Consider the following 51,376-nt stretch of genomic DNA (forward strand, 5'->3'; position numbering starts at 1 on the left):
ACACGGGCCTCTAGAATTTCGTCTTCATCGAAATTCTCAACCACCGCGGCCAGGATCGAACCCGCGTTTTTCGGGTCAGCAGCCGAGCACCATACCAACTGAGAGAGCGGTGCGGCCTGTGCATGCATATGTCGTAGGTGCGAACCTCTAGTTAGCCTCCGACCTGACTAAAACATATAAGCTATATGCAAATAGAAGTGCTATGACACCACCCGAAATGCGCAAGACGAGCGGTTGGAAAAATTTTTGGTGAATATAATCGGGAATACTGCCACCACATTGAGGTCAACCAGTGATGAGATCGCTGGGATTTTGGCCTAGTCCTGCGATATCTCTTCAAGCGGTGATACACTCACACTTTTTCTCTCATTTCGGTTTCGGTTTCATTTTTTGTTTCGCTGCAACGATTTCTTGATTATAGCAGTCAATATGCGCGCAGCAGCAGTGTTGTATTTTTACAATTTCTCATTTTTCAAAGACTTTGGAGGTCCAGATAATTTAGAGACATAGGATAGGATAGGATAACTTTAATTAGCTCTATATAGCTTTTTTGCGGTCAGATGAGTCCATCCGCAACGGTCGGTTGCCCCTATTCTAGGGCTCCGCTAGATGCTGCCGTAAGCTGAGCTCGCCGTATCAAACCGATCTGGTCATGGCGGCAGTCGCGGGAGAGCAGACCCTCCCATTTCTCCGCACTTGGGTTTGGCATAACTGGGACTAAAATTTCACCCCGAAGGGAGGTGGTAGCAGATCCCTCAAAATTGAGAAACGTGATGAATAAGAGCCTACGCTAAGAGCTTACGCTTACGCTAAGAGCCAAAAGAGCTTACGCTCATATAACTGGTCGTGTATAGAATACACAGCGACGCTTTTTAAGGCGGAAGCCTTTAATGCCTCATCGTTGTAAGCAGGAGTTGTCGACAGAAATGTCAGGCTTTTCAATTGGTCGAAACGATCATGACGTCACAGTGCGCGAATTTCAAATGGGGCCAATTGTACTTTGGAAAGTAACCAAGCAACCAATTAATGGGATCGTATAGTGATGATCGAAGTAAGCGGGAATGAGTTCAGTTAATTGCTTAATTACCCAATTAGCCTAATTAACCTTTCTATTCAGGGCAGATAAATAAATAAAACCGAGTAGGAAATAGGTCGAGTTCGGGAATCGAACCCCGGTCTCCGGAGTGCGAGATGAGCATGCTAACCACTGCGCCATGCCAGCTCGATTTTTTCGAATCAACAAAGGCGCGTCTAGTGAACACGATGTCTTCGTTCACTCCCATCTTCCTCCCTTCCAATTACGGCGAAGTTCAGGTGTCCACCGAGGTATGCGAGACGGATACCTTTCCTTTCCTCAAAAAACCAATTTGTCGACGAGCAAGGCATAGAACCTAACGGGCGATGGTGTTCTGTGGATGGATGGAAACAACTTTATTACACAAAAAAAAAAAACACCTTGCAGGGTGGTGGTGAAAAACTTTAATCAAGAGAGCTTGAGGGTTAAAAAAAAAAATAAATAACCCTGCTGCATGGTCGGTATCCTTAGTCCGGGACACCGCATGACGAGGCCCCGTCTCGCGCCCGCTTGACCAGAGCCCTTTGGGACTCCAGTGTGGAGCAGTTGAGGAGGGCAGTCTCCCATGCCTCTCGGGTGGGGGTGGGGGAGGGGGGAAGGTGAGGATTCTGAGTACATGCCCACACCATGTGAAAGATATCGCAGATCTCTCCACAGTGCGGGCAGCGCCCATCTGTGTTCGGATCGAAGTGTTTTGCTATTGCAGGACAGAGAAGGGTTCCTGTCTGCAGGCGCCGCAGAGTTCGCTCCTCCGCCTTACTCAGCCCCTTGGCAGGTGCCGGGTAGAGACGGTGGCTGTCGCAATAATAAATTAGGATTTCGCGGAACCGCAGAAGCGGTTTATGAGCTTCTGAGCCATGAGAGCTAGGATGAGGAGCCCGGTGTGTGAGCGCTCGGGCGGCCGCATCAGCGGCCTCATTGCCTCGTAGACCCTGGTGGCCAGGAGCCCAGATCACTTTTGTGCGAGTGCGAGAGCGCGTCTTAGAATTTGCGAGGCCAGAGGTGATATTTCGCCTGCAAGATAATGTTCACAGGCCCGGCGAGAGTCTGTAATAACCGTTTTCGATTTTGGATCGGCGGCAGCGAGAGCTATTGCGACTTCCTCCGCTCGTGTTGAATTTGGGGCCCGAAAAGATAGCCCATCGACATTCATTCCCCGGTGGACTACGGCAGCCGTGAAGAATCCTGCGGGCGACGGCCCTGTGATGTCCACGTAATAGACGCCCTCTTTATACCCATATTGCCTCTCAAGCGTGCGAACCCGCGCTTGTCGTCTGCCTTCATGTGAAGCCATGTCCATGTTACGCGGGAGCGGAGCGACCAAGAGCATGTGGCGCCACAGCACCGGGATGTTCTCCGTCCCCTCTGGTATGCATGTGTGTTGGATGTGTAAGCGGTTTAGCAGGCGGCGCCCAGGCACCTTCTGCGATAGCCGCGTATATTGGTTCACGAGGTGGGCCTCCCGCAACTCCTGATAGGAGTTTACCACTCCCAACGCCTTCAGTTTGGCGTTGGAGGTAGCCACCGGAAGGTCCAGGGCTCGCTTTGTTGCCTTCCTGATGATGGCGTCAATGCGCTCGTCTTGTTGTTTGGTGGTGCGTAGGTACGGCACGGCGTAGAGGATCCGGCTGGTCACGAAGGCATAGGCGAGCCGTAGCGCGTCCCTGCCCCGCAGACCACCCCGCTTGTTGGAAACACGGCGGATCATGCGCCCTACCTGTTCACCTATGCTCTTGAGTTTCGCTATAGTAGAGTCCGGCCTAAGTTTGTTATTGATGAACAGACCCAGGATCCGGAGCTCCGCCACTTCTCTGATGGGACCGCCTGACAGAGATATGTGTAGAGACGTGTTGTCCTTGTGGTTTGTCCTGACGTGTAGAAGCTCTGATTTGGCGGGAGCACATTGGAGACCACAGTCGGCAGCATATGCTTCGACTATGGTGGCGGCCTGCTGAAGGCGGTCCTCTATCTCCCCAAGGCTCCCCTCGGTGGTCCAGATTGTAATGTCGTCTGCGTAGAGTGCGTGTTTTATGCCATCTACCTGAGCCAGTCGGCCGGGCAGGTGCATCATGGCGATGTTGAAAAGGAGCGGTGATAACACCGCCCCCTGTGGTGTACCTCGTGTACCCATAGAGTACGGGCCGTACTCCTCGTCCTCGATCCGGAGGAGTGCCTGACGCGCAGAGAGGAAGTCTCTGACATAGGCGAAGACCTTCGCCCCGCAGTTAGTGGTGTTCAAGTTAGAGAGTATGGTGGCATGTTTAACATTTCAAACGCCCCCTTAAGATCGAGGGCGAGAATGGCCTTGTCGTTTTGTTGCATGGCTGTGGGTCGTATTATGTCCCTGTGTAGTTGGAGTAGGACATCCTGTGCAGACATGTGCGGGCGGAACCCGAACATAGTGTCTACAAAGAGGCCCTTACCCTCCATGTATGGAGAGAGGCGATCCCGAACCATCGTCTCCATGAGCTTTCCCACACACGAGGTTAATGAGATGGGTCTCAAGTTGTCCGTAGTCACGGCTTTACCTGCTTTGGGGATGAACGTTACAAGGGATGTTTTCCATTCGAGTGGGAGCGGACACCCATCCCAGATCTGATTTATGTATTGTAGCAAATGGAGATATGCACAGTCGGAGAGGTTCGCCAACAGTTTCACTGTTATGCGATCCCGACCCGGTGCCCCACCTCGGCGCATTTTAGCCAGGGCCGCCTTAAGGTCATGCAACTCAAAAGGGGCGTCTAAATCCTGATTTGGCTTGCCGGAGTACGTGTACTCGGGCCCAACCGGGTCGTTTGTGCGGCAGAGATACCTGTCGCACAAAGTGTCCGCAAGTTGCGCCGTCGTACCTTGGTACCCGTGCAGAGCCCGCCGGAGCTGTTTTTGCGTCTCCCCTTTCGTTTGAGAAGGGTCGATGAGGCTGCGCAAGAGACGCCAAGTCCCCTTCGAGCTCATCTGACGCGCTGCCGAGTTGCAGCGTTCTATCCAATTGGTGTCTGTGAGTTGGGCGGCATATGCCGCAGCCTGCTCCGTAAGTTGTGCAATACGAGCTCTAAGCTTGCGATTCGTCTTGTGTTTCTTCCATCGTTTTGTTAAGCTCCGGCGCGCCTCCCACAGATGCAGGAGGCGATTGTCCACTGCGGGGATCTCGTCAGTGGTGTGAAGTGTTTGCGTGTGTTGTTTCTGTATGTTGGTGACATGTGTTGCCCACTCCGCATAGCCGTCAGAGAATAGTACCGGAGGGACGTCCTGAATTCGAAATTGGTGCCAATTGGTTATTTTCGCCTGGCCCCATTTTTTACGGGCTGCCTTCGCCAAAAGCGTGATGCGGAGAAGGCAGTGGTCGCTGCCCAGGGTATCCCCCAGGTTCTCCCATGTGGCGTTTGTAGTGTTCCTAACCAGAGATAAGTCAGGACACGTGTCACGGGTGACCGAGTTGCCCACACGTGTGGGGCAAGACGGATCCGTGAGCAACGTAAGACGAAGGGTGGAGATGAGCTCCGCCAGTTTGCGTCCCCTGGATTTCTCGAAGTGATAGCCCCAATGTAGACTGGGTGCGTTGAAATCCCCAATGATCACCAGGGGTTCATTGTCAGCCGACTTGAGAGCACGGTAGAAAATTTCGCTGAAAGTAACACGCGGCTTATGCGGGGGGCAATACACATTAAGCACATGTATTGACGGGTCGCGGCGCCTGAGAGGCAGAACCCTCACCATGGTGTATTCTTGCTCAGTCTCCAGATCAAGATCGACCTGAATCGCGGTGTATGCTTTATGCACCAGGATGCAGGTCGAGGGGCCCCCCTGAAACGAGCTATACCCAGAGAATTTAGCATCATTGCCGGGCTCTTGCAAAGCAAGAAGCGCCGGCATGTCACCAAGGGACTGCAGGTAGAGCTGGAGATGTGACCGTTTTTTGCAGGCTCTGAAACCCCTGCAGTTCCATTGAATGATTTCGAATTGGTCTAATTTTTTAGCTGTCTGAGAAGGTTTGCCAGCCATATTGATGTTTTTATTTTACAGTGCTGGGTAGCCACTCGGTTCGGATTCCGGCGCAGCCCCAGGTAGGGGTTGCATCAACGCCGCGGCTATCGGCCCGGAACCGCTTTCTTCCGCTGCCTGTCGAGGAGCTATTTTACGTTTTAGCTGCGGGGAGTCGCAGGAGAGAATTTTTTATTTGGGAGCTGACCCAGGGCTGCACCGCCTTAAGGACAGAGTCAGTCACCTGGGCCGCAATGTCGGGAAGCATTGTAGCAAATGCGGAACTGAACATGTCCTGAAAGGACTCGCGGACCGCAATCATAATTTGGTTCGGGAGCGCTGCCACCCGCTCCTCCAACTGCTCGGCTTTACGCTCCAGGGCCTCGAAGCGGCCGGCGTCCGCGGGGGCCGAATCGACCACCGTGTCCGCGGTTTGCCGCGAGACGCTAGTTAGGCAAGATGATACTGAGGATCCGTCATCACTATCCTCGGGCTCAGCGTTCTGCATGGGCTCGGACTGCCCGGCCTGCTTAGCTTCTAATTCTTGAATTTTACGGGCGAGAATTTGATTTTGGCGCCTGAGCTCCTCTACCTGCCGCTGTAGGGCGGATTCGGTGGGGGAGAGAGGGGGGGTGGGCCCAGAGACTAACCCACTCCAACTGCTCACCTGATTTTGGCGCGGTACGAGAGGTGGGAAATCCTCGGCTTTCAGGACCGGTGGCCTCGTCGGGTTCCCGGACTTCACAAATTTTGGCGGCCCGGACTGGGCCTTCTTGGGTTCGGGCTTGGGCCCCGGGGCCTGCTTGGGTCCGGCCGTGGGCGTCTGGGCCTTTTTGGGTCCCGGCGTCTGCTTCTGCTTTGGGGTGTGTGGGCGTCCCGGCTGGACGACCTTGCGGTACTTGCCCGCGCAGCCAGGCGCTCCGGTGGGATGGCTGCCTCCGCAGATGAGGCAGCACGGGGAGCATTGATGTTCAGCTGGGCCACCGTCAGGAGCAGCAGCAACCTGAGCCCCGCAGCGTTCACAGCGTCCAGGCTGCGGCCGCGGGCAGGCGTCGGCCCGATGCCCCACCGTGCCACAGCGAGGGCAGGCAGGGATCGTTTTCTTATAGAAGCGGACGGGGAGACGCTCGCAACTATAAAGCACGGTCCGCGGCACCCTTGTCCCCACAAAGGTGACCACAGCAACCTGCGTTTTGCCCAGTTTGCGCACGGATAGTACGTTGGGGTCCTCACTGAGTTTTTTCTTGACAGTCTCAGATGTCTCGTCCGGGGAGACGGTGATGACGCCCTTGCAGAATTCGCCGGAGAGCTTAGGGTGGCCCCGGAATAGCAGCGTGCGGCCTCCGACCGGCAGCATGACGTCCCGCAGCAGCTTCTCCGCAGCTTCCACTGATTTCAGTGTGCACACGAGCACATTTTGCTCCCACACGGGCCACACTGCAAGCCCCACACTTGCGGCGTCCCCGAGGATGCTGCGAACGGCCGCGCCGGCTTGTCCGGGACCTAAGGTGGCCTTCAGGTCGATGGTTTCTCGTGGCTTAAGCACCACAATGATTTCGTCTTTCCCGATGCGGGGCGTGTGTTGCGGCCGCCACCGGGGCTGTTTTGCTTGTTGCACAGCTGCATGTTGAGCGTTCTCGCCCTGCACATGTGCAGAGCGTCCCGCCACCCGTTGCTGGCCGGCGTCCGTGTTGGCGTCCCTGGAGGCCTTAGTCTTCCTGCGTCCGCGCCATACGCGGACCATGTCTTGGAGGTATTCCTCCTCGCTAGGAAGAGGCTCTTCATGTTGAACGGTTTCCATGTTAACGATCCCTATGGAGGTGGGATCGTATCCGGTGACTTGGCCTTGGACCGCCATTGCCGAGGAATCCCAGAGGAAACCCCGAACGCTGCCGGCGCAGGCCTTGCCACCGTCAGGCTTAGCGCCGCAGAGATGGGGCGAGGTCTTCAAAGCACTGAAAATGGAACAAAATTCAGCGCACCTTGGCAAATGTGGTGTCCACGGATGCCGCTTAGGTTGCCGGAGACGATGGTGCCAAGCTTTCTACGGGAAAGAGTTGAGGACCGCAAATAACAGCGATCATTGGTAGAGCCGACGTGGCGTGCGACCGCTCGGTCGCACGCCACGTCCACCAGGAGTGGACGCCCCTACTGGTCCAGGAGTCCACGGGCTTGTGATTCACGTAAAGCGCGATCCACCAGCCATTTCTGGCCGGCGGGCTGAGCGGTCCGTAAAGCAGCCTCCCAGGAAGAATGAGTGGGATTGGGAAGGGGGGGTACTTCCTTGGGGGAAGGACATTCCCGAATGTAGTGAAAAAGTGTGGATCTGGGCACGCCACAGGTGGTACAATCAGGAGGAAAGGTAGGTTGAAAGCATGAGAGACGTTGGGGGGAAATAAAACAGCCTGTCTGTAATTGTCGCCATGTGGCGCTGGATGAGGGCGACAAGGTACTGTGGGGTGGTGGCAGTGTCACGCGGCTGAGTTTGTAGAATGTTGTTATTTGATGATATGTAGAAAGGACCGATGGGGCCTCTTTCGCAGGGTTGGGTGCCTGATCATCCGGGGTCCGGGAGGAGAGTTCTCGGGCCAGCGCATGAACGCGGTCATTACCGGGGATCGAGGCATGCCCAGGGACCCACGACAGAGTAGCCGTTCGGTCGAGAGAGGTGACTGTGGCAAGAATGCGATGTGTTGCCGGCGTCGCCACGCCCTTTAGGTAGTGGCGGTACGCGGCCTGGGGATCTGTGCAAATTTCGGTTATGTTTTTGTCAGTGGTGGAGTGGGCCAGATCAAGTGCGATGGCGGTTCCTTCCGCTTCTGCAGGAGAATTAGTCCGGATGGTGGCGGCGGCCCCCACTGTGCCGTCTTCATAGGCTGCGACTGGCGTGAAATATCCTGGTTTCGAATTTTCCGCCGCGCCGACATAAAGGATATCGGAGCGGTTGCTGTATGTTTTCTTGTAATAGCTCGCTCGTGCCTGCCGCCTACCCTGATGGAGACTAGCGCTCATATTGCGCGGTAGGTGCTTCTGATATATGTGATCCTGAGTGCGCAGATAAATCATGTAACGTGTAGGACTTGGGGTGGAAATGGGTGAATTGAGACGTAGCGGTCGCAGTAGGCGTTGTCCTGTTTCTGTGCGACTCAGGCGGACTAATTGGTTGGCGCGTTGAGCCTCTATTAATTCGATCACTGTATTGTGGGTACCAGTGGCCAGGAGACGTTTCGTGCTAACCGTCCGTGGAAGACGTAGGGCCGGGGTGACAGCCGTGCGTATTAGGATCTTTGCCGGTTGTGTTTGCCGCTGAGTGAGTATGTGGTATGGGAGGTGGTATATAATGCGGCTAACGATTAGTGCATTTGTCATACTGAGGGTCTCGCGTTCAGACAGCCCATGATTGCGTGCTGCCACCCGCCTGATAAGTGCAGCGACCTGCTTGGTGTGTCTTTGCAAGAGGTCATGGCTTGGTGTGTCTTTGCATATGGTCATGGCTTATTGTGTCGAAAGCCTTGTGAATATCCAGGGCCAGTACGGCTCGCGTACTGGCTGTACGGCGCCTGGTGCAAAAGAGGGACTCTTTAAGGGCAAGAAGTACGTCTTGCGCCGATATGTTTGGGCGGAAGCCGAATTGAACGTTGGAGAGAAAGCCTGTTGTTTCTAGAAACGGTTGCAGGCAATTGAGAATGACATGCTCGAAGAGCTTGCCGACACAGCTCGTTAAGGAGATGGGGCGCAAATTTTGAAGGGTGAGGGGTTTGCCCGGTTTGGGTTCCCGTTCTATCGACTCCCTGGCAGCGTTGCAAGACGCTGTGGCGTTTCACTCTTAGAGGCGTAGCTTAACATCTTAGCAACACATCAGTGACGCAAGCAGCAACACTGCGCTTAAAGCTTTCGCCTCACCGCACTTTAGGTCAACAAAGTGCCCCCCTGGATTTTTCAATGAAAAGCCTTGGGTACATAAAAAAAACGTAAAACTGCGGGTCGGTGTTTGTGTTCGTACAACCCGCCAAATTTTCATTTACTTCGTTATTTACAATACTTTCAGTCCTATTCAGGGCGAAAATTGGGGTAGGTTTAGGGTTTATGGGGTTTAATGCCCCAAAGCGACACAGGCTATGAAAGACATCGCAGTGAAGGGATCCGGAAATTTCGACAACTTGGGGTTCTTTAACGCGCACTGATATCGCACAGTATACGGGCCTGTTTAATGTGCTCTAACATCGCACTGTACACGAGCCTGTAGAATTTCGCCTCCATCGAAATTCGACCGCCGCGGCTGGAATTGAACCCGCGTTTTTTGGGTCAGCAGCCCAGCGCCATGAAATAGAAGTGGGTTGGTGGCATAAACAGTACACTCATAATACTAAACTGTCCGCCGCGGTGCCTCAGTGCTTATCGTGCTCGGCTGCTGACCCGAAAGACTCGGGTTTGATTTCGGCCGCAGCGGTCGAATTTCGATGGAGGCGAAATTTTAGAGGCCCGTGTGCTGTCCGATGTCAGTGTACGTTAATGAACCCCAGGCGGTTGAAATTTCCGGAGCCCTTCACTGCGGTGTTCCTCATAGCCTGAGTCACTTTGGGACGCTAAACCTCATAAGCCAAAGCATAATACTAAACTAAAAAAAGGCATATGAAATAGAGTTATGACAAAACAAAAAAAATTGGCGGGGGCTTACCTTTGGTTAAGCCTGGTAGGTGTTGTTGTTGTTGTGACTGAGAGAAGGAAGGAAAGGAAATTGCACGGGCCTGCTTACTGGCTCGAGCCAAGCCACCACCGCTGCCACGTGCAGACAGAGGAGAGTTAAAAGATCAGAGGAAAGAGAAAAAATTCAGGGGGCACTTTGACTGTCTAAAGTGCGTAGAGGCGAAAGCGTTTTCCGAACCACTTTCGCTGCTTCTGTGCCACTGGTGGCGTCACATGTAATTGAGTACTGATTGCTAAGTGATGACAAATCACTAATTAATGGTTAATTACTGATTAATGCTTGAATACTAATTGACTGCTAATTAATGACGCTTAAGCTTCGCCTTTAGGAGTGGAATGCGACACCGTGTTGTAGCGCTGCCAGGGAGTCCACGGAACGCCACCACCCGTTCGGCGCGATGCTTTGCCCTTTGAACGCTTTTTGAGGGAAGGAAATGGCGCAGTAATTCTCTGTCATCTAGGTGGACACCTGAACCGCACCGTAGGGGAAGGGAGGGAGTGGGAGTGGAAGCAGAAAGACAAAGATGGCCCGTAATGAAGAAAATGAAAATTGTATTTGAGGAAAGAAATTACGCAGTAACTGTCTCACATATCTCGGTGGACACCCGTCAAAATTCAGGGGGGCACTTTTTTGACCTAAAGTGCGGTCACTGATTTGTGGTTAAGATGTTAAGCTTCGCCTCTAAGAGTGGAACGCGACAGCGTCTTGCAACGCTTCCAGGGAGTCCATAGAACGCCATCGCCCATTCGGTTCTACGCCTCGCTCGTCGGTAAATTGGTTTTTGAGGAAAGGAAATGTATCTGTCTCTCATATCTCGGTGGACACCTAAACCTCGCCGGAAGGGAAGGGAGGAGGATGGGAGTGAGCGAAGACACCGTATTCACTAGACGCGCCTTTGTTCATTCCAAACCATCGAGCTGGCATGGCGGAGTGGATAGCATGCTCGTCTCGCACGCCGAAGACCGGGGTTCGACTCCCGAGCTCGACCAATTTCCTACGCCGTTTTATTTATATATATGGCCTGACTAGAAAAGTTAATTAGGCTAATTGGGTAATTAAGCAATTAACTAAGCTCAGTCCCACTTACTTGGTGCATCACTATACGATCCCTTCAATTGGTTGCAAGGTTACTAGGCAAAGTACAATTGGCCCCGTTTGAAATTCGCGCACTGTGACGTCACGGCCGTTTCGACCAATTGAAAAGCGTGACATTTTCTGTCGACAACTGCTGCTTACAACGATGAGGCATTGAAGGCTTTCGCCTTAAAAGGAAAGAAAAGACGCGCGTCGCAGCAACAACTGGGGGACGCTGCTCAAAAAACAGATAAGCGGCCGAAGCCACCACCGGCTGCGAAAGCACATGTTTTATACTGCATATCCAGCGCCTCTAGCGGGAGGAGCGCGGCGCGCCATGGCAAACGGCCGCCGTTGCCCGACGGGCCGAGTTGGTAGCCCGTCTCTCGCTGCTGGTATGACGTCACGCTACAGCGTCACTAGCGTCTGTACGTAATTTCCGTTCCTCTAATTCCTTTTAAGGCGAAAGCCTTTAATGGCTCATGCTCGCGGTGTCCGTCCATGCTCTCGGTGTCCGTCCGTGCTCACGGCGTCCGTTCAATCTCGCGGCGTCCGTTCATGCTCGCGGTGTCCGTCTTGGCGCTGGAATCGTGCCCACTGTGGCCTGTCCTCCGCGCAGCGGCGCAACCCCCAGCGTAATTTCCTTTTCTTAAATTCATTATTCTTCACTACGGGCCCTCTTTGTGTTCCTTCTTTCACTCCCACTTCCTCCCTTCCTCGGCAAACGGATGCGGGTGTCCACCGAGAGATGCGAGACAGTTACTGCATAATTTCCTTTCCTCAAATAGAATTTTCATTTTCTTCACTACGGCTCCTCTTCGTCTTTCTTCTTTCACTCCCACTGCCTCCCTTCTTGTACGGTGTGGTTCAGGTGTCCACTGCGACGGTTTCTACGTCAGAGGTCATTTTAAAGGTCAAACGTGGCTACCGGCCTCCGCTACGCGAAAGGCCGTTAGTGAGCGTAGCATTGCTTTCGCAATAAAACAATTCATGAACAACATATGTACAACTGCTTACTGAGCGGTTCAGTTAAGAGAGACGAGAATTCCTCGCGCCTCTCGGCACGTACAATATTATTAGGCTGTTCATTCCAGTATCGCGTTGTTTGGGTGAAAAAGGAATGCTTCATGCAGTCTCTTGAAAATCTTGTAAGACGAAAGCCTTAAAAGGCCCATACTCGTGGTGTCCGTCCATGCGCTGGAATCGTGCCAACTGTGGCTTCTCCTCCGCGCAGCGGCGCAACCTCTTTTTCTCCTTAGCAGCCGGCGCGCCGGTGGGGTTCGCAGCTGTGCATAGCAACCGTGACGTCACAGAGTAGCGGTATAGAAGGAGCGCGCGCGCGTTGGCGGTGGCAGCTGCACCGCCGCTCCTTCGCTAGACGTCTTGTGGCAGTCAAGACGCATGCATGACTCCGGAGCTGCCCCAGTGATTCCGCGCCAAGCGGTTCGGGGAAGCGGCAGCGGACGCCGGATTCCCCCAACACCAAACACCAGAAGAGCAAGGAACGAATGGTCATTCGCCGAGTGAACATGTTACCAGATGCGAAAGCAAGGGAGGCAGAACGGAGGATGCTTTCGACGAGCACACTTTAGAATTTCCGAAGTGTGTTAGGTAATTTTTTGTTATACAGGGTTGGAATTCTTATTGCGCGTTATTCGTTGTTGTTGCGACTGTAGGAAGGATGAAAGGGAAAGTGCACGGGTCTGCCCACTGGCTCGGGCTGAGCCAAAGCCACCTAGACTTCAAGATGGCGCTGGATGAGCCACACTCACTGCCACGTGCAGACAGAAGAGAGTTGAAAGATGTGAGAGGAAAGATTGAAAGGCGCTCGTCGCAACAACCGTGTCCGCCGAAGCGATGACGGCGGCTGTAACAGGCACCCCAAGCTCTCGCTCCCGCGCGTTATTCGGGAAATAATCTCCTTTATATAGTCTGTTTTATTAATCAGGACTAGATTATTCACGATGGAATAGAAAAGGGTCAAGCGTTTCTGCTTTCGCTTTAACTGAAGGATGGACAAATTTGCTTTAACATCAAGCGGAGAAACAGAGAGAGAGCAAACCTTTACTAATCAAATATAGAGGATCAGCAGGCGGAGATAGTGAGTGCCCGCATCTTCTTGGTGGGGGTGGTGAAAAACGTCTTGTGAGAAGGCCTAAAAAAAACAGAATTATGCAGCAACGTTGCGGGTGGCCTTCATGCTGCCGGTTGCGACGTCCAGGCCGTGCCTAGTAGCGACGTCCTCTGCCCAGGTCACCAGCCGAAGCTGGATATTCGGCTCGGTGCTGGACAAAGCAGCCTCCCACTGCTGCGGACTGTTTAGGTGCCAAGAGGCAGGGGGCAAGTGGGCTCGACAGGAGAATAGGATATGAGCGTAGTCGGCTCTTGGGCTGTCACATAAGCGGCAGGCCGGCGAGTACGCTCCGAGGTGGAGGGCGAGACGTGTGGGGGGTGAGAAAGGTGTGAGCCTGAAGGTGGCGTCACAAGCGTTGGTGCTGCTGGGAAAGGGTTTTGTGCGGATGGGGCAAAGTGAGACGAGGCGGTAGTTTAAATTAATATCATGATACGTGAGGAGCGCGTCGCGCGTATTCATTCTCGGCGGGGGCGGGCTTGCTCGGTCAGTGGAATCGCGAGTGATATCGCCTTGCTCGGTGTCGCTAGTCACCTTTGACTCATCGTTGTCGTGCACATAATGTGTACCGCTTTTGACGGGTGTCCACCGAGATATGTGAGACAGTTACTGCGTAGTTTGCTCTCCTCAAACACAATTTTCATTTTCTTTCTCTTTCTTCTTTCACTCCCACTTCCTCCCTTCCTCACAAGCGGATGACGGGTGCCCACCGGGATATGTGAGACAGTTGCGTAATTTCCTTTCCTCAAATACAATTTTCATTTTGTTCATTACGGCCCCTCTTTCTCTTTCTTCTTTCACTCCACTTCCTCTCGTCCTGCACGGTGCGGTTCAGGTGTCCACCAAGATGACAGAGAATTGCAGCTCCATTTCCTTTCCTCAGAAAGCTTTGCGTTCAAATGGCAAGGCATCGCGCCGAACGGCTGGTGGCGTTTCGTGGACTCCCTAGCAGCGCTTTAACACGCTGCCGCGTTCCACTCGTAAAGGCTAAGATTAAGCGTCATTAATTGGGAGCTAATGAATCCACGAACAGAATGTGAAAGTGTAATCGCTCACTTTGCTCGTGGCAGCATTCATCGCTACCCGCGCAAGCAATCGCGTAGCAGAATGCAGCACTCAGGCTTTCGCCTTTCACCACTTCAGTCGCTAAAGTTCCTCGTAATTTTTTATCATTAAAGTTTACCTACCTACCCACCTACTTATCTACGACGGCACTCTTGCAACTGCCAGAAAACGCGTGACGCGACATTCGCTATATAAAAGCGTTTTTCTTGTGGTTCATGTGTTTAACTTAACAGAGCTTTCGCTCGTCTTACTATACTCCGTTTCATACATACGAGGGGGTACCCAAAAGAAACCGGCATTTTAAGCACAGACCTTCAATCTCCTTCAAAGTATTCCCCACTTGCAATGATACGCTTGTCGAATCTTTCATTCCATTTTTCAAAACATTGTTTAAATTCATCTTTTGTGATGCTTGACAGTGCCTCCGTCGTTTTTTCTTCACCTCAGCAACATCAGCTAAACGCTTTCCATTCACCTATTTTTTTCATTCTAGGAAACAAAGAAAGTAGCACGGGGCAAGGTCGGGAGAGTAGGAGGGTTGAGGAATAGGGGTCATGCCATTTTTGGTCCAAAATTGTCGTAGAGACAGGGCTGTGTGAGCAGGGGCATTGCCATGATGGAAAAACCAGTCACCCGACCGCCACAAATCTGGCCGCTTCCACCGCACACTGTTGCCCAATCTTTTCAAATCATCCAAGTAGAAAGCCTGGCTAACTGTCTGACCCTGTGGAACAAATTCTCAATGGACGACTCCTCTCACGTCGAAAAAACAAATCAGCATTGTTTTGAGGTTTGGTTTCACCTTACGAGCTTTCTTGAGGCGAGGTGAATTTGAAGTTTTCCATTGGCATGATTGTTGCTTTGATTCAGGATTCATACAGGAACACTTGAGTTGTCCCCATAGCATCGTCATTGTACGTCTTTCTTAATATTTCAAGAGTTTCCATTCGACGTTTTCCGAGAAAAAATCAGAATTTCACCGGCGCACGCTGTCCACGAAAATCAGCCATTGCAAAAACGACATTCACACAAAACAGTCGTCACTCTAAAACTCTGCCTAAACTAGTCTGACCTCCTTCAACGACGGCACTCGGTTTACTGACTCTGGAATGTTCGTTCTATGCGCTCCTAGTGGCAAAACGCGGTACCACAGACGCTTTGCCGACCAAAAAATTTAGTCCGGTTTCTTTTGGGTACCCCCTCGTAGCAGTCAATGCTGCCAAAGGTACGAAAGTAGTCCGCTGCAAAAAACATGCGAAACGTATCTGTCAAGCTGCTCTCAAGCCTTTTTTGTCGGAATACAGCATTATTGTTAGCCACGCGAGAGGCTTATCCGGAGGTTGTATGCTATTCCTGGCGAACACGCTAGAGATGACAGCCATGTCTTATTGCATAGATGACGAGGGGCGACTTATATGCTATGATCTCACAACTTCAGGTGTACAGTGGCGGATTATTTGTGTTTACGCCCCCATAAAGCAGCGCGATAGAAGGCTTTTCTTTCGGTCATTAGTTGAACATTTGTGCACGGACCGCAAAATTATATTGTTGGGAGATTTTAATTGTGTTTGTAGGGATGAGGACCGATCAGTGGTATGTAAGAGATACGACCCTAGGGCTGAATTACTTACCGATTTGGTTTCTGAATATAATCTTGTGGATGTGGGACAGGAAAAAGGCGACAGTATACATTTCACTCATTTTCAGTTTTCCTCTAATGCTCGCCTTGACAGAATTTACGTTTCTGTAGACGCGTTAGCAAGTGTGTTTGGCTACTGGGTGCGGCCCATCTTCTTCAGTTACCACTGTATGGTGTCTCTTCAGATAGGGAGGTACACTCGGCATGTACTTCACCCTCGATGGGAGCTGTGGAAGATGAATAACTGTCTGCTCTCAGACGAAATCTTTCAGCGTGCTGTACCTACTTGTTTGAAAGACGTATGGTGATGCCGTGATCTGTGCGTTTTTCAAAAGTGGGACTTGTTTAAACAGGAGATCAAGAACTTGGCAATTGAGGCCTCAGCAAGAATCGCTTTCCTGAAGAGACGCCACCTTCGTGAGCTTGGGTGCACCCTAACGGAGGTACATGAGCTAGAGAGGGTTAGCCCGGGTGCCTATCTCGAAGAGATTAATAACGTAAAAGCAGAGCTTCAACAATTTGCGACAGAAAGATATAAGGGGGCTTTGATAAGATCTAGGTCCCGAAGGTTACTTGACGAGCAACCGTCTCGTCGGGCCCTGAGTGATGAAAGAGAGAATGCTCTTGCGAAGGAAGTATTGGAAATTCAGTATGGTGATTGCATATAGAGCGATGCTCCTGGTATTCCTGCTGCTTTCTTCGACTATTACCGGAAGTTGTTTGGCAGTTGTGAAGATCCAAATCAGGGTTTTGATTACAGTTCCTTACTCGGAAACTTCCATCGACTTGATGATGGTAAGTGTGTTATAGTGAAGGGACCTACCACTTTGGATGAAATTCAATCAGCCATTTCTGCCCTGCAGAGCCAGAAATCTCCTGGGCAAGATGGTATTACTAGCGAATTCTATAAAACATTTTCGCCTTGCCTAGTGCCTGTTTTGATGGAAGTTTTCCAAGCATCTGATGATGTGGGTGTCCTGCCTCCCACTTTCTATTCTGGGCACACAATATTAATTCCCAAAAGCAAAGATACTAATTGGTTGAAAACTGTTGAGGGATATCGTCCAATTTCCCTCTGCAATGTTGATTACAAAATTTTTGCCAAGGTTCTTTGCAGTCGTCTGCAGCTCGTCATTATGGACTTGATAGGTTCGCATCAGGTCTGTGGTATTAGAGGCCGCAGTATTCAAACACATATCCTTATTGCACGCTCAGTATTAGAGACAGTATCAGATGAGACAGGCCAAGTAGCTCTGATTCAAATTGACTTGGCGAAGGCGTTTGATAAAGTTCGGCACGATTTCTTGTTCGCGGTCTTGGAGTATGTAAATATTGATGACGTCTTGCTCAAAGGCATAAGACTGTGCTATAAGAACTCCTATACAAGGGTAATTGTTAATCAGGAGCTAACGAAACCAATACCACTAGAAACATCTGTTCGTCAAGGATGTCCACTGTCTCCATTGTTGTTTGCCCTATATCTGGAACCCCTCTGTCTCAGTATAATTAACAGCGCAGCTATCCGCAGTTTCTCTCTGGCTCAATGTGAAGTTAAAGTTTTAGCCTACGCTGATGATGTCGCCCTCTTTTGTACTGACAAAAAGGGTGTACTTGTGGCTTTACACTTGACTAAACAGTTCTGCGATGTATCAGGCGCGCCTCTTAACTTAGAGAAATCCAAAGGCTTTTGGTTGAGTCATTGGGTAACTAGGGCAAGCCAGTTCGGTGGCATATGCTGGGACTGTAGGCCTCTTGGGTACCTAGGCGTTCCGCTGCACCAAGTTCTCAACAGTACAGCCCACTGGGATTCACAAATTGCAACTCTACGGCGGCAAACACAGGCTTGGATGGGTAGGGAACTCTCAGTGTTTGCGAGGGCACAGGTCTGTAACATATTTTTGTTTGCAAAGCTCGCGTATGTCCTTCAAGTCCTGCATTCTGCGAGGAGGAAGGTGCAAGCAATACACAGAATATTTGCAACATTCGTGTGGTGCTCTCAATGGGAGCCCATGAGGCGTGACAACTTGTTCCTTCCCTTAGAGGGTGGCGGGTGAGCCTTGGTCACCTGTTCGTGCATCAACTTGTTTCCCGTTTTTTCTTTTTCAAATCGGCAAACCACCCGTTTCTGGTAGATGTTCTCATTAGGCGGCTTAGTTTTCATTTGCCTTACTTATTCGCACCGTCTGTGCAGGCTCGTGAGGGGACTTTATGGGGATTCCTTAAGGAGGTTGCTGACACCTTCAATTTCCTCACTGTGCGCTTCTCTTTAGATTACCTCTATAGCTTCTCGAGAAAACCGATGACCCAGGCTCTCACTGAGTCTTTGTTCCGTACACCATCGTATCGGCAGCCTTATCTGGGGTCTTTTGACACCAGTGTTCTAAAGCGTGTTAGGCGGATGTGCATTCAGGCAGCCGCTAAAACGTTCTTTTTCAAACTACACAATGCGACGCTGCCTGTCAAGACATTTCTTAATGACAAGGAAATGTTGGTACCCTGGAATGTGAATTGCCGTCTGTGCAACGTGCCTGAGACAACTGATCATTGCTTCATCCTGTGCCGCGATGTCATGTTCTTTTGGGACATACTACAACGAACTCTTAAGAAGGACATTGAAATTACACCATACACAAATAGATTTCTACCTGTTGGCAAAAACTCTGTTGTGCCTTATGATCTATTTGTGTTGATGGGACTATTCAGTCTTTGGAAAAGCCGTATGATGGACAGACATGCCGAGCCACCAAGATCGTCCAAATGTGTGTTTCGTGAACAGTGTGCTTTGGTGAGGAGTGTATATGCTGCACGCGAAGAACCTCCAAGCTGGCTGCCGTGCCTAGATGCATGTGTGTGCCTCCCTGAATTTTGATGTTTTGATGGGGATGCAGTGTTGAGTTAGGGCTATGGCGGGCTCATATTAAGCAGCCCGGTAACTTGAGACGCGAACCAGTTTGATTGAAGTTTTCCCCTTTATTACGGAAGTTCTTCCATGCAATAAAGAAAAAAAATCTGTCCACCTCGCGTCGCGGCTGGGGAGAAAGAAGAAGACGTTGTTCGAAGCGGATGCGTTCCCAAGGACATCATCATCATCCTCGATGTTCTCCGCACAAAAGGTTCAATCGGCCTCTGGCCGAGGTACTGCTCAGGCTTTTGCCGGCAGTAATGACTACCGTATCGTTCTGCCCCGACTCCCAACCGGTAAGCTTGTGACCGACTCCGTTTTCCTGCATGCAGATCTTGCCGGACGCCCGTACAGGGCACAGGATTTCAGAGACTCGCTGCGAAACGTCGTAGACCTCAAAGAAATTAGCTCCATCGGACAATTCCAGATGTCTCACGTCTGGATGGTGACTTGCAAATGTGCGCAATCAGAAGAAAAGCTCGTGTCGTGCGGCGATCTCTTGGTGAAGAGCCGCCGCTGCGTTGTTGTTGACCCGGAACCGAAGGAGGTGAAGCTGAAGCTTTTGTGGCTTCCCGACCGCTTGGAAGATTGCTTCATCCGTGAGGCACTTCAGGCATACGGGAAGGTGACATCTATCTCGGCGGAAAATTGGAAAGTTTCAGACATGGAGCAGATGAGAACTCTAAGCCGTGATGTCGTCCTGTCTCTTGCTGATGGAGTCGGCGTTAGTGACGTTCCACATCAGCTGACTGTGTGCGGCGTTCAGAGCCTTGTTCTAATTCCGGGCAGACCACCTCTGTGTTTACGTTGCAACCGCGTTGGCCACATTCGTCGGCACTGTCGTACGCCACGGTGTGACGACTGCCGGCGTTTCGGCCACACAACGGAGGAGTGCGTCGTAACGTATGCTGACAAGCTGCGGCATCGTGTGCGGCCCCCTGACGACGCTCTACAAGAGCACATCATGGACGCTACAGAGGTACTTGACGCGACTGGGGACTTGCCAGCCACCGTTGTAGCCGAGCCTTCGAGTGACAGTGCACCGGTTGTTCCCCAAAGTGCTGCCGCGGAGTGTAAAGAGCCGGCGGATGACCATGCAGCGCCGCCTCGATGTGAGGCGCCGGATTCTGCTGCTTGTGGAGGAGAACCAGTGGCCGTCCTTGAGGCCACTACGGATACCACAGCGGACACTTCGCCTCCTCCTGTCAATGCTGGCCAGCAGCTTCCGGATCAAGGCCTACTTCCAGCGGATGCTGAACCTGGTTCCGCAGACGAGCCGCTCCAGAAGCGCCGTGCGTCCTGCGCTTCCGAAACGAGTGGCGATGAGGACCCGGTGCACAGCACTCATCGCCGTCGGCGTCGTGCGTCGAGGTACAAGGAGGAGTGCCGATGTTCGCGGTCCAGGAGGCCTGGCGGTGGTTCTCAGGCGGCTTCGCCGTCTACCGACAGGAACAGGGAACTGTAGGCATAATTAGTTACAGTCATCATGGCTGCTTCCGCAGAGTTAGTATTCGCAACACTGAATGTACGTGGCCTTAGGTCTCGCCAGAGGCAGGTGCAACTCCGCCGACTCTTCTGCAGCAGGCACCTTGATGTTATCGCCGTCCAGGAGACGAAAATTGAAAGTGAGCATGATACTGAGGTGGCCATGCAGCCCTTTTTATCAGATTATAATGTCCTCGTAACGCATGCTTTGGGCTTGTCGGCGGGTTGCTGGTTGTTTCTGCGCAAGACACTCCCCTGTTCGGCCTTGACCTATAATGTCGATAATGAGGGCCGGTTGATACGCTGCGATTTTCTTCTCTATGGAAAGCCATGGCGACTAATGAATGTCTATGCATTTAATACTGTGCCACAGCGCATTACTCTTTTTGAATGCATTGACAGCTTACTGGACTGTGACCGGCACGTTGTGCTAATGGGTGACTTTAATTGTGTGTGCGACCCAGTTGATCGGGCCGGTCCTGATACACCCAGGGATAGGAGCGGTGAATTTTTGTCTCTTGTTACGGAAGATGCAGGACTCATTGATACCGGAAGTTCATGTCCTGGTTTCCGCTTATTCACACGCATTCAGGGCCATTCTCACGCTCGCCTAGATCGAATTTATGCATCTTCTTCACTTGTCTCCAGAGGATTGGTCTGTGAGACTGTACCAGTTTCGTTCTCTGATCACTGCATGGTGGTTGCTCGCCTCGGAGGCAGTGTTTGTTAAAAATTTAGGCCGAAATGGGCGCTTTGAAAGCTGAACTATTCAGTAATTAATGATGAAGAGTTTGTCATTCGTGTCCGCTCGCAACTGGAATCCTGTCTCTCGAGCAAGATGCCGTTGTTCGCCGCTTGGGAAATTTTTAAGCAAGACGTGCGTGCTACAGCTATAGAAATTGGTTCCGTGCGGTCCTTTCACAGGAAACATCAGGAGCAGACACTCAGGAAAAATTTGTACAATCTGTATGAAATGGAATGCGAAGCACCTGTTTATTTCGGGGATGATGTCCAATGGCAAACTAGTGTCCAGTACAAATGAGGTGATGACCGTATTTGTAGATTATTACACAGAGTTGTTTAGTGCTTCACCTGATGTGCATAATTCGGAAATTTTGGCGTATTTCAGCACCTTAGTGAGCCCTTTATCGGAAGATGATTGTTCTGTTATTAGCGGCTCTTTCACGCAGGAAGAGGTGGAACATGCAATTGATCAGTTACCTGTCTCAAAAACGCCCGGTCCTGACGGCATTTCAAGCGAATTTTACAACGCTTTTAAATCTATTCTCACTCCTGTCCTGCTGCGGGTATTCACAGTGGTGCTCGATATAGGAGCCCTTCCTCAGTCTGTTACAAAAAACCACACAGTCCTAATTCCGAAAACTACTGATGAAGGAAAACTGCGCTCCGTAGAAGGTTATAGGCCCATTAAATTGGCAAATGTGGATTACAAAATTTTTGCTAAAGTCTTGTCAAATCGCTTGCAATTTGCAATGTCGGTACTCATTGGATCTCACCAGACTTGCGGTTTGAGAGGCCGCTCCATTCAAAGTAATGTTCACACTGCGCGGACAATAACTGAATATTCCTACAGCTGTCATGAGCAGCTTGCCTTGCTTCAGATTGACCTTTTGACCACGTTCGCCATTCATTTCTGTTTTCACTTCTAGAGCGAGCAAACGTGGGTTCTACTGTACTTAAAAGGGTGCAACTTTGCTACAGCAACTGTTCAAGACGATTGATCATTAATGGCCAGCTCTCGAACCGTGTGCCAATCCGCTCTTCCGTGAAGCAAGGCTGTCCGATGTCTCCTCTGCTTTTTGCTCTTTACCTGGAACCGCTTTGTTTGAGTGTTTTGCGTAACAGTAATATTCATGGGTTCCCTATTTTGGGTAATGAAGTGAAATTGCTAGCATATGCTGACGAACTTGCATTTTTCTGCATTGACAAGCCCAGCATTGATGATGTGTTATCCACAATAGATCAATTCGGCATCGTTTCTGGAGCTCAAATGCATCGCTCCAAAAGTTCTGGCCTATGGTTTGTTTCATGGGGCACAACTCCGCCTCTGTACGCTGGCATAGAATGGTCTTGTGTGCCTCCTAAATATCTTGGTGTTCCACTTCATGCCTACAAATCCAGTGCCCATTACTGGAGAGAGCGAGTTCCGGCTGTTGAGCGTTATGCTCAGACGTTTGTACCGCATCGCCTCTCAATTTTTGGTCGAGCCCAGGCTTGCAACACCTTTCTGGCAACAAGGATTTATTACGTACTCCAGGTCCTTCACTGCGCCAGACATTACATACAGCGTTTCCATCGTATATTTGCGACGTTTATTTGGTCCTCCAAATTTGAGCCCATGCGGCATGATAACCTTTTCAGGCCTGTTTGTGCAGGAGGCCTGGGCCTAGAGCACATGTATGTGAGACAGTTGGTTGCCCGTTTCTTCTTTTTTTCGTGCTTGTTCCCTTCCGATTATTAGAGCATTCTTACAGGTTAACTTCATGACTCTACTTCCGAACTTAGTAGTTTCTTTCAATTTTACTGAACGACCCCGTTTACTAGGCTTTATGCAGGAAGTTTATTCCTCCGTGCGTTTTTTGACAGTTCGGTTTTCAAATGAGTACTCATATTCTGTTTCGCGCAAAAATCTGTACAGGGATTTGATAACGATGCTCTTCCCGCCCCCACTGTATCGTTCCGTCTACTTTGGGCTCATGGGTCATGACGTTTTAAAGTGAGTGCGTAAAATGCCAATTTCTCCTTGCACCAAAACATTTTTCTATAAGTTACACACTGAAACTCTACCTGTCAAGACGTGGCTCGATAGGAAAAACATTTTTGTGTCTTCTGTAAACTGTCGCTTGTGCAATGTGCCTGAAACAATTGAACATTGTTTTATAGACTGCAAAGACGCGATTTTGTTTTGGGATGTGTTGCAAAGGACGCTACAGAAAGGTTTTCTCCTAAATTCCTACAGTGTGCGCTACCTTGTTGTTTCCCAACCTTACTCGAATTCCTATAATATGATTCTCTGATTGGACTTCATAGTCTTTGGAAAACGCGCATGCAAGATCGCAACGTTGAACCTGTTGTTTCGCCCAGAATTCACTTTATCCGAATGTTGCTGCAGGTAACGGACATTTACAAAAAATTGGACTTTGTACAGGATTGGTTTCCTCTCCTGATGCGCTGTATATACTTACCGGCCTTTTAGTTATAACATGCTACTATTATGCTTGTGCCACGTAGCGCCTACCTAGGTGCTCTGTAAATAGTTGTTTTTGTGTGTGTGTATACACACACACATATGTATATATAGATTTGTATACAAAACCATGTAATTAAATACCATGAAAGAAGAAAAGAAACGCGTCGTGGCTGAGTGGTACGAAGCGCGCGCCTGTCTGTTCATTTTATAAGGGGCTAAGGTTCGACTCCCGGCTGGTCTGTTTTTTATTTTTTTTTATTTTTTAATAAAGGTTTACTAGGTACAAACTCGAAACTGTCAAACTCTAATACTTCTTTGAAAAACACAGAGCTGTTTACTTGCTCCGAAGGGAAAAGGTAGGCATTCATACGATGTAACTTGAGTCGGATGGCGTTGAGTGCAAAACTCATATTTAACACTGCGAGAGCTAGATATTGTCACCTGGCTAGGTCGTTTTTGCGGTGATCCTATTCCAGTAGAGAGACCTTCCTTCTTGAAGCTCGCAACTGTCCGAGTGCTCACCTCGGTCATCTCGCCAACAGTTTCGAGGACTTAGTCTTCTCCGGGAAGCACTCCCTTACGCTAGAGTAAAGGTTGACAATCACCAGCTTGCAGTCTTTCAAAATTTTCGGAGACTTAAGCTTGGAGAATAGGCGAGCAGGAGATGCTTTCGAAGCCGCAGTGGGCGAAGAAAACAAGCGAGTAGGAGACAGCGGTGCCATTTTCGCAGACTCAGAAACCGAAATACGAAAACAGACGACATCACCGGCCGGCCTAGCTGCGAAAACCTGATACAGGAGGAGCCGGAAAAAAACCCAGAAAACTAAGGCAGTTTGTTTTGAAGAACATAAAAAAAAGCAATCTTTTTGCAAAATAAAACACTTTTATTATTATACTACAATATCGACATTTACTTTAATTTTAAGTTCATTACTCTTTTCACTTTCGACGCACTAATTACGATGCGGACTAGGAGCGCGAACAGGCACCGCAGCCTTCGCTGCGTTGACTGCTATGTATGAAACGGAGTACAGGTTCATCCGGGCTAAAACAGAGCTAATTTTGTTCCGAAAGCAACACTGCGCTAGTCGCCGAACCATTTCGCGCGCTGGAAAGGCTAAGCTGCGCATGCGCGAGGAGCGGGTGACGTCACACGGCGTACAGCTGGCGCGCATGGAGGAAAAAAAACTAAGGAGGGAGCATGACGTCACGCAGCCAGCGTTCGCAAGCCGACTGTTTTGAAGTCGTTTTCTCCCTCAGTTTTTCGCTCTCCGAGCCGGTCCTTTTTGTTTTGATTCCGGTATGTTTTAGGGCGCGCGTATGCGCGACCCATGGCGCGGGCGTCTACAGCAAGGAAGTTGATCTACAGTTAGTCTTCCGCGCTAATCGGAGCATGCGCGCGCGCAGCGGGGCTAGACTTTACCGCACGCTATCACGTGGTGCGATCACGGGGGGACACACTCTCTTTTTTTTTGCTATATCTTTACTTGTTAAGACTAGGCTTCAAGGTTCTCGCCGGACGCTCCCTCCTCAGTTTTTTTTCCTCCATGCTGGCGCGCCCCGCCGCCGCGCGCTCTCCATCGCCTTGCCGACAGTCTTCCTTTCTCTCTCTCTGATGCGCAGTAGCGATTTGCGCATCACCATCTCCGTGGTTTGTGGTGTATACAAAATTGGCAGTGGCTTAGCTCTGCTATGCAATGCTGTACGTAGCGTAAGGTGAGGGCGAGATGTCCACATCTCGGTGGACACCTGAACCAGAGGGAAGGCGCATAACTTCCCTCTTGGAACACCTCAACCATGTTTTAAGCTAAGGGGCGGTAGTGACAGGTGTGCGCTGTATGCGTTGCCATTGACAACTTTATGCCAAAAACGCGGCGCTGAAGCCATAGGCCGTCGGCGTTCGTTGTGTTCGTTGGCGTTGGCGTTGGCGTTGGCATTGACTACGTTTTACACTCTCGTCATTTTAAGGAAAGAAAGTGTGCATAATGGCTCCCTGGGTCAATGGCTGACGTGGGGTGATGAGAGAGAGATTTGAGCTGCAGGCATTGACAAGGTTGTGCCAGAAACGCGGCGCTGAAGCCACAGGCCATCGGCGTTCATCGCGTTCATTGGCGTTGGCGTTGTCAACGTTTTACACCCATCTTTTTAAGGAAAGAAAGGAGAGCGTGCGCGTGCGGCGAGGCACGCCAGCTGTACGTAGTGACGTCACTTGCTCCTCGCGAATGCGCAGTATGGTCGTGCAAGAGCGCACAAAACGGCGAGACTGTGGGCAATGTTGCTGAGGCAACAATATATGGCTACGCGCAAATGTTGCTTTCGCAATCCTGCAGGTTTCACCAGAGCTAAACCACAACCATTTTTTTCCGGTCACAGTGAGCAGCCATTGCGTCTCTAAATGTCGCAGAATGTGTTCGTTTGCGTTTGACGGCGCCTTTGCCGGGGAATCCTGCTTTCGAAATAAGGAGAAGATAAATCAGCGCGCACCTCTTTGCAAACAATTCTAAATCCAATATCAGATACTGAACGTGCGGATCCCACAGCTCGCAGGCTTACTCCAAGCATTGGGCGCACCGACATCTTATAAGCGATAAGCTTTATCTAAGTTGAAGAAAACTTGTGTTCGTTTTATGTATGCTAATTTTTTATTGACATTACTGATCACGTTTACAATCTGCGATTTGCCGCTTAAGTTTCAAGAAATAATAACTTCCAGATATTTGTATTCTGCTGCTCGGTTAAATATGTTATCTTGTGGTAAAGACAGATGGCTGGTGGTTATGTGATATTGTAATGTAGACTGATTTCCCTGTGTTTATCGAAATTGGCCATCTGTCACACCAACCACTGATCTTAACAAGTAGTTATAAAGACTAAACAAATCTTTATAGCATTTAACGACAGTGTAAATTACACAATCATATGCAAATAGCTTTGCTCCTGGCTCTGTCACAAGATCAATTATGTAAATCAAAAGTCAGAATGCTTGTAGCTTTCCTTTTGTTGCTAGTTCCGAGGTGGTGGCTGAGGTATGGGTACACATCGCCATTCGTGCGTGTACAGCTGATCTGGCTGACTGGCATGTTTTTCATGCATCGGTCCTGCTTTCGAGGCGCCCCACACTCCAGATGAGAGACAAAGCTTTGCCGACACAAAGAGCAGTGCCGCATTTTTAGTAAAAGTAATTTTAAAAAGTACGTAAATATTTTCGCTGCCAAATTACCATCCGAAAGTAATTCATTGCAATGCTACATAATAGGCCAAACGGTAATTCACTGAACTGCAAATTCCTGGAAAAATTTTTGTCAGCGTAATTTCACTACAATACTTTATTTACTGTCATGTCTGAATGCACCAATCGAGGGGACCCCGAGCTAATATTTGAGACCCTCTGCAGGTCATAACCACCCTCGCTTACCGAAACTCTTCCTGTGGCTACTGAGCCTGATATCACGGGTTCGAACCCGAGTCCGGCGGCCACGTTTCGATGAAAGTGAAGCGCAAAGGCATCCGTGTGCTGCGCGATGTCACTGCACGCTAAGGATCCCCAGGTGGTCGAAATTATTTCCGAGCCCTCCACTACGGCACCTCCTTTTTCGGCCCCGCCGCGGTGGCTCAGTGGTTACGGCACTGGGCTGCTGACCCGAAAGACGCGGGCTCGATCCCGGCCGCGGCGGCCGAATTTCGATGACGGCGAAATTCTAGAGGCCCGTTTACTGTGCGATGTCAGTGCACGTTAAAGAACCCCAGGTGGTCGAAATTGCCGGATCCCTTCTCTACGGCGTCTCTCATAGTCTTAGTTGCTATGGGACGTTAAACCCCATGTAATGTCTCAACTGTATACGAAGGCGCCGGTGCGTCTCATTGATGACAAGTATACCGTGGAGCGCATAAAGGCGGATAGCAACCGTGGCATGGAAACAAGCACTCGTCGACGAGGGTTGCCGTAGAGCGTGGCCGTACACGGAGCTCAAGTTCGCATCATTTCGAGTGTCCGGATGAGGCAGAAGATATACAAGGCTACCCGAGAACGGCGACCTCGCCCAGGTGCGACGGCGTGGGCATAACACAAGCAACGCTGGCTTCGCGCCGGGGTCGGTTTACCGAAACCCGCCGTTTGGAGAAACGTACACATCGCCGAGAAGCAAGCCTACAGGAGGACGAGCGGACCCGCCGAGAACACGATCTTCCAAGTTAGCAGCGTGAGAAACAGCGGTTGCCTGCGGAAGGCTGGTGGTGTGTGTGCTCACGTGCTGTGGCTTACGTGCAGGAATTCGAGGGCGGGCCTTTATGGTGCCGTGTGAAAAGAATGGCAATTTGTGCTCTTCGATTGGTGCGTGCCCAAGGACAACAAATTCCCTGCCTAGGGACCTAGGGACATTACAAGGCTTAAAACCCGGTGTTTCCGCCTTGTAGGAGGCAGAATTCTCTGAAATCTCCATCTGTAAAGATGTAAATAAATTCTAATTCGCCTACGAGAGCTCCTCGCCTCCGTGGTTCCTCGACGCCTCGCTGGTCTTCGCTACCCTCGACTCGGGCCCAACGTCGGGCGTCGCGACAACTGGTGGCAGCGTGGTGGGATCGAGCCTGGTTGACCGACGGATGACAGCACGCAGAGATCGCAGAGACTGGCAGTTGCAGAGTGGTGAGTGCCGGCATTGCTTTTGGTTGCCAGGCTGATAAGATAGAGGTGTAATCTTCTCCCTGGTGAGGCCAGCCGCAGAAGCGTGAATTAAAGTACTTCTGGGTAGAGGCCACGGCATTGTCGCACTGCTGTCAGTCATGGATTTGAAGCGGCTACTCAAGACTCAGCTCGTGAGTCTGAGTGAGGAGCTAGGCATTAAGGTCGGTCCGGAGATGACAAAGTCCGATATCATTGTGCCAATAGAAAGTTTGGATGCCGAGAGCGGGCAAGTAGAAGAAGCATGGAAAGAGATGCAGAGATGCCAAGCGGCACAACAAAAGCAGTTGGAGCTGGAAGTAGAGAAACTTCGCCTAGAAGTTGATCTCAGAAAGACGAGCAGTGTTCAAGGCGTAGAGGCAGTGGCCCGGCCAGATCTATATGATCTATCGAAACTGCTGCAGCCCTTCAAGACTGGGCAAGACATAGGCCTCTATCTCGTTAATTTCGAGAGAGCTTGCGAAAAAGCGCAGTTTAGTCGCAGCTCTTGGCCGCGACGGTTGTTGAGCTTGCTACCTTGCGAAGCAGCGGATGTGATCGCAAGACTCTCTGCTGAGGACTCGGACAATTATGACAAAGTGAAAGAAAGCCTTCTTAAGAGATTTCGCTTATCGCCAGAGGCATTCAGGCATAGGTTTCGGAGCCTAACAAAGAAGCAGGGCGCTAGCTATGCAGAGTTTGCCTATGAGTTGAAGGCAAACCTAGTGGAATGGATGAAAGGCACCAAAGCTAATGATGAGTTTAGTAAGGCTCTAGAAATTATCGCCATCGAGCAGTTTCTTTCGAAAGTTCCAGAGTCGATGAAACTTTGGATCCAAGACAGGGCGACTGTATGCTCGGTGCAGGCAGCGGCCGAACTGGCGGACGAGTATGTCTCCCGCCGAGGGGTACGAGAGGAGGTTTCTTCCGCCAGGCCGGCTGACAGGGGGAAGAGCTGGACAGAGCGCCAGTGGAGAGCGGCACCAAAGCCGAAGCATGATACACCAGAGGCTACGATAAAGCCTACTAAAGTTGAGAACACGCAAAGTGAGCGAGAGAAAAAGGGAGATGATGACCGCTCAAAGAAAAAAAATTTTGAGGCGCGCAGGCCGCTCACATGCTATAACTGTCAGGAAACTGGGCACATCGCTGCAGGATGTCGCAAACCAAAAGTAACGTTTGCTTACGCTTGCGATTCAGCCTCAAATGAGGAGCTGCTGAGCCCATACTTGTTTAATCTTACTGTGAATGGAAAGATATGTCGGGTGCTCAGGGACAGCGGAGCGACAATTGACCTTGTACATCCGGACTACGTTGAACAAACGCAATACAACGGCAAATGCGCCTGGATAAAACCTATACTGGAAGAATCGAGCGTTTGCCTTCCAGTAGCAGACGTGGTCATAAGCGGGCCGTTCGGTGAGGTTCATACTGAGGCGGCAGTTTCAGCCAAGCTACCCCCACAGTACCCGTACTTGTTTTCTAACCGAACTGACCGACTTCTGAAAGATGAAGGAATAACCTTGACAGAAGGGACTGTTCAGGCTCTGACAAGAGCTAAAGCGCGTGCACTCGCTGCTAAGTTGGAGACGACGGTGCGTAACTCGGATGAGGATGCGACAGAAATCCATGACACTAGTGCACAGCCTCCAACATTGCAGAAGGGCGGCCACAAAGAGAGCGAAGGTGAGAACTCAGACACACAGAATGAAACTGAAGAGCAACCGTCCGCACTACCCTCGGATGAATCGGTGATGGAGGCGGAAGGAAACAAACCAAACCGGCCAGGGCAATCAGAAAGCGCCGTGCTGGATTGTGAGGGATTGTTTGTGCTTCCATCGTCAGATTCACTAGACCGAATTCTTGGAAGGGTGACCAGGGACACTCTCATTTAAGGAGCAGGCAGAAGATCCGACGCTCAAAGATATGAGGGAAACGGCTAAGGAAGGAATAGCTCGTAAGAATGTGCGCTTCCTAGTGAAAGATGGAATATTGTATCGACACTACAGCTGCGCCAAAGGCCGTATGTTCGACCAGCTGGTGGTGCCGGCCAGGTATCGGGCCGACATTTTGTCCCTTTGTCACGGAGCAGGTTGGTCGGGACATTTAGGGGTCCGTAAGACGAAAAACCGTTTGCTGTCTGAATTTTATTGGCCCGGCTGCTTCAAGGACGTCGAAAACTATGTCAGGGCATGCGACACTTGCCAGAGAGTGGGGAAACCGCACGATAAGACGAAGGCTCCACTCAAACTCGTACCCCTGATTTCGGAGCCATTTCATCGGTTAGTAATAGATATCGTGGGACCGCTCCCAGTGACAAAATCAGGGCATCGATACTTGCTGACTGCTGTTTGTCCAGCCACAAAGTTTCCAGAGGCCATCCCCATTAAAGAACAGAGTTCCGTGGAAGTAGTCAACGCACTACTGTCCATATTCTCAAGAATAGGATTTCCTCAAGAGATTCAGTGCGATCAGGGTACGATGTTCACGAGTGTCCTCACATCCGGTTTTCTGGAGAGGTGCGGGGTCAAACTAATTCATAGCTCTGTTTATCACCCGCAGTCAAACAGCGTTGAACGGTGCCACTCAGTAATGAAGCGCATACTGAGGGCACTTATCTTTGAAAAGAAACGCCAGTGGGACGCATGTGTCCCCGCTATGCTATTTGCTTTGCGGACAGTCACTCATGAGGCGACTGGATTCAGTCCGGCAGAGCTAGTGTACGGGCGGACCTTACGTTCACCGTTACGCCTACTAAGGGAATCTTGGGAGGAAAAAGGCACAGACCCTACTGTGGTCGAATATATATTGGACTTGCTTGGTAGGCTTCACCGATGCCGAGAAATCGCAGAGGCAAACATGAAAGAGGCGCAGACTAGGGCGAAAAGTTATTATGACCGAAACGCAAAACTTCGGTCGTATCAAGAAGGAGACAGAGTCCTTGTTCTGCGACCATCGCGAATGAATAAGCTCGAGGTTCAATGGGAAGGACCGTTCAGAGTTGTGAAAAAGCTTTCCGATACGAACTACGCCATCGAACGGAAAGGAAGGCGCCGAGAGATCATGATTTATCATCACAACCTCATGAAACGATATGTCGCAGAGGTAGAGACAGTCAACATGGCTCTTAACGTCAGTGAGGAACTAAACACGGAGATTCCTCAGCTGAAAGGCTCTAGACAAAGCATTGGGGCTGAGGAGGTTATGAGAGTAGCAGCGCCTGCTGAAGGCCTGACCGAGACGCAGTGGGCTGACTTGCACAGTTTAATCTCCGAGTACGACGGTCTCTTCTCCGAGAGACCAGGGCGGACAGCGCTTGTTGCTCACGATATCGAGCTTACGTCTGATGTACCGATCAAATTACGGCCTTACAGAATGGCTCCCCGTCAGCAGGAAATACTGAAAGAGGAGGTAGAACGCATGCTCGAGCTAGGAGTTATCGAACCGTGCGAGAGTGCCTACGCGTCTCCTATGATACTTGTGGAAGTTCCGGGAAAAGACCCTCGACCTTGCGTAGATTATCGGAAGTTAAATGCAATAACCAAAGATCAGATCTACCATATTCTGAACGTAGAAGAGCGCGTAGAGAAAGTGAGTTCGGCAAACTACGTATCTACCTTGGATTTAGTCAGGGGCTACTGGCAGGTACCTATGACCGAACGAGCTAGCCAGTACGCCGCTTTTGTAACACCTACGGGCACCTTCAGACCCCTTGCCTTGAGTTTCGGTCTAAAGAATGCGCCATTTTGCTTTTCCAGGCTCATGGACCGAGTGTTGAAAGGCGCGGAGACTTACGCTCTCCCCTATTTGGATGGCATAGCTATATATTCGGCTACATGGGAAGAGCACCTTTGTCACCTGCGAGACATATTCAACCGTCTGATGAACGCAGGTCTAACTGTGAAGCCCGCAAAGTGCCAAATGGCGCGAGCAGAAGTGAGGTATTTGGGGCACGTCGTGGGGCAAGGCAGAAGGAGACCGGATGATTTGAAAGTCGAGGCAGTGGTTGAATATCCGCAGCCACAAAACAAGTCCGGAATAAGAGCGTTTCTAGGGCTTACGGGTTATTATCAAAGATACATACCCCGTTACTCTGAACTTGCCGCTGCATTGACAGACGCACTGAGAAAAAACGCGCCAGAGAGAGTACGGTGGAGCAAAGAAATGGACAGTGCTTTTCAGGCGCTGAAAACAGCCCTGTCCAGTTCTCCTGTACTGCGTGCTACGAGATATGATAGACCCTTTGTCGTTCAATGCGATGCAAGTAACCGTGGATTAGGGGTTATTCTCTGTCAAGAAGACGAAAACGGGAATGAACATCCAGTGCTCTTCGCAAGCAGGAAGCTAACAGCGAGAGAGGAGGCCTATAGTGCGTGTGAGAAAGAGTGTGCATGCCTCGTTTGGGCATCCCAAAAACTGGCATGCTACCTCTACGGAACCCCGTTCGTCTTTGTGACGGATCACTGCCCGCTGACATGGCTATCGCAAATGTCAGGCAAAAACCCCCGATTGCTGAGATGGAGCCTTGCGCTTCAAGATTTGAGTTTTCATGTGCGGTATAAAAGAGGAAAGGCGAACGCGAATGTCGATGGCTTGAGCCGTGCCTTTTAACCGCCTACAGGAACAAGGGAAATATTCATTGCTCTTTTAAGTGTTTATGCTAAGTATTGTTGCAGTGATTCTTTCTTTTAGCAGCTTATGTAACCTAGTGATTTTTTCTTTCTTGTTCTGCTAAAGAAAGAGACCACAGTACAGTGTGACAATGACCGCGAAATCCGATATTGGGCAGGACCTTTCTTATTATGCAACAGCCTGGTTGCCAGGAAGCTTTTGCTGGCGCTTGCTTGCTCTGTGGCGCTAGTCTTTACCCTTCAGGAGTGTCCATCAACCGGGCGATGATGCAGATCTCTAACGTCGAGCAGCCGACACTCCTCGCCGTCCGAGATCATCCCGTCGGCGGAGGAGCTGTAATGTCTCAACTCTATACGAAGGCGCCGGTGCGTCTCATTGATGACAAGTATACCGTGGAGCGCATAAAGGCGGATAGCAACCGTGGCATGGAAACAAGCACTCGTCGACGAGGGTTGCCGTAGAGCGTGGCCGTACACGGAGCTCAAGTTCGCATCATTTCGAGTGTCCGGATGAGGCAGAAGATATACAAGGCTACCCGAGAACGGCGACCTCGCCCAGGTGCGACGGCGTGGGCATAACACAAGCAACGCTGGCTTCGCGCCGGGGTCGGTTTACCGAAACCCGCCGTTTGGAGAAACGTACACATCGCCGAGAAGCAAGCCTACAGGAGGACGAGCGGACCCGCCGAGAACACGATCTTCCAAGTTAGCAGCGTGAGAAACAGCGGTTGCCTGCGGAAGGCTGGTGGTGTGTGTGCTCACGTGCTGTGGCTTACGTGCAGGAATTCGAGGGCGGGCCTTTATGGTGCCGTGTGAAAAGAATGGCAATTTGTGCTCTTCGATTGGTGCGTGCCCAAGGACAACAAATTCCCTGCCTAGGGACCTAGGGACATTACAAGGCTTAAAACCCGGTGTTTCCGCCTTGTAGGAGGCAGAATTCTCTGAAATCTCCATCTGTAAAGATGTAAATGAATTCTAATTCGCCTACGAGAGCTCCTCGCCTCCGTGGTTCCTCGACGCCTCGCTGGTCTTCGCTACCCTAGACTCGGGCCAACGTCCGGCGTCGCGACACCCAATAAACCAAACGAAATTTTTTTCCTTTCTTCTTTCACTCCCTTTTTTATCCCTTTCCTTACGGCGCGGTTGGGGTGTTCACCGAGATAGTCGAGACAGTTACTGCGCCGTTTCCTTTCCTCGAAAGGAAAACAAAAATCATGTGAAGCGCTCGTCTACCGAGCCGGAGTACGCGGGTTCGAACCCTCCTCACCCCCCAGAAACTACGGCTCGTGAGCGAACAAGTCGCCAAGATGGATGGATGGAAAACTTTATTAAGCGAGCGAGTTTGGACCGTGCAAGGTCTCAGGGCCACCGCACAGCCCTCACATTACGCGCATGTGGGGAACGCTGGCTCCATGCCGCCGGAGCAGACGTGTTCACATCGGCTCTGTCACTGCTAACCAATTACGCAGTGCTAATTGCCTCGAAACAAAGTTTTCCTTGCACCAATGTGTCCGTGAAGGCGAGCGGCATCGACCGATACCAGCTGACCCTAGAGGTGCGTTTTTCTTTGCCAAATTTTGTGACTTTTTCTACCGCTGCCGTGGGATAGAGTGCTAGGCCTAAGCTTGTCCCGCGGACGCTAGGCCCAGCACCGTCGCACCGGTCGCCGCCTGCCGCACTCCACGGCGGCGGCCGAGATGGAGGCGTCCGTTACGACGATGGAGGCGTCCGCTACGTCTACAATGATCGTGGACAACCAAATGTGCGTTCAAGTTCAACCGTACTCATCGGCGGCGTCCGAGATGGAGGCGTCTGTTACGACGAGGGAGGCGTCCGCTACGTCTACAATGATCGTGGACAACCAAATGTGCGTTCAAGTTCAAGGCAAAGAGATATCACCAGAGGAATACCACAACGACGCCGGATGGACGCTCGCGGGGGAACGCATGTCGAGGCTGCGCCAGCGTACCCCCGACGGCGGCAAGCCTGACGGACCCGGCGGGAGTCAAACAAGCCCGAAATCGAAATTCCACAAGAACGTCAGAGCCTCGGCCATCAAGGCAGCACGCATGCCAGCCATGCCACTGGAAGAGAGCAAGATAGTCGTTAGACCCAGAGGGGGACTGGACATCGCCAAGACCGGCACCACCACCGTCGCTGCGGCCATACTCGCCGCGGCCAAGATCACGAGCGAGGAAAGCGCCGCGGACACCATCTGCCCCAACACGCAACAGAACATCATGGTCGTCAGTACACCGAACGAAGACAACGCGGCTAGGTACGCTAAAATCCAGGAAATCTATATTCAAGACAACTCCTACGAAGTCAGCGCATATCGCACGGCTCCTCACGACACCGTAAAGGGCGTCATCAGAGGCATCCCCATCGATGCGAGCGCCGACGAGATAGATAGGAACATCGTCAACGAGAGAAACCCGCTAGCAGTGGGCGCAAAGAGGATCGGCAGCACGACCACCGCGATCGTGGTGTTCCAGGGACCCAAGGTACCGAACTTCGTCCGATACGGAGTCACCCTGATACCGTGCCGCCTCTACAGGAAACAGATCGACGTTTGCAAGCAGTGCGGCTGAGTGGGACACCGAAAGGACGTGTGCCCGACCCCCAATATCAAGACGTGCCTGGCCTGCGGACTCGCCAACCCCAAAGAAGACCATCGCTGTACCCCTAAATGTAAGCTGTGCGGGGACGAACACCCGACCGGAGACCGAACATGCAAGGCGAAATACAAGATCCCCTACGTAGTGCGCAAGCGACAATGGGAGCGCCGACAGGCCGAACGCCAGCTGCTGTCGGAGAGCGATTTCCCGCCACTCGACAAGCCGCCAGCTGCGGGAAAGTCAAGGACTCCATCAGAGAACCGCGCGCCAAATTCCAGAGACAGCAGCTGCAAGAGAAGCCTCAGTAGGAAAAGGTCACCATCACGTGAGCGAGTCAGCTGGGCTGACGCAGCTAAAGGGAACAATATAAGGAACGCGCATAAAATCACCGAAGCCACGAAGAAAGACGATATAAACAAGATGCGAGAAGCCAACGAGACATTAAGACAAGAGAACGCGGCGCTGCGCACGACCATCAACAGCCTCACGAGAGAGATCGCCGAGATCCGTAAGTTGCTGCTATGCAACAACGAGCCTCCACAGAGACTCACGCCAAGCACAAGCACGACCGACGAAACAACCATGAACACCCAGGAGACAGCCGTAGAGGAACCGGCACCTAAGAAGCGAGCCGTCGAGGCCACGCGCAAGCAAACAGAGAACAATCGAATCGACAACCCCGAGGCCAAATTCGAAGCGACGTTCACCAAACTCGAACAATTAATCACGGCGAACATCGCAGCAGTGACAGCAATGAAACAAACAATGGAGACCTACCAAGCCGAGAACACGAACAGATTCGCCTACATCGAAAGGACCCTACAGCCGATAGTGAGCCACCCGACGTTTGCGCCCCTCTTCGCGCAACATCCACCCAACCAGGGAACCGCGTACACACCAACGCAACCATGGCTGCCAACGCAACAACAGCAGCAGCCGTAACAGCGTGGCAGTGGAACTGTCGCGGCCTCGGAAGGAAGAAGGCAGTCATCCAACAGCACATCGCACATGCCGCGCGCAAACCAGACGTGATCCTATTACAAGAAACACTCACCGACGCACCGTCCCTGCCCGGCTACAGAGTGCACAAGGGCCAGCCCGACGGGAGAGGCCTGTGCACCCTGGTCAGGAAAGGACTCACGTTCGTTGAGCACGAGCTGCAAAGCAATATCAAGATCGAGCACACACTCACCGAAATCATCCCGGGCAAGAAGAGAAAAGGAAGCATTTTTCTGCTCAACATATACAGCAACCCATCGCAGAGAAAGCAGAGATTCAAAACAATACTACACAGAGCCAGCACCGCGGCAGGCCGCAACACGCTAGTCGTCTGCGGCGACTTCAACGCGATGAACCCAGCCTGGGGCTACAACAAGTACACAGCAAAGGGCCGCGACCTGTACCAAGACGCCATGGAACTCGACTTCACCCTCATCACGGACCCGGCGCACCCGACGAGAATCGGTAACTCTGTGACCCGGGACACCACTCCGGACCTCACGTTCGTCAAGAACGACGTCCGGGGAGCGATCACCTGGCGAAACACGGGAACCGACCTCGGCAGCGACCACACCATCGTGGAAATCAGCATACCGGAACACAACGACACCAGCATCAAAACACACAGATGGGTAGACTGGGATGCCTTCCGAGACGCCAGAAGCCAGAAGACAGACGCTGACGGCGAAATCGAAGACATAGAGACGTGGACGGCCGAAATCACCAAGAGCGTACGCGACGCGACCAAAGAAATTGAAACGGACGCTGCGATTGATAAAGTAGACAGCCGGCTAGCGCATCTCATCGAAGCCACGCAGTCAATACTCAGTCGCTGGAAGAACCAACGGCTCAACCGCAGACTCAGAAAGAAGGTGGCGGAGGTCAACCGAGCGATCGAGGAGCACTGCCGCGCTCTATGCACGCAACAGTGGATCGAGATCTGCAACGCGGCAGACGGGCAGATGCATAGCGGGAAGACGTGGAACCTGCTGCGGCACCTGCTCGACGAAACCAAGACCAAGTCGCACCAAAGGGACCGACTCGCCAAGCTCATACATCGGGCTGTCTCGGTACAGGGCGCCGATGCAGTCACCAGGCGCATAAATGACAAATACCTGCCCACTACGCCCACCGAACAACACGCGCCGTACGGCGGCCTACCCAACGCGAAGCTCGATCGTGACATCGACGTCGAGGAGGTCCACGCGGCCCTGCACGCCCTCAACAGCCGGTCGGCAGCTGGCCCGGACCTCGTCACGAACAAGGCGCTCAAGAACCTCGACGACAGCTCGATTGAGAACCTCGCAAAATACTTCAACAAGTGCTGGAGGGCGGCCGCGCTACCAAAGCAGTGGAAGACAGCCAAGACTATCCTGATACCCAAGCCGGGGAAGCCACCGGACACGGACAACCTTCGACCCATCTCGCTCACGTCCTGCGTGGGCAAGGTGCTGGAGCACGTCCTGCTCAACAGGTGGCAAGACTACCTGGAACGAGAAGGGCTGTATCCGGCCACGGTGATCGGCTTTAGACAGCACCTCAGCACGCAGGACGCGATGCTGCAGCTCAAATACCAAATCATAGACAATGGCGGCAGCGCCCGCGACAACAAGGCAATCCTGGGTCTCGACCTAAAGAGCGCCTTTGATAATGTGAAACACTCGGCGATTCTGTCCCAAGTCTCTAAGCTCAACATGGGCGAAAGATCCTACAACTACATCAAGGACTTCCTCACGGACAGGACCGCCCAGCTACGAGCAGGCGACCTACAAACGCAAGAGAAGAAGCTCGGGAGCACCGGCACACCGCAGGGATCGGTCATTTCGCCGATGCTGTTCAACCTGGTAATGATCGGAGTGGCCGAGAAGCTCGCGGACATCGAAGACGTCAGGCACACCATCTACGCGGACGATATCACACTGTGGGTGACTGGCGGCAGCGACGCCCACATCGAGGGCGCTCTACAAGCCGCCGTCGACGCGATAGAAGACCACCTGGAAGGCACCGGCTTGAGATGTTCGCCGAGCAAATCGGAGCTCCTCATACTCCCACCTACCAACAATGGCAGATGCAAGACCAGACAACGCGAATGCGAAAAAATCAGAATCGTAACCAAATCCGGCAACGTGATCCCCGAGGTCAGCAAAATCAGGATCCTAGGCATGGTCATCGAAAAGCATGGAAGAAACGGCGAAACCATCGCCCGTCTCACGGCAAAAGCGGCCAACGCTATGCGACTCCTCAAAAGAGTCACTTCCCGGAAGGCTGGCATGAGAGAGGAGAACCTAATCAGGCTCATCCAATCCTTCGTCATCAGCCACGTCGCGTACGTTGCAGCCTACCATAGATGGCTGCAACACGAACGCAACAAAATTAATGTAATCATCAGGAGAGCGTACAAGGCGGCGCTGGGCCTGTTCGAGTCCACGAGCACGACCCGCCTCTTACAACTCGGGATCCACAACACGCTCGAAGAAATAGCCGAAGCGCAACGGACCTCTCAACTGGAGCGGCTGTCCACGACCAAAGCCGGGAGGAAGATACTGGACGACCTGGGAATAGGACACTCGAACGACGCGGAGACAAAGCTCCCCGTCCCCGAAGAGGTCCGACGCCAGACCAGAATCGACCCCATACCCAAGAACATGAACCCCGAGTATAACAAGGAAAGAAGAGCGGCGAGGGCCAAGGCTCTCATCGACCTGCACGCCAACGACGAGCACGCGCGGTACGTGGACGCGGCCGAATACCAACGGAACGCCTTCGCAGCGGTCGTCATAGAGGCGTCGACCGGCGCCACGAGGACGGCAGCGAGCGTGAGAGGCGCCGGAGCGGAACAAGCGGAGGAGGTGGCCATCGCCCTGGCCATCGCCGACGCAGACTGCTACACGGTGCTGAGTGACTCGAGACAGGCGGTGCGAAACTTCGCCAAAGGCCAAGTCTGCAGGGAGGCCGAGCGCGTACTACGAGCGACTAAACTGCAAGACCGAAGAATAAGAATCAAGTGGTTTCCGGCGCACGCGGGCGACGCGTCGGAACGCAGTGCGAACCACAATGAGACGGCACACGCAGCGGCGCGAGCGCTAACCAACCGCGCCCCGGCAACACACCGTCCGACGTGGTTCGGAGCCAAGGACCGCATGACCGACTACAGCGAAATCACGAAGGCCTACCGCCTGGCTCGCAGGACTCTCCCACCCCCGCACCCGAGGCTGAGTCGAGCGGAGGCGGTACTACTGAGACAGCTCCAGACCGGATCGCTACCGAGCCCGGGACTGATGCATCGCATGTACCCCGAGACCTACCCGACCGATACGTGTAGAGTCTGCCGGAGGGAGCCGGCAGATCAGACGCACATCTTGTGGGACTGCATCAGAAATCCAAGGGAAGCAAGATCAGGAACAATCCCGCCGCGGCTGGAGGCAGCAGCGAAGAGCAACGACCATGACCAACAGCTATGGGCCGTCCAGCAGGTCCTCGGGGCGCTCGAAAGGCAGGGACCCAGCGAGCCGGCAACGGCGAGCGGAGACCCGCGCCGAGTAACGGCAGCCTCGTAGACGACGTAGGCCCTCGTCGGGGCGCGCGAGCGCCCAACTGCAGGCACAAATAAAGTTTATTCCAATCCAATCCAAATCCAGGCCACGTAGGGCCATGTCACTGGCACCCTGGTTCACACAGCGAAGTTGCGTGTCCGGGTCCTGCGACGCAAGGAGGGCCTCCCATTCCTCCCATGTACCGATGGCGGGCTGTCCCTGCGGGGGAGGATCGGCAGGGCAGAGGATTTGTTGGGAGTGGGATAAGCGGGGGTGGGGAGGGGGATAGAGTCGACGGGCAAGGCGTGCTTGTTGAGTTTGTTCTGAGAACGTGTGTTGCCGCTCCCTCGAGAAATCCCGTCTGGGGTCGCCATTTGCCCGGCAAATAAGTCCTCGGGCTATGTTATCGGCTGCTTCATTTCCTAGATTGCCACAGTGAGCCGGCACCCACACGAGCTCAATACGCCTATCGGGATTTAGGGTGCACATTTTCAATATCTGCCACGTGGAGGGATAGACGCATCCGCGGGCGAAGTTAAGAATGGCTGTTTTGGAATTGCTAAGTATATAAGCCGCATTGGTTTGGGCAATGGCTATTGCTATAGCTGCTTCCTCTGCTTCTTCCGGGGTACAAGCGGGGTCTATGAAATGGGTAAGTGGGGGGGGGCTGCTGGATGGTAAGCCACAGCTACTGAATGGTCTGGACCACACGCTTCGTCCACCCAGCGCACATCCTCTGAAGTGCCATATTCTTTATGGAGAGCTTTGGCTCGCGCGACTCGGCGGGATTGATGGTATTCAGGGTGGACATTCTTAGGAAAGGGTTTTAAAATAAGCGCGGTGTGTATGGCGCGAGGGAGAGAGATGAAGTCTGTCGTGTGTACCGGTATGCGAATCCCCAGAGAATCCAGTATATATTGTCCGGTTTCCGTGCCAGCCAGACGAAGGTACTGTTTGTAGCGATGTGCATCTATAAGTTCTTGTATAGTGTTGTGCATTCCTAATTTGAAGAGCCTGTCCGTGCTAGTGCTCTTTGGTAGGTTTAGCGCTGCTTTGGTAGCCATGCGGATTAGAGCATTGATCTTGTCTTTATCCGCACAGGAGAGGTTCAGGTAAGGAGTGGCGTAAAAGAATGCGGCTAAGCACAAAGGCATGCAGCACCTTGAGATCGTCTGCTTCGTCTAGACCGGCTCGTGAATATCAAACCCTTCTAAGAAGATGGATGACGGAGTAAGTGGACTGTTTTAGTGCTTTCAGGGTAAGGTTGTTTTTCCCCGTGTCCTGTAAATGCAGGCCAAGAATGCGGAGGGTAGGTGTTTGCGGTATGGGAGTGTCATGCAGGTAGATCGCGATGGGGGAGGTAGGGACGCGCCGCGGGCGCATTATGAGGAGTGCTGACTTTGTGGGGGAGCATTCAAACCCAATGTTTGCCGCGTGAGTAGCTGTAGTTGTGGCGGCTTCCTGAAGGGTCGATTCTATGTCGCCATCCGAGCCGTATGTGGTCCAAACCGTTATATCATCCGCGTAAAGTGTGTGTCCTAAGTGCGGAATGCGGCTGAGTGAGTGAGTGAAAACTTTATTAGCTCTAGATTCGGTTGTATTCGGCGGTTTTGAGATGGCTTCGTCCATCTTGCTCAAAGGTCGGTTGCCCTTAGTCCAGGGCTTCGCTGGATGCTGCTGCCAGTTTTGCTCGCCGAATCAGACCTTCTTGGTCGACCCGGCGATCGCTGGAGAGCACTCCCTCCCATTGCTCTGCACTCGGGTTTGTTGTCACTGGTACCACGCTTATCCTCTGGCATGCCCACGTTATGTGGTACAGCGTGGGGGGCACCAAGGGCACCTTGGCACCAAGGGCATTTGTCATTGTATTGTGTTGGATACATTTTGTTGAGTACGTGTAGGTTCGGGTAGGAGCCCGTCTGTAGCTGCCTCCACGCGACAGAGTCCTCTCTGCTAAGGGAGTTGTCCGGTGGTGGATACCGCTTTCTGCAGCCCTTGTAATAATTTAGTATCGCCGAATAATCTTGGGGTACAGGTTCGTTCCCCTCGAGGTCGCCTACGTTGGATGCTCGGTAATAAGTGTACCCTCGAGCTATCCTGTCGGCCTCTTGGTTCCCTGTGACTCCCGCGTGTCCCGGCGTCCATACTATCGTATGCCTGATTGGCTCTTCGTTTCTTTGTCGTTGTGTTATCTGGTCCCCAGAGCTGAGTATGCGGAGCGCTCTGCGCCCTATTCTGCCGCGTAGGTATAGTTGCGGCATGCTGTTTGTGAGTCTGTAAGGCTTTTTAGAGACCGTTTAGATCGATAGTCCTCCGCTGCTGCTAGAGCGACGGCCGCTTCCTGAGCCTCGACTATCGTACAGTCTTGTAGTGATGCGCTGGTGATCTCGCGTAGGGTCGAGTCAATCACCGTTTTTACCGCATTGCTGTTGTGCTGCCCCGCTGTTCTGGTGTATGCGGCTGCGTCCACGTATACCGTCGTTTCTTGGGGTGCTAATGTCTTTTGTAAGTATTCAGCCCTTGCCTCTCTTCGTGCTTTGTGTAGGTTGGGATCCATGTTCCGGGGTATTGGCGTTACTTTTAGTGTGTTGCGATATTCGTCCGGGATTGTTTCTGTCCTCTGTATCTCTTGAATTTGATCGGCGCGGCCCAGTTTCTTTAGGAGCTCCCTGCCAGATGGGGTCTGTTGTAGTCTGCGCAGTTGGGAGACTAGTTGTGCCTCTCTCAATTCATCGAAAGTGTTGTGTAGTCCTAGGGCTAGGAGCTTTTCGGTTGAAGTGCTGTGAGGAAGGTGGAGTGCGGTTTTGTAGGCTTTGCGTAGAATCACGTCCGCCTGTTGTACCTCACTCTGAATGGGATTGTAGTAGGGGAGGCTGTATGTCACTCGGCTGACTACCAGGCTTCTGACCAACTTGAGTGTGTCCTCCTCTCGCATGCCATGACGTCTGTGTGAGATTCGCGTGATCATGCGGGCCACTTGTAGAGTGGATGCTTTGAGTAGGGCGAGGGTGTGAGTGCAGCGTTGGTTTGACTGTATCCACATCCCCAAGATTCGGATGAGTGTTTTTTCCGGTATCGACTTCCCCTCGAGGTAGACGTTCAACTTTAAGTCGTCGCTAGTGGGGACTGTGCGATTTTGTTTTCCTCTCCAAACTCTTAGGAGCTCTGATTTCTCGGTGGAGCATGCTAGCCCTCTTGCTCTGACGTAGTTCTCTACGCAGGTGGCTGCCTTTTGTAATTTCTCTTCTTTCTCTCCGAGCGAGCCTGTGCTGACCCAGATGGTGATGTCGTCGGCATACATGGCATGGTGTATGCCGTTGATTGCTTTTAACTGTTTTGCCAAGCCAATCATGGCTATGTTGAAGAGCGCAGGGGAGATGACCGATCCTTGAGGTGTTCCTTTATTTGGAGTAAGGAATTTGTCTGATCTGAGCTCCCCCAGGCCAATCGTTGCCGTTCTGTTTGAGAGGAAGGCTTTGACGTAGCCGTAGATTCTCCTCCCGCAGTTCAGGTCGTTCATGCCCGCAAGGATAGCCTCGTGATTTACATTGTCAAAAGCCCCCTTGATGTCCAATGCCATTGTTATGTTTTCTCCGCTCTTGGGGACGTTCCCAAGTAGTTCTTCTTTGCTTTGAAGTATTACATCTTGGGTCGATAGTTTTGCTCTGAAACCGAACATGGTGTGGGGATACAGTTCGTTGTCCTCCATGTACTGTTGTAGTCTCAGCGTCACCACTCGTTCGTACAATTTTCCTAGGCACAATGTGAGCGAGATCGGTCTGAGGTTCTCAATTTGTAGTTTCTTGCCCGGTTTAGGAATCATGACAACCTCCGCATGCTTCCACTCCTCGGGGACGGTCTCCGCTTCCCAGTGTTTGTTGAGAAAGTCGGTTAATTCTGCGACTAGCTCATCACTGAGGTTACGGATGAGTGCGTTATTGATCTTGTCTGCACCCGCGGCCGTGTTTCTGGTTGTGTTTCGAATCGCTGCGTAGACCTCTTCTCGCGTGATGGGTCTGTCCAGGGTGTCGTTTTCACTACCCCGATAGCGCTCTGCGTAGGCTGCTGGGAGTGTGTCCCCGAAGCACTTAACGCGTACTTTTTCCAGGAGTGCTGAGTCTGGTCCCTCGAATTGGTGGTTTAACCGGTAGATGGCTTTGTTGTTTTCTGCCTTGATTTTTGTTGGATCTATGAGAGCCTTGAGTATATACCACGTCCTCGATGTGCTCAAAGTTCCGTTGAGGGAGTCACTGAATTGTTGCCAGTTTTGCCTTGCCAATTGCGCCGCGTACTCCTCTGCTTTCGCGGTGACTTCTGTGATCTTAAGTTTTAGTTTTCTGTTGTACTTTTGTTTCTTGCACCTCTTGGTGAGCCCGCGTCTAGCTTCCCATAGCTTGAGCAGCCTGGCGTCCACCTCAGGTGTCTGCGTCGTTCCCGCGATTTATTTAGTGTACTTGGGCTGTCAGCATGTTTCCCCACTCTTCTATCGATTGGATCCCGTTCGCGGCGAGATTCCCGTCGCATGCCTCTCGAAAAGCGCTCCAATCCGTAATTTTTGCCGATCCCAGCTGGCGCTTTAGCCTGTCTGAGGTTACTTGCGTTTTAAGTATGTAGTGGTCACTGCCCAGATTTTCTAACAGGTTCTCCCACACTGCCTGTTCCGCTCCCCGTATGAATGTGAGGTCGGGGCAGGTGTCGGTACTGACGTTGTTTCCGATTCTGGTTGGAGTGTCTGAGTCTGTGAGGAGGGTGCAGTCAGTGTTTTCTGCTGCCGCTGCTAGTGCTTTACCTTTTGGTTTAGCTGTTTGGTATCCCCAGCTCAGTGGTTATGGTGCTCGGCTGCTGACCCGAAAGACGCGGGTTCGATCCCGGCCGCGGCGGCTGAATTTCTTTTGAGGAGAAATTCTAAGGCCCGTTACTGTGCGATGTTAGTGCACGTTAAAGAACCCCAGGTGGTCGAAATTTTCGGAGCCCTCCACTACGGCGTCTCTCATAGCCTTAGGGCCGAATTCTAAAACGCTCCTTACCTAAGACCATTTCCTTACCTTACCAAAGGAGGCCTTCATGCCCCCTAAACGTAAGGCGCCCTTCGAGGGCCACCCCGAATTCTGAAAGCTCCCTTCACGCCACTTCACCCTCCCTCACGTAAGGAGCCCTAAGGGGCCCCCGGACCCTTCTGTTGTCGAGGGTATATGCTATAAATATGAAGAATATGCTAACATTTGACAAAAATAACTAATTGCGTTTAAGAACCTACATTTATATTGATATATCCGGGCACAATGCGAATTCTATTGCTCACGTTCTCGCTGAAAGTTTTGAAAAATGTTGCACGCGGCGGAGAAACAGGCTCCTCTGGCAACAAGGGCAACACGTACTTGCTGTGTGCGCCTAGTGCGGTTATAGTGCGGTCGCAGGTCGTCGTGCGGTCGCAGGTCGTCGTGCCGTGCGCGGCCGAGCGTACTTCACCGAAGACGAGAAAGACCTCTATCGAGCTTGTAAGCAAATATAGAAATGCAGTGGAATGCAAGAAGACTGATGCCGTCTCGCTCAACGCAAAATCAAGAGCGCGGGAGCGCTTACGCTCGGACAACAACAGTATGCTCAACCGTGGCCGCCGCGATCTGCTCCGGCGGCGGCGCACGGCTCAACGTTCGCCCACGAGTAGTCGGAGAGCTGATGAAGTTGTGGGACTGTTTGAAACGAAAGCTAGCTTAAAAAGGAGAATGCGAGGCAAAAAAAAAAAAAAAGAAGTGACGCGACGGGTAAGTTTCCGTTTCTTCTTTAACATTCCGTTGTGCAATGTTGCGGTGGCCGGCGCCGACCTCGCTGCTTGAAGTCGAGACCAAAATACTTTGAATATTTTGGAAGCTACTTTGAAAGCAAGGAGCATTTGGTGCAATTTTTCAGTGCTGCTATCACCGCACCACGCATTTTGCTTGTAGTAGAACCTGTGTAATGAACGCAAAAGCTGAAATGATTACGAACAAGTTAACCACTGTACTACAGTCGCGATCATGATTACCTGCGACGCTCTGTCGGCCACCTTCTCCGGGTGTGCGTTCGATAGAAAATACAGAACCAGGCATGCGGGCACGCTGCTCGACAGCTATATTTAGAACTTTACAGCAGCACCCGACTCGCATCTATTCGTGACGTGAGCTCGTACCACCTGAAGCGTGTTGCGAGTCATACCGAGAGCGACAGTACATCGTATTGATGCTAAATCAAAATCGTTTTGCCGCTTTCTGTAACTTGCGAATACTGCGAATGCCTTACTGCTCTGTTGTCCTGGAATGCAGGCAGCTGTTCTGGAATGTGCATCTGCATGTGCTAGATTCCTCAGCCCATTTGTAAAGTCACAGTATTCTGAAAAAGCTCATGTGTCTGAAAAGGTAGTTGTAATGTTTTTTGTGGCTTATTTACTGTCTTGATGCTTTACATTAGATCACAGCAGCAAATATTTGCTGTGCACAGTGATGTTCTGTCAGTCTTTGTGCTTAAGACGCCAAGGAAGGAGGGCTACTTTCGTTCAGTGACATTTATTTGCTTGATTTGAGCAAGAACGTATTGAAATGCTTTATCACAATTTCTTGCAGAATACACACAAGACAGCCAAGCTAATGGCAGCCCAACGGATGGATGATGTGCTCCACAGCTCGCCAGCACCTGCTGTCCACAATGCCAGGCTGGCAGCCGAAGAAGAGGAGGCAACTCCCCGGCCTACACGCAGCGACAACACAGGAACCGAGCCAGTGGTTCACCATCGGCAAAGTGGCCGTGTTGCTGCAGTGGAGGAAGCTCTGTCGACAGTACCTGAAAGCACGGCTTCAAGCTACAGAGGATGAGTGGACACAAAGGAGCATTGAACATCAATCAAGGCTGAAAATGATTGTAGACGAGCATGTGCTAAAAGAGCAGCAAAACACTGATGAAAGGCACAAAAGAAATGCAATTCATTAGATGAACATGCGTGTCTTGCGAGAAAAAGAAAAAATGCAGAAGCTTAAGCAAGCTGTACTTGCCAAGCAACTCGAGGCTTTCTCTGCAAAGCAGCACTGAATAAAATCATTGTACCTAGTATTGTGCCACTGTCATTCAACCCTTTATCAACTCTTTAGGTCATTTTAGCATTCCTGCAGTATTGTCAGTTCATGCTGATATTCACTTGCAATTGCAAAGCATTTAACACACAACTTTACCTCTAAGCAAAATCTGTCTCACTGCCAGCTCTACTCTAGTTGTTTGTGATGCATCGCTGAATAAGTCGTGGTCACAGCTGGGTGCCCAGAAGGTTGTCAGGGGGGGCATGGTCTTGCGTCAACCTCTTCGGGCTCATCGCCATTTGGAACTGGGTCCCTCAGGGAACACGCAATGTTATCAGTGCTGCGCATGCCGTGATGATGGCAGCTGACTGCTCAGTCTTCGTTTTGAGCTTCTTTCCCAGGCACAAGAACCTCCTCTTCCGCACTCCAAATGCTTGCTCTACTGAGTTCCACGTCTTAATATGGCTCCTGTTGTACCAACTGGGAGCATGAAAAATAATTAACACATGCATATCACACACTGGTGTTGCAAAATTGTTTCTCTTGCCTATTCTGTGTGCAAGTTTGCGGGTTCCGGAGTGGTGTCATCAGAAAGGGCAAACATGCATATCCTTGATCTCCAAGAAGGACACCACATACTGCCTTTTGTTGGTAGCTCACCATCACTCGGCTGTTGCAGAAGATGTGGTTATCGTGAACAGAACTGGGCCAACTTGACACAACGTCGTAAAACTGAAGTTCAGGGCCTGCGACAGCCTGTAAAGGAAACAAGGAAAGGAAGTTCAGACCACTGTGGCATGTGAGAGAGAGAAACACTTTACTTAGTGACAAATTAAGCACTCAGCAGCTCCTCGGCCAGTCGTGCCAAGGCTAAATGGGCAGCCAGCTATGCCAACCCGAGCCCACGCACGCTAGGTTGACGGTAAAGGGCTGTGGGAAGTAGGGGCATTGCAAGGCTTGTGGCATGTGTGGATAATGCCAGGTATACATGAAACTGTAGTGTGCCCTTTTGCCTTGTAAACTACTCTGCAAAAGTGCGCCTACACCAGGCTCACAACATTTTTGTGTATGATGTTCTGTGCGTGCACCTGTATGCTGTGTGTGATCTCTCACGTGGAAAGGAATAGGCTGTCAAAGCCAGACAGCTAAACGCCTTTCCATAGGTTCCCATATGAATACTGCTTGGCACTTCTACCTGCTGTGGAATGGCAAGACATGCTACCGCGCATAGCATGACATGCACATCCTTGAGGGATGTGTACCGTTGAACACTGCCGCAAACCTTCACACACCAAGAGGCACTTTTCTGGAGACACATTTCTTGCCAACGACAAAAATTGTACTAGATGTGAAATATCAGTCGATATTGGTATAAATCAATATCGATTGAGTGTTTTCTTTAAACTAGAAACCGAAAATAACGCAAGCCATATTCGACATCTGGCAAATCTGAAAGAAAAAGAAGCGATTTACCCTTTTAGAGAGCCTAAACCTAGTTGGTGCCTATACTGCGCATAAATACTGGTAAACAGCACCTGCAATATACACTTCCTTCACTTCTAAATGCATACAAATTTGCCAATTTCAACTTGTTTACCTGCACTCACCGTGAACTGCATTGCTTATACATAGACTGTGTTACAAAATGATTTTTTTTCTTTAAACTGCACTAAGTGGTGTTTTTGCTTTCTCTAATTTGTACTGTTTTTTCATTGTGCTTGTTGTTGTACGGCTAAAAGGTACCAAACTTATGTAATGATGTTTGGATGACCATGTAAATTGCACATATGTACAAACGACAGGTAAGATTGTTCTGGGTGTTAATAATGTGTTTTACTGTGACTTTTTTTTTTTCGTCGCCTCTCACAGCTGCCCGGCATAAGGGGGCTGCGGCTCAGTCAAGCTGTCTATGACAGCTTTATCTGAAACTCCTCTGTCACTTTTTGGAGTCAGAAATAAAAATAATTGATTGATTGACTGAAATGTTACTTACCTGCACATTTGTCGAGAAGAAACCTTTCCTGCTCCTGTACACTTTAGCGTTGTCTCTATCGGGGCTTTTTGTGGGCATATGCGTACAGCCAATGCACACAGTAACGCCGGGGAAACCTCCGATGCCGTAAAATCTTGTCATCGTCGGCTTTGCATCAGAAACAGGTGGACGTACTTCGGAAAGAGACGCACACAGATCATTTACGTCACTACCCAAATGCTACTGCTGACAGCAGGCTGAGAAATATTCACCAAATCTCCCACCAGAGTCTGCATCGCGCCACTTCCGTAAAACCGGTGCGTGATGAGGAGCTTCAAGTGCGGTCGGTAGCGGAGATCCTCTGTTGTCTGCACTCGCATGTATCTGTAGCTCTTGAAGAATAGCCAGCACACAGCTTGTTTGGAAAAGCGATATCGGGCCAAGAATTCCTGGTCGTTGTAGTGCTCGAGAGGGTACAGCCCATCGGCCAGACGCCGTTGTCGCGAAACCGCGGCAGCTCGTACACACGGCAGCGCAAAAGTTAACGCGCGCGGCGCAAAAACCTGACGTAGCTTTCAAAGCTGCCGTTCTGGGTGACGAACAGAATTGCCTGCATTACTCCGTTTCCAGCGGCACAGGGATGTAGCACCAGGACGAACTCGGGAAGACTGTGTTCGGGAAAGCCGAAGAGCAACGGCCCGACGCGCACACATACGCAGCAATCAGAAAAAAAAAAAAACACGGCGCTCATACGGCGCTCGCCCGTGCGCGGGCGAGCAGCACGGGCGAACGCCGCAAAAGAGCGTGCGCAAACGACCGTCCCGCGTGCAGAGTTTTGCAGAGAAGCTTGCCTTCAGTTAGAGGAGCGGGGTTAGGAAGCATGAAGGTAGCATGCCGGCTACCTTAGCGTAGGGAAGCACCAAGGAGCCCTTAACTTAGGGCCCCTTAGTAAGGGACGTTTCAGAATTGACATAAGGTCGCCTTACGGTGTTTAAGGCGCCCTTAGTAAGGTAAGGAGCGTTTTAGAATTCGGGCCTTAGTCGCTTTGGGACGTTAAACCCCATAAACCAACCAATTTTGTCCATGACATTGAAGTCTCCTAATATGATTAGCGTGTTGTTTTCTGCTAGTTTGCGTGCGCCATGAAAAAGTTCGCGAAATTTTGCTTTGCTCTGTTTTGGAGGACTGTATGCGTTCACTATGAAGATGCTGCCCCTCTTTCTTTTCTTGTTTGGTATAATTTCTAGTATCACGTGTTCTACGTCGGTGTCAGCAATCTTGTCATGGTTTATGGCGATGAGCGCCTTACTGACTAGGGCTGCCGTTCTTCCTTTCTCTTGAGTCTCGTAGCACGTATATCCTGCGAGTGTTGGCGTAGTGCCAGTCTCTTGAAGCGCTATGATGTCGGGCGGTGCTTGTTGTGTATGAATGTGTTGTTGGAGGAGGCCCTGCTTCTTGCGTTAACACTTCTTCTTGGGCGAGTTGGTGCATACTTGAATTGAATAAAATAGCGCCAGAGCATGCAGACCACGAAAAGACAAGGACGAGACACAAAGCGCTAACTCACAACTAATTTTATTGAAACCAGGCAGCGCCTTTATATGGCGAAGTTCCACTGAAAAAGAGGGAGGAGGGCAGGAAAGGTAAAGATATCAAAGCGACCATCACAGCGAGCACACATGAGGAAGCGGTAACTAAAAAAAAACAAAAAAATTGTCAAAGATTATTTAAGGGCGGCATCTAAGAATTCTTAGATGCCGCCCTTAAATAATCTTTGACAATTTTTTTGTTTTTTTTTAGTTACCGCTTCCTCATGTGTGCTCGCTGTGATGGTCGCTTTGATATCTTTACCTTTCCTGCCCTCCTCCCTCTTTTTCAGTGGAACTTCGCCATATAAAGGCGCTGCCTGGTTTCAATAAAATTAGTTGTGAGTTAGCGCTTTGTGTCTCGTCCTTGTCTTTTCGTGGTCTGCATGCTCTGGCGCTATTTTATTCAATTCAAGCATGCTTCTTGCGGTAGCCTCTGCAGTTCCATTGCCATATGTCTAGGGTTTCTTGGTTGCCTAAGGTTTTGTTGGCCATATTTAAGCTTCAGTGTTGTTAGTGGCCGATTTGGCGAGGGCTGCCAGCGCGGGGCGGTGGTAGGCCTTTTCTCGAATGTTATCGGCGAATTTCTGTTTGCGGATGCTACTCCGGAGTTCTGTGACTTGTAGTTGCACTTGCTGCATCATCTGCTGTATCATTTGCTGGATTTCTGCCTTAAATTTAGTGAGATACTCGTTGCCTGTTTGCGACGGGGCTTGGGATTGTAATGTTTGTGGCTGTGGAGGGCTGTTCGACTTAAGGTCTCGTACTGCCTTCGTGAGCTCTGCTATTTGGCGCTATAGCTCTGTCTGCCTAGCGCGTGATAGTTCTAATTTGCGTCTCAGCGCTGTTTTCTCCGCGTCCTCCTGTCTAGGTTGTTCGCGGTTGCTGTTTGTGTTTGTGTTCTGTTTGTTAGTTATCCCTCCCGAGTGCGGAGCAAACCAGGGGTTTTCGGCTCCCCAGCTCACCTTGACGCCGCCGCTCTTTCGGGTTTGCTTCTGCTTGTTCTGCTGCTGCTGCTGCTAAATCCCTCCCTTGATGGCCGGGGGTGGCAGGGGCGGAAAGG

General features: G+C 51.3%; 1 protein-coding gene and 1 pseudogene across 1 annotated transcript; both read left to right on the top strand.

Moving 5' to 3' along the window:
* The first annotated feature begins 18,768 nt into the window (after window positions 1-18,768).
* LOC149338742 (uncharacterized) lies at window positions 18,769-20,040 on the top strand. Its single transcript, XM_089550789.1, has one exon. The coding sequence runs from the start codon at window positions 18,769-18,771 to the stop codon at window positions 20,038-20,040; it is 1,272 nt and encodes a 423-aa protein (XP_089406915.1).
* A 14,344-nt stretch (window positions 20,041-34,384) lies between these two features.
* LOC149338743 (uncharacterized) lies at window positions 34,385-36,880 on the top strand (annotated as a pseudogene).
* The last annotated feature ends 14,496 nt before the right edge of the window (window positions 36,881-51,376 follow it).

The sequence above is a fragment of the Amblyomma mixtum genome, chromosome 6, assembly GCF_055824585.1.
Source record: "Amblyomma mixtum isolate Tamu chromosome 6, ASM5582458v1, whole genome shotgun sequence".
In the NCBI taxonomy this organism is placed as follows: domain Eukaryota; kingdom Metazoa; phylum Arthropoda; class Arachnida; order Ixodida; family Ixodidae; genus Amblyomma; species Amblyomma mixtum.

Excerpts from the sequence above, each read along its gene's own strand:
- LOC149338742 (XM_089550789.1), top strand. The coding sequence starts at position 18,769 with ATGTTCTCCGCACAAAAGGTTCAATCGGCCTCTGGCCGAGGTACTGCT.